Source organism: Populus trichocarpa, chromosome 18, assembly GCF_000002775.5.
Source record: "Populus trichocarpa isolate Nisqually-1 chromosome 18, P.trichocarpa_v4.1, whole genome shotgun sequence".
In the NCBI taxonomy this organism is placed as follows: Eukaryota; Viridiplantae; Streptophyta; class Magnoliopsida; order Malpighiales; family Salicaceae; genus Populus; species Populus trichocarpa.
In genome coordinates, this window is record NC_037302.2 from 3420618 (window position 1) to 3476583 (window position 55966).

Consider the following 55966-nt stretch of genomic DNA (forward strand, 5'->3'; position numbering starts at 1 on the left):
AAATTATAAAAGAAAAACAACAACACACCCACGTGTAGTTGCTTAAAGAATAGACTACTTTATATAGTCAAGTTATTTTCGCATGCTATAATTAAAATGTCATGTCTCATGTATAAACAATTAAAACTTGAATTTTTTTGTCGAAGGTCAGTGTCGTTCATTAAACCTGAAAAGGATGGGGTAGTAGACTCGGAGACTCATGCTATAAAATGCCTCGTCTCATGTGAAGGTCAGTGTCGCATGCTATAAAAAACATTTTACCACCAGAATCACAAACAGAATGAAAATTTCCACGCGTGGATGATTAATGCTTTTTTTTTTTTTTTTCTGTGTTACATATTCCCTAAAGAAATCACTGACGAAATAAGACTTTCAAGGAGCTGATAATTAATATGTTTTTTTACTATTGACTATTTACTTTTTTACTAATAAAATCATCATATAATAAAAATGTTTAGATAATAATAGCCTTTAATAATACTACTAATTGTGATATTAATGGTAACAATAATATTTTATAATAAAAATAATGATAATATTAATAATAATGGTGGTGGTGGTAGTTATAATGATGATAGTGATGGTAGTGGTGGTGGTAATTATAATAATAATAATAATATGCTAAAAATGGTTATAATAATGATAATGGTTATATGTTATTTCATCTAAAATCCGTTAAGTATACTCTAAACATTGTTCTAATTTTTTGATACTTACTTTATTACATGTTGTTTTGTAAGATTATGCTCAAAATAATTCTACAATTTTGTTTTTATCTAATATATTGCGTCCAAGATCCGGTCAATTCGGCTAATTTCTCCACAAGATTACTGTGGGCTTCCATGAAATATTGTCCAATTACTCGTGCGATGGAGTTGGCATAAATGCTCCATGAAATCCATATGGGACTCGACATGGCAATGTAATTTTGGCAACTGGCTCACTTGTGAAATTCTTTGTGTCAATAATATAAACCTGAAAAAAAAATTAAGAACAGGATTTAATGATTGGGAAACAAGTTATTAGAATTGCGATTGGTTTACATCTATAAAATCAACTTACTTTGGACGTATCGGTGTCTTCATCATGAACAAAAGTGATGATCCAGCCATCATCTTCTTCAAGCCAGCCTTCTTTCGGGACAAAGGCAGCTCCAGTGCAGAAGGTGTTTCCCACGAATTCATGGTACTCCACCTTTATATGCCCTTCAGATTCCTCCCATTCCTAGATCAGAGAACGATAATTTAGATCAGCACGAATTCATTTGTGAGAATAAAGAAATAATAATGCGATAATCTGACTATTCAGCAGTTTAATTACCTTATTGGCAGTCTCTTCAAAGTACAGCTTGGCTAGACCTCCAAATTTTGGCATGCCTAGAACAACCAAATTGAAAGCTTAATATGAAATGGTAAGCAAGGTTATAGTTAAATCTTATATGCTGAGATCGATGAATAATTCAGAATGTAGAACTGACCTGAAGTAGCACTTGCCAAGCCATGAACAGTTTGGGCGTAGCCAAATTTGTTCTTTACACCATTAAAATTTGGATTGATCATTGGAAACTCGATAGATAATAGAGTTCCAGTTAGGTTTCTCTCTTTAACCTCTCCGGTTTCCATGTTTAGTCTCCATTCATAAGATCGGCAGAACAACAGTTCATCGTTTTTGAAATGTTTAGCATCTTGCTGATCAACAGGATCTTTGCTCCTAAGTCTTCCGGAGACCCACTCAAACTTGTCCAAATCCATATCGCAAGATTCCGATATGATTGATTCAAGGGACCTGCATCCCCTCACTACAACCTGCCCCAGCAAAAAAAAAAAAAAAAACACAAGAGGAAGAAGAAGAACATTAGATACATTGCAGGCAATGAATTGAACAAAAAAAAAAAGGTGATGTTTTCATTACTAACCTCATCTCCTTCCTCGAAACAATTAAGAATGTGAAATGTGCAATTTGGTTCCACCTCGAACCAACGGATTGAGTCGGCATTGCCACAGCGGGGCATAATCCCGATTCTTGCATATTCTTCTTTTTCAAACTTTATCAACCTGTTAAGCGGCACCATAAACCAAATTACTTCTCGTTGCCGTAATAACACTTTGATCAGAACAAAATGATTGACACTTGAGAGTTATGGTTAGTGTAATGGCACTCACGGGCCTCCCTTGATGAGTCTCTGTATATCTATTGTTAGTGGAAAATCCATGATCACATTATACCTACAAAATAAATAAAGAACGAAGATTAGATTTTGTTGTCATAGTTTTATATTTTTTTTCCAAGTTAATTTCCAGTGATGGCAAAGATCACTAACCTCTCTGTTACCCCCATGTCATGACTAAGGGTGCATCTGTCGAACTTGAGATCAACCTTATGTACGAGTCTCTTTCCATCAGCTGAAAGTAGGGTTCGCAAGTTAATTGTCACGCAAGTAAAAATGGTTCTTGATTTTAGTAAACACTTTTTTGTTTTTTGATTCGTTAACTGGATGGAAAATGAAAATATACCAGAAACAACTCCCAGTTCCATGAAAGGTTTCATCGCATCCACCCCAAAGACAACCAACTCTCCAGTACCTGGTGCTCTCTGAAACAGACAAGAAATTAACAGAGAGAAATACTAATTAGTTGTGTGTTGTTTTCCTTGATGAACTCATACATATATGGGCCTTTTCTGCAGGTATTTAAAAAAAAAAAAAAAAACCTTTGGGTGGCTGTTGAAAGGTCGATGCCAAGTTCCATTTATATCCCAATCGCCTAAAGTCTGAAGGGAAAAGATGTCAATCTCTTGAGGGATGTGATTTTCAGCAATTGAGTAGAACTTCCCTGAATGCTCGAAAACATTGGTGTTGCTAAGATCTTTGTTGACTTTTCCAAATCGCAGCTGGAATTTATTATCATGCATTAGTCAATCTTAAATACTAAAAAGAATTAAAAATTCATGCTAGCTTTCATCACCAAATTAACTAGGGGAAAAAGAATATAAAAATTAAACAGTAAGGCACTTCTCATTCCATGCGCATGAACTTCCATTTAAACAGTAAGGCACTTTTATACATGTACCCTTTTCAGGAACAAGGACTCTGTTTATGACTTCGCAATTCAAACAAGAAAAAAGTTGAGAATTATATTACTTTTTTTAATGATGAATAATTATATCATTTTTAATTGACAGAAATTCGAGCCATTAATTGGCTACTTATTATAATAATTATTAAATTTTCCTATAAAATATTCTCACAAGAACAAGATTTTCATGCAATTAACTGAAGCTCCATTGATTATTATATTTTTTCTGCCGTAAGCGTTTCAAATTTGTTTTATTGTAAAAACAAAAGGTAGAGTAAGTAATAATTGCTTTTTAAATTATTTTTATTTAAAAATATATTAAAATAATATTTTTTAAAATTTATTTATATATTAGCACATCAAAATAATATAAAAAACAAAAAACTTTTAAAGTAAAAAAAATAAAATTTCTAATACTGGTTTTAATTTATTAGTTAAAAATAAATAAATAAAAAGATTGAGTCCGTGGGCCCACCATATTTAATAAGTATGATAACAAAATGGCGGGCGGGCTGCCTTCAATGGCTGGAAGAAAAGATGGCTTGTCTCTTTGTATTTCAATCTTGTATGTTTCGGTTTCGACATGTCTATTATTGTACAGAACCGTCCATGTTTCACCATCATCACTTTCTTTGTCAAAGCACACAGCGTGAAGCATTCCCTCTCCTTCAATCCACATATGACCGGTCTTTCCAAATACTGAACTCGTAGATTTTAGACCACCAAAGAGTGGATTTGGTCCTGGAATTGTAGTTTTTGAACAAGTCAGCGGCCTTCACGTCGGATTCATTAAAATAACTAAAAAGAACAGTCTATTTCTGAATATCCACTAATTAACTAGCATGAGATGAGAAAAATTAAACTGAATTGTTGAGTTCAAGAAGAGACCGTTTCTTATGTAGACACCTTCAGGAAAATCATATGGGACTTTGCCCTCAATGCTGGTGATAGCAAGAGGTTCGTTCAGTTCATCAACCGGCGCAAAGTTACTCTGCAAAAAAACACGTAAACAGCAGATTAGAAAATGACTCATCAATGCTTAATACTACTTGAGAGGTGAGTAGTCAGTCAAGGGTCTCGCGGGTTAATTACCTGAGAAGGGAGGACGGGCTGGTCAGCAAACTGAAATAATGAATCCACAAATGCATCCAAGAGTTTGACAGAAGCATTTCTTATGCTTTTCGAAACATCAAGTTGCATGGGAAGTTGCTGCAACTCTTTCAATAATGGCTGCTCGCTCAAAACATCCACAGTATTTGTATTTAGGTTAAATACAGTTTTAACAAGCAAAACATGAATGGCATATATAGTGCATGGGAAAGAACCAGGTCGTATATATATTTCACTAATCTTGCTTAAGCAAGCATAGAACAGGTGAAATTAAACAAGGATTAAGTATATTAACGTCTGATGTAGATGCCTTTAAGTGACAGAGAGACTAGAGGATCAAGTACCTTGTAAGAAGAAGACAACCTATTCTTAAAACGATCGATGTTTTCGAAGGGAGAAGGCCGACTTTGTACAGAGCAATTCACATGAAAAGCCATTGATGATGTATATGTCATCCTTCTCTCTCCCTCTCCAATAGTTTCCCTTCAAGGATAGCTTAGCTCCCTATGCACAACGGATCTTAAATATAGGTTTTAATTATAAGTTTTAGGGTCGTATTTTAGATTATTCAAGTAGTTTTTGTTGACTAGCTTCATCTGTTCAAAATCAACGCTCACCGTATTTGTCTTTTATCATTATTCATTTAGTCACGTTTTACGACATGCATATATGTTGAAATTAGTTTTTATCAGTATATTTTTATTAAAAAATACTGGATAAACAAAGATTTTTTTTATATAAAATTTTTGAAATACAAGTAAATCTCAGTAAAGATGTGTTGGGTCTAACGCTAGCCAGACCCAATTAACCATACTGGGATTATAGTATGTCAAGCCTCGGGAATGACCACACCATCCTTTATGGGTACACCCAAAGGAATGACCAAACTATCTTTTCTGGGCACACTCAAGGGAATGACCCTCCTTTCTTGAACTCACCTAAAGAACAGACTCAGCCCTCTTAGGCTCACCAAGGGAAGGACTTACCTCCCTTGAGTCTAGCCTAGGAAAAGAGCTCAGCTTCCATGAACTCAGCTACATTTAACGTCTTAGATTCTAATATCCCTACACTTTTTAAGTGTATAAAAGTCCTCCAGTAACCTACTATATTTCCATCAAATATTAATATAGATATAAAAGATATTTATCTATTATTAAATGTTATCAAGGTAATATTACACTTCAGACTATTCTCTTCACAAAAAGATAAAGACTCATGAGCTATAAATATAACATAAGACCTTCAGAATAAAGATTCACAATCTTCATTCTATATATATATATATATATTCGAAGCATCGCTCTCTATAATAGTATTGTATTTTGATTAGGGAAAATGATGACCCAAATACCAAAAATGCTAGTACTTCATGCATGTAACTCAAATTCATTGAAAAAGGTCAAAAAGGATTCCACATCACAGCTTGGATTCATTCTAGCAAAACCAAATCGTCGTCCATGCACATTTCATTTCAAATCGTCGTAAGAACATGTTCCAAAGACCAAGCCGATAATGTATTTGGGAAGCTATAGAAATAAAGGTTTAGGGTTTCAGATGAGGAGGTGGTGTTCAGGCTAATGGTGTTGAGGGTTTAAGGTTCCAGACAGAGATATTGGTGCTTAGCTGATAATGTATTTTTGGTGGTTGGTGTTTAGGTAATTCTATTTTACAAAATAAGATTCGAAAAAGCCTTACTTTGGAATAAGAAATGTGGGCTTTTGCTCATAAAAAATGATATGCATTTTTTCCAAATTGGAATTAAACTGGATCTTTAGACTGATAATGTTATTTTTTTATCTTACAAAAGTTTTCCATGGCAGGATATAAATATACGATAAAAGAGCATTTGTGTCCATTAAAAAATAAAAGTTTTTCATGCTCGCAGTGCCGGAGTCCCCGGTCCTCACTCCGTACGAAGTTAGATAGGCGCACGACGCAGTTTCTAGGACAGGCCATTCCTGGGCTCGCATTTCCAACTCAAGTGGCTTGGTGAGACGACGAAAGAGTTTGCTGGCTAGGAGGTAGACTAATGACTAGTTTGATTGACCCCACAACACTTTTTTTATACATGATCTGTCCATATTTAATTGGATCCAATCCTCCACTAGTTTTATTTTGTGCCCGTTCTGTTTTTTCTAAACCCAAAACAACATGCCAAAATGTATTGTTCTAATTAAAATAAAATAAAAAACTTCAACCATAATGGAATTGACAGCATTAATTTCAACCACTTTACAAGTTTACTCGTATATATTTCAAGACCATCAATCACTATATTCATATATTTTAAAACCTGAGACTACAGATATAAAAATTGAAACCCAATTTTCTTGCATTTAATTCGAGTTTAAAAATGGTTTTTGATTTTGTATGACGTACGCCTCCGAGGTTCGAAGGATTATACTAATTTTGGAGAACGTTTCAAGGATCCAGTCGTAATTATTTCTTACTCCCAGTACCTTGTTTTTAATTAGGAAAATGACGTTTAAGCATTTAAAAAACAAAAGGAAAAAGAACGAAAGAAAAAAACGCAGGTCAACAAAATCAAAAAACACAAGTCACGTAATTAGTCCAATCAAAGTTAACGAGCTGTTTATTCTTGTATTTGAAAAGATTTAAAAAAAATTAATTTTTTTTAATATTTTAAATTAATATTGATGCACTAGTATTAAAATAATTTTTCAAAAATAAAAAATTATTATTTTAAAATATTTTTATATTAAAAACATTTTAAATAACAACTTAAACATATTCTCAACAACCAATAACTGATAATGATACTAGGCACACAAAGCACGTTGTTGATGCCAAGCAAATTGCTGACGCAGAAGGATTCAACAAACAGTTAATAAGAAGGGGTATACCCCGGCTAAAAGGATGCAGAAAACTCACAGGTCAAGGAGTGGAGACTTGTATTAAAATTAAACTGGATATTTTATATGTTAATCAAGATTATTTTTTAAATAAATTCAAAAATATGTCTTTAATATTCATCTAATATATTTGAAAATATAATTTATCAGAAAGTTATTCTGGCTATGATCTTAACTAAGAAAATCATATAAAGAAGAAGTCCCATAATATTGATTGTTGAGCACTCAATATTTAAGGAGAGGTCCCATATGATATTGATTGTTAATTAATTATATACCTTTCCTTGTACAGTAATTTTTAAGTAATTTGGAATTAATTGTACTACTGTTAGTTTTTATATTTAAAAAATAAAACAATGTTTACCTATAAAAACAGAATAATTGTAAATTTTATCAGTTGTTTTTCTTGCAGCGGTATTGTAATAGCGGCAAAATTATAATTTTTAGGTTATTTTTTTAAATAAAAAGTTTTTTCTATTATTTTTTTTTCTCTTTATACTTGATATTTTTTTCATTTTACACTTGGTCTATTTATCATCATTTTTTATCTTTATTTTTTTGTAATATTCTTTTTAGTTTTTTCTTTTTTTTTCTTTACATTTTTTTTTTGAAAAAATATTATTTTTTTATTTTTTATACTATGAATATTTATCGTTTTACAATTGAACTATTTATATCATTTTTTTTGTTCTTATCTTTATTCTTTTTTAATTTGTTTTGTAATTTTGTTTATCTTTTTTTGAAACATTATTATACAAAGACTAAGGAAATTGTGTTTCACTGTAGCAATTGCAATATTGTTCCATCTTCTACTATATTAAAAATTAGTTTGAGTTCTTACATGTTTTTATTAATGTATATGATCTTTACTATATGTAAGCATAGATTTTTTTATTCATGGTTATATTTTTTCATTTATAATTAGAATTAAAAAAAAAACATTGAAAAGCTTGAGATGTAAACCATTTTTATTTTTTAAAATCTAATATAAAATATACATATTTCAATATTAGCATAACACACACACACACATATAATTCCATCACTTAATATGTATATACATATTTATATCATATACATATACATATTCTGCGTTTATGGATTTCTTGGCAAAATGTCTTTTTGATTGGTCAAATTTGGGTTTCCACACCAATTATAATTTTTGTCTATATTTTATTTATTATTTTTTTAGTTGTATATATAAAACAAATTGCAAAATATACAAAAACATATATATAGTAATCCACATGAACCTATTTTTTTATTTCAAAGAAAAGAAGCACGGTCGTAAAATCCAGTCCTCCCTAACCTCTTCAACAGTTCAACAACTGGAACCTTCGAAGTAATGCATTGGTCGTTCCCACCTGGTCTGCTATTTTTCGCCCATATGGAGAATTATTCCTCGTTTATGAATTTAATTTATTGCCAAAAGTGTCTTTGCCTCGTTTAAGGTTTCCACACCAATTATTTTTTGGTCTCTCGATCGTTATTATTTTTTTAGTTATATATTGCACTTGTCTAGATAATTGATTTGGTCAATTTGGGCTGCTCTGGGGAATTTTGAAACGAAATTTCAGATACATATATTCCACTGTGGTGATCTAAGAGTTGATGATGTGATAGAAAATCAGTCATCTAAGTTGACAAGTTATTTTATTACGAAAATATCTTCCGAAAATGATCATTTCCTGGTAAAGGTTCCTTCGAAAATGATCAGAAAAAACACTGTTAAGACCCCCTTCTCTATTATTATACTTTTTTATTTTGTTTGAGTTGCCATTTCCAATTAACAACGTATGAAGACTTCTGTTTCAAAAAAGACAACCTACGAAGACTTCTGATTTCTGAACCCTTATGTGACCGCCCAGGCACATAGCAAATTTTTTATGCTTTTCTTATCATTAAAAATTTTTATGATCGTTAATTTAAAAATAATAAAATTAATTGAAATACATACAAGTTAATCTAGATATTCATGTTAATAAAAAAAATAATTAAATTTTTAAGATGAACAACAATTTTTTTTTATTTCAATGCTTTATTTTTACAGCAAAAGAGGTATTATGAATTCATAGTGACATAATCCTATTTCACTGACGAGAGTCCATTTCCATATTCCTTGGCAACGATACCTCTTTTCTTTCCTTTTGTTTCTTTTCATCGATCTGGGTCATCATGCTTGATGGAGAAATTTGTACTTTTTTTATGATAACATTATTTTATGATATAATTCATAGTGAATGCGATGTGGGATAGGCATTGACAATTCTCAATTCAAGAAAAAAATGTGAATGAGTCAAATAAGCTTTTTAGAAAATTCATGTATAATTTTTGGAAAAATGTGAATGTGATGTAATTTTCACTGCTTGCTTGGGCTTAAAGTTCGCCGGAATCTTCTGAAAGTCTTGTTCCTTGTAAAGGCTGGCTGCGCACAGTCGAGAATAAGAAAATGTCTCAATTAAGCTAAAAGATATTTTTAAGAATTTTTTTTGTTTTGCTATTTAGTGTCAAATTCATTTTCTAGTTAGGTTTTTTTTTATTAATTGTCGCGGGGACGCGTGCGCTGCGACGTCGTTTGGCGACGGCGGAGGCTCTTTGTCGTGTCTCTTATGTGAGGTGTTGTGTGTTGGAAAGGGTTTTGGATTTAATCATAAAATTATGATTAATGTTTAGGAGTCGCCACCTAATATTATGGTCACTAGAAACCATAAAAAATTCGAATTGGCATAAAAATTATGGCCAAGGCATAAGGGTGTGTTTGGCAAAACACACCCTTAGCAAACACACTTTTGGGCCTACTAGGCCTAAAGCCCAGACCCGGCCTACTCCTCTTTTTTTTTTAGGAGGGGGCTGAGTCCAGCCCAGCCCGCATGGGCTGGGTTAGACTCAGCCGGCCCAGCCTGGTCACTGGCCCAGCCAGTGACCCGGCTAGGTAGCAGGCACTCGTGGTTCAAACCACGCGTGCGCTGCACAGGGCGAAGGTAATTAAATTACCTTCGCCCTGTTTCCTTTCTTCTGTAATGAAAAAAAATGCAGAAACAAAAGGAGAGAAGGAAGGCCTTACCTGGCGATGACGAAGGTGATTGGTGGAGATGGAGATGAAAGTGATGGTTTTCCGGAGAATGTTATTCTTTCCCTTGCTCTTGTGTTTTTTTGTTATGGGTTCTCTTTTCCTTTGGTTTTTTTGTTCCCCTGTTTTCTGCTCCCCTTTTCTTTCGGTCTCTCCCCTGCCTTTTTCTCTGTCTCTCCTCCTCCCTTTGCTCTGTCGACTGCTGGGTATTTATAGGGACTAATCCTCCTCTCCCTCAGCCTAACGTCTCTCTTCCTGATAAGCATGACTGAGTGAGACGGTTCCTATTAGGACTCGGACGCGAAGCCTAATCCTTATCTTGCCGGGTTGTGATTATCATGAAGATAAAGATTACTTTTCTCTGTTTTGATAGGACTAGGATGCTGGTGCTTCACACTTTCGTTTCCTTCTTTGCAGGCGGGCGTTCGGCGCTTTGAAGATGAAGATGACGAACAGCGCCTGATTGAAACGACGCTGTTTTGGGGCTGGAAATGGTTATTTCTAATCTGGTCCTTGAAGTTTCTGGATCCTTGCATTCAAACCCCTGGTCTTTTAATTTCATATTTTAACCCCTATATCATTCAATTAAATTAAAAACAAAAAACAAAAAGGGTCCAAATTTGGGTTACAACAATGTACATCCATCTGTCTTTGTAAAAAACAAATACACTTCCTATACATAAGAGTATATTAATACTTGTAGATTTCTATGATGCAATTATCAGTGTATATGATAGAAAAAAATGAAAATTATTTTTGGAATATGAAATATATTTTTTATCACAAAAGAAAACTATTCATTGCTCAAAAAGTGTTTGTGATAGATGAGAAAAATTTAAAGCTATTGACAGAGATTCAAGTTTGAAGGTTAGAAAAAAAAACATAAACTTTAATAGTTAGAAACTTTAAGAACTCAATTGTTAAAAATATCCAATTGTTAGAAACTAAAAAAAATTAAAAATCCATTATAAAAGAATTTATGATAATTGGAAAAAAAAATAATGGAAATGCTGATGAAAAAATCTCTTCATTGTTTACATATTCTATAAATTACTATTTTCTTTATCATTTTCTCCAAAATAATAAAATAAACCCTAAACCAAGCACCAATTGCACAACATGTAACTTCTCCAACAAAATATATCTTAGCATGCTAGCATCCCTTTGGAGCAGTACAACGTTTCATGTTAAGTTCACACGATTCCAATTACCAAGCTGCGCCCCTTTCATATTCTAGTATTCTATGCCTCCATTGCTAAGTTCCAAGGATTTTGTCCAGAATGAAACAACTATTCGGATTCACAAAGACTAAATGCATCATTAAAACCCCTAACCACTACATATAACGAGGTTTACACCACAAACATTACAATTTATCCATTGTGTCAGGTCCATAAGTTTGTTGAGAAGTATTTAATAACTGTTAGTAATAGTATTAAATAAATCTGTTAAAGCTGTTAATTAGTTATCCTGCTGGCAGTTAGTTAAGTCAGGTAAGTTTGTTAGTGTTCAATTGTTAGTTAACAAACTGATTCCTTGAATCACAGTGCAACAATTATTAGCCACCATACATCATTGTAAAGGCTATATAAAGCCAGACGATTGTTTCTTCAAGGCAGGGGATACAATTCAGTATTCATCAGTATTCTTGAATATTTGTTTCTAACAAATTGTTATCAGAGCCTCCATTGGGCCTGAGAAAGAGAAAGCTGCAGGGAGAGAAAGAGAAAGCTGCAGTTGTTTTTTTTTTCCTGAACTTTACAAAACAAAGGAGAGCCAAACTGAGAGATGGCGAATGACAGTAATAGCAATTTCATCCAACCATCCATACCGTGTTTTGATGGTCATTTCGATCACTGGAGCATGCTAATGGAGAATTTCTTAAGATCCAAGGAATTTTGGATCTTGGTTGAAACAGGCTACACAGAGCCAGAGGAAGGAGCAGTTGTGACTGAAGCATAACGAAAGAAATTAGAGGAGTTAAAACTCAAGGATCTGAAAGTGAAGAACTATCTATTTCAGGCCATTGACAGAACCATTCTTGAAACTATTCTGGAGAAGAACTACCTCTAAACAAATTTAGGACTCAATGAAGAGGAAATATGAAGGAAATGCAAGAGTGAAGCGTTCAATCCTTCAAACACTAAGGAAGCAGTTTGAAACACTGGAGATGAAAACAGGTGAGAATATCACTGACTATTTTACAAAGGTTATGACTGTAGCCAGCAAAATGAGAATCTATGGGGAGCAAATACGAGGTGTAATGATTGTGGAGAAGATTCTTCGATCCTTGACTGACAGATTCAATTACATAGTATGTTCAATTGAAGAATCTAAGGACATTGATGTTCTCTCAATTGATGAGTTACAAAGCTCATTGATTGTACATGAACAAAAATTTCAGAAACACAGCTTGGAAGAACAAGCTTTGAAGGTGACATCTAAAGATAGGTTCTATGGCAGAGGTCAAGGCAGACGAGCTCCTAGAGGAGGAGGAAGAGGTAGAGGACGATATACGTTTAACAAAACCATTGTGGAGTGTTATAAATGTCACAAACCTGGCCATTTTCAGTATGAATGTCCCACAGTGAACAAGGAGGCAAATTATGCAGAACTTAACAATGAAGAAGAAATACTATTGATGTCTTATGTGGAATTGTATGACAACAATCAAGAGGATGCATGGTTCTTGGACTCTGGCTGCTCAAACCATATGTGTGGAGACAAGGCTATGTTCTGTGAATTGAATGAAGAATTTAGACAACTGGTAAAGCTTGGGAATAATACACGAATGACAGTTTTTGGGAAAGAAAAAGTTAAGCTGTTTTTGGATGGCATGCAGCACATGGTTACTGATGTATTCTATGTACCTGAACTGAAGAGTAACCTCCTAAGCATAGGCCAGCTACAAGAAAAGGGTTTTGCAATCCTTATCAAATCAGGAACATGTAAAATTTATCATCTTGTGAGAGGCCTGATCATTTAAACTAGGATGACAATCAACAGGATGTTTGTGCTAATAACAAAGGCTCAAGTCAAAGATGTTTCTTGTTTTCATACACATGTATAAGATCTGTCACATTTATGGCATTGCAGATATGGCCATCTCAGCCACAAAGGACTAAGAACCTTGCAACATAAGAAGATGGTTCGCGGACTGCCACAGCTCCCTACATCAACTACAGAATGCACTGCTTGTATTATTGGCAAGCAGCATAAAGAATCTTTTCCAAAGAAGAGTCAATGACATGCATCACAAAGGTTACAGCTCATCCATGCAGACATATGTGGTCCAATCACACCAACCTCAAACAGCAAGAAAATGTATTTCTTATGCCTTATTGATGACTATAGCAGGAAGGCCTGGGTTTATTTTCTAGTAGAAAAATCAAAAGCTCTTCAGCATTTCCAGTACTTTAAGAAGCTTGTTGAAAAAGAAACTGGATAATACATCAAGTGTATAAGAACAGATAGAGGTGGTGAATTCAACTCGCTGGAATTCAATGAGTTCTGTAAGCAGAATGGCATCAAAAGACAGCTAACTACAGCCTACACCCCTCGGCAGAATGGAGTGGCTGAGAGGAAGAATAGGACAGTGATGAACTTGGTAAGATCCATGCTTTCAGAAAAGAAGATTCCCAAAACCTTCTGGGCTGAGGCAGTAAACTGGATCATATATGTCTTGAACAAATGTCCTACTAATATTGTAAAAGACATGACTCCAGAAGAAGTGTAGACTGGAGTGAAGCCCTCAATTGAACACTTTAAAGTGTTTGTATGTGTAGCTCATGTGCATATACCAAATGCAAGATGAACCAAACTGGAAAACAAGAGTGTGTGTTGTGTACTGTTGGGAGTAAGCAAAGAATCAAAGGGTTACAGATTGTATGACCCTGCAACAAAGAAAATTGTAACTAGCAGGAACATAATCTTTGAAGAAGAGAAACACTGGGACTGGGATATCAGTTATAAAAAGGAGTTACAAATGAACTTAGAATAGGGAGAAGAAGGTGAAACTGATGGAGATTAAGCAAACAGTAGTGGAGATGCAGAGACAATTGGGCATAATATTGCAGACTCAGGTGTAGAGTCAAATTGGGATGGCATTAAAGAATCTAGCAATGCTCCTGCCAGCACAATACATAAAGAAGGAGTCAATCTGCATACAAGGAGGGAGACAATTATTCCTAGTTGGATGAGAGACTACATCTCTAGTGAAGGACTGTTAGAAGAAGAAACTGAACTGAATATGGCAATTGTGACTTCTGATGACCCCGTGAGCTATGAAGAGGCATTAAAAAGTTACAAGTGGAGGGAAGCCATGAATGTTGAAATAGAGTCAATACAGAAGAATGAGACATGGAGTTTAACTGAATTACCAGCTGGAACTAAGAAGATTGGGGTGAAATGGATATACAAGACCAAGCTAAATGAGTCTGGTAAAGTGGATAAGCTCAAAGCCAGGTTGGTTGCAAAGGGCTATGATCAACAACATGGTGTGGATTACACAGAAGTATTTGCTCATGTGGTAAGAATAGACACTATTCGAATGATCATTGCACTAGCGGCTCAAAGAAGTTGGCTCATCTATCAACTAGACGTTAAGTCGGCTTTTCTGCATGGGGATTTAAGTGAGGATTTATTTATAGAACAACTAAAAGGATATAAGTAGAAAGGAAATGAGCACAAGGTCTACAAATTACACAAAGCTTTGTATGGACTAAAACAAGCCCCTTGAGCTTGGTTTAGTCGCATTAAAGCCTACTTGACCCATGCAGGATTTCAGAAGTGCTTCAGTGAACAAACTTTGTTTGTTAAACAAACCAGTGGAGGCAGAATTCTAATTGTGAGTGTTTATGTGGATGACCTGATCTCATCATTCAAGCAATCAATGATGAGAGTATTTGACATGACTGATCTAGGAAGAATGAGGTTCTTCTTAGGCATCGAAGTACTGCAACAGACCAATAGAATCTATATCTGTCAATGAAAATATACACTAGAGGTTCTGAAACGATTTGGAATGGAAGAAAGTAATGCAGTAATGAATCCCATAGTCCCTGGCTTCAAGAATGATAAAATTGGAGAAGGAAACAAAATCGATGAGACTTATTATAAACAAATAGTAGGATGTCTTATGTATATCACTGCTACAAGGCCAGATATCATGTTTAGGGTGAGCTTTATTAGCAGGTTTATGGCCAGTCCAACAGAAGTGCATCTACAGGCTGCTAAAAGAATATTAAGATACTTGAAGGGCACCATCAATTATGGAATATTCTACTAAAAGAATGAGAACAAACAGCTAATTGCATACACTGATAGTGACTATGCAGCAGACAGAAAGAGTACATCCGGTTATGTCTTCATGCTGAGTGGAGGAGCAGTTTCATGGTCATAAAAAAAGCAGCCTATAGTCACTCTGTCAACAACTGAAGCAGAATTCATGGCAGCAGCAGCCTATGCTTGCCAAGCAGTATGGATGAGAAGGATTCTGGAGAAGTTAAATCATGAACAAGAAGGGTGCACCATCTTAATATGTGATAACAGTTCAACCATCAAGCTCTCAAGACATCCTTTTATGCATGGACGTAGCAAGCACATTGATGTGAGATTCCATTTCTTACGTGATTTAACTCGAGACAGGGTCATTGAACTTGTGCATTGTGGCTCACAAGATCAAGTGGCTGACCTGCTGACGAAACCAGTTAAGCTACAGACATTTGAAAACCTTCGAGAACAAATAGGAGGCTGTGTGATGCCTAAAGTAAACTAATCGTTGAACAAAAATTAGTTTAAATGAGAGAATATTGAGAAGTATTCAATAACTGTTAGTAATAGTATTAAATAAATCTGTTAAAGCTGTTAGTTAGTTATCCAGCTGGCAGTTAGTTAAGTCAGGTAAGTTTGTTAGTGTTCAATTGTTAGTTAACAAACTGATTCCTTGAATCTTGGTGCAGCAGTTATTAGCCACCATACAGCATTGTAAAGGCTATATAAAACCAGACGATTGTTTCTTCAAGGCAGGCGATACAATTCAGTATTCATTAGTGTTCTTGAATATCTGTTTCTAACAAAGTTTTGAGTACAGTAGAAACAAGCATGGTGTTGAGAGTTAAGCTGGTTACTTGTTTTTAAAGCCTCAGAAGTAAATCCTACAGGCTATAACGAGAAGAATGAAGAAATGGAAGAAGTTTTTGTTTGAAGCAATTAAAACAGTTATAGTCGTTTTTTCTATTAAAATTCTGTTACAACCGATTCTTGCATATGTGTAAGAATCGTAGCCCTCAATCATTGAATGGTTGAGATGAATTGATTCCTAAATTCTAGGATTTTGTTATTAACTGCATGTAATTTGTATAAAAGCAGAATTCCTGCACTGATGAATACAGTAGAACAAAATACAAGAATACTTCTCATCTTCTCTGCAAAACTCTTTTACAAACTCTTCTTAAGAAACCTGAAAATCAAACATGGTATCAGAACTCTAAAATTGATTCCTGAGAGGGGTGTAAACTGTGAAAACAGATTCATTGATTGCTTCACAAAGTCTTACTCATAAAAATGGTGGGATCAAGCTCTGCTGGAGGAGATCTAGGAACTCCACAGTTAAATTGTACAAACTAATTTTTGGAATATAAAAATGGAGACTATCCTCATATCATTTTATCTATGGGACGTAATAGAGGTTGGAATATAACCTCAGCAATCACCTGAGGTTGCAGAAGGATCTGGCGATGAAGAGAGCGAAGCTGAGCAAACCTCATTGAGAGCATCCACTACCTCTAAAGAAAATAAAATAAAGAATGCAAAGGCATTGAGCCTCATACAAGGAGCACTAACTGATGAACTTTTCCCACGCATTAGAAACAAGAAGACTGCAAAAGGAGCTTGGGACATTTTAAGCAGAGAATTCAGAGGAGATAAAAAGGTAAGAGCTGTGAAACTCCAAGCAGTTACAGCAAACTTTGAGTATATGAGAATGTCAGATGGTGAACGCTTAGATGGCTACCGAGTTAAATTCTTTGCAATTGTGAATAATCTGAAATCACTTGGAGAAGATGTATCTGAAACTAGAATTGTGCAAAAACTGCTAATGAGCCTAAGTAGAAGATATAAGTCAATTGTGTCTATCATTAAAGAAACACGAGACCTTGATGTTCTAAGAGTAGAAGAGGTCATTGCATCTGTCAAAGTCTATGATAAGAGACAGGATCTGCATGATGAAAGAGACAAGTTAACAGGAACAGAGAAAGCCTTTAGCAATGTTGCTACCCAATTTTTGACCTATGTTTTGATAAAGTTTCAAAACAAATCCAAAAATAACAAAAAAACATTGAAAATCCAAAAAATACATTTTTAATATATTTGCATCATTTTTAGAATTTTTAGCATCGTCTCAAAAGAATTTAAATTTTCAAAGGTTTTTAGAACGCGTTCGACTTTTAACGCGTTATTTTTAAAATCACCGATTTTCCTCATTCGAGGCGATGTTGATAAGAAAAATCCAAAAAAATAAGAAAAAATCAAAATTTACAAACAAAGAAGTTGAGGGACCAATTTTGAAAACCTAGCAACACTTTTGGCTATAAATAAGAGTTTCAAACCCATTCATAAGGGGGGGCAATTTTGCATATTTGAGAAAAATACAAAAAACCTAAACCTAAACCTATCTCTTTCAAAAAACCAAAGCCGCAGCCCTTCCCCGGCCGGAATTTTTGAACCCCACACAGCTGAACCCTTTTCTTCCTCTCCCAAAACAGCCGCTCACTCCCCAGCCAAACGCCACCCGAGACGCCCCCTCTAACATTTGTTCCCTTTTCCTTCTTCCCCGATAGCCATTTCCAGCACCGACACACAACTCTTTCCTTTCCCCCCAGCTTTTATTCCAGATCTTCATCTCCTTTTTTTCAACAGCCGTCCCCACCAAAACCACAGCAGCCGAACACTCTCATCTCCATCTCCCCAATTGCAGCTCCCCTTCACCGAAGCCTTCCCCTCAACAGCGTCTTCTTCTCCTTCGGTCTCCATCAACGCCGGCCTCCACCAAGCCATACAGCAGCAGCCGATCCCTCCACCACCAGCTTGGGAGACGCCGTCCTTACCTTCCCAGCAGGAGTCCCCTTCACAGTCTCCTCCCACCGAAGAACCCAGCAGCGGCCGACAGCAGCACACCACAGAGCCATCCCCCTCGTCTCCATCAACCAGCTCTCCTTTGCACAGACCGACCACCAGCAGCTGCACAGCCATCGACACCCACAACTTCGCCGCCACCTGAAACAGAGAAGGAGAAACCAAAAGAAACGGCGGATCTGTAAACAAAAAAACCGATCCATAAACAAGAAATAAAGAAAGAACTAAAATCGACTGTTGTGTGCATTTCTTTTCTTGTTTTGCAGGTCACCGCCGAAGAGGAAAGGAAGAGGGGAGGAAGCTGTCCCAGATCCCCTTGCTTTCGTGGAGTTTCTTGCGGCGGTGTGTACACCCACGCACCGCCAGTGGCGGTGGCACGTGAGGCAGACACGCCGCCATTGTTCCTACTGTTCATGAGTCTTTGCAACACTGTTTCTGCAGTTGTAGGAGGCTCTCCCTGTAATTACAGATTTTTTTTTAGGCTATTTTTGAACATTTTTTAATGTATTTTTTGTTTAGTTTTGAATTTGTATTTTGAAGTGTGGTATGTTAAAAAAAAAGAAAAAAAGAAAAGGAAAAAAAGAAAAAATATATAGTAAAAGTGTGCGTGTGTGTTTGTATGCCTTTTATGGATGTTTTTTTTTATGATAAAATTGCAAAGAATAAAAAAGAATTTAATATTTTGATTTGCTCACGGTCCAGAATTATTAACTTATACGTAAGTTGTATTTCTAATATCCGATGAGAAGACAAAATTTTTAAAACTTCTTTAACACGTCAAAGTCACGAAGCAGCTTACCTCAGGTAGGGTGCGTTAGGGGTGCTAATACCTTCCCTAACCACAACCAGTCCCTTACCCGCAAATCTCTGACAAGACCAGTACATCCGGGTTTCCTAGTAGCCCTCAACTAAATACTAGGTGGCGACTCCTAACCAATCAAGCAAACGCAAAACGAAAAATCGCCAAGCAGACACCGCGCGGGTGACGTGCGACAAGCAGCTTAAAGGTTAGAAACAACCAAGCCTACAGTACATATAAGGGCTTCCAAGGCAGATCCACTAAAAAATGGCAATCACAAGACAGGAGGGGATCAAATTGGACTCCAAACATAAACCTGAATAACTACAACAATTCAAGCTAGAATAACACTGCTGGGGGGAGCAGTCGAGCAGGTGTAAAACCACAGTGTCAAGTCTGCCAGAAGCATCACTTTGGATTGTGCAGGCACAAAGGAAAACCAAGATGTGGAAGATGCAATTGTTTTGGCCATATTGCGAAGGACTATGATAGTCACAGTCACAAACAATTAGCCAACTATGCAAAGAAAGAAGGAGTAACCACATGAACTATGTTATATGCTTGTCATTCTGCAAGTTTGCAAGATAGAAAGGTATGATTCGTGGACAGTGCTTGTAGCAACCATATGAAATCTCAAGAATCTGAACTAATCAACATTGATAGAACTGTGACTTGCAAAGTAAAGATGGGCTCTGGAGATCTTGTGCAAGCAACTGGAAAAGGCACACTGGTGGTGGAGACTCAGCATGGGAAGAGATAGATAAAAGAAGTGTTGTTTGTTCCAGGATTGGATGAAAACCTATTGAGTGCAGGCCAAATGATAGAGCATGGATATTATATCCTTTTTTAGGGTAACAAAGCAATGATATTTGATGATGAAAGCCTCAACAATGTTGTAGCAATAGTGATCATGGGAGGAAATCGATGCTTTCCTCTTTCACTTGAATCCATGACACCTGCAGCAAGGAAAGCGTCTGTGATTGAAGATTCCTGGATATGGCATAGAAGATTGGGACTTTGAACTTTGCTAGCATGAAGAAGATGCAGCAGATGGAGATGGTATGTGGACTTCCTGTATTGACAGAAGTGGAGGGTGTGTGTGTAGGCTGTGTTTCAGGAAAACATCACAGGAAGAAATTTGATAAAGAACAAGTGTGGAGAGCAAGCTATCCACTGGAGCTGATACACACAGACCTGTGTGGACCAATGCAGAACGAATCAATTAGGGGAAACAGATACTTCATCATATTCATTGACGACTTCTCAAGAATGTGCTGGGTATACTTCCTCAGAAATAAATCTGATACACTTAATATGTTCAAGAAATTTAAAGTCCTGGTTGAACTGCAAAGTGGATACAAATTGAAGAAGCTAAGGAGTGATAGAGGTGGTGAATATACCTCAAATGAGTTTCAAGAATTCTGTGCAAATTTGGGAATGGAGAGACAGCTGACAGTTGCATACTCTTCTCAACAGAATGGAGTTGCAGAAAGGAGAAACAAAACAATTTGTGAGATGGCGAGGTCCATGTTAACTGAGAAAGAAATGCCAGCGATTTTCTGGGCAGAAGCTGCGAGTACAGCCATGTATCTTCAGAACAGATGTTTTACAACATCTGTTATAAGAAAAACTCCATTTAAAGCCTTCACAGAAAGGAAGCCAGGAGTCAAGCATCTGAAGGTGTTCGGTTGCTTATGCTACACTCATGTTCCATCATCCCTGAGGCAGAAATGGGATAACAAAGCTGGAAAGGGAGTTTTTGTGGGATATAGAAGCTGTGAAAAGGGGTATAGAGTGTATGATCTGAAATCTAAGAAGATTGTTCTCATAAGAAGTGTGATCTTCAGTGAGGATAAGTCATGGAGTTGGGGAAGAAATCAGATGAAACCAATGTCAATGCCTCTCAACCTTGAAGGAGAGGAAGTTGAAGGTGAAAACTCTGAAGAACAATCTGTTGCAACCCAACCCGATAATGCTGATGTTCCCATCTAAACTCTACAGTTGGCGAGTTAGCTGAGAACATTGGCAGTGATAGCAGTTAACAATCCACACCTAGCTCTACTCTAGTAAAATTAAAAACCTTGGAAGATATATATGCAAGGTGTCACATGTGCATCATAGAACCTGAGAATTATCAAGAAGCAGCTGGAGATAAAGCCTAGCAAGAGGCTATGAAGGAAGAACTGGAAATGATAGAGAAGAACAATACTTGGGAATTGGTAGAGAGACCGATTGACAAACCTGTTATAGGAGTGAAATGGGTGTACAAAACTAAACTTTACCTTGATGGGACAGTATAAAAACACAAGGCTCGACTTGTAGCAAAAAGATATGCACAGAAATCTGGAATTGATTACAATGAAACCTTTGCACTAGTAGCAAGGTTAGATACAATTCGAACTCTTATTGCTCTTGCAGCATAAAAGGGGTGGAAGTTGTTCCAGTTGGATGTTAAGTTAGCATTTCTAAATGGTGTGCTTGAAGAAGATGTGTATGTTGAGCAGCCTGAGGGGTTTGAAGTAAAGGATGCAGGGCACAAAATCTATAAATTAAGGAAAGCTTTATATGGATTAAAGCAGGTGCCAAGGGCCTGGTACAGTGAGATTGATGCATATCTCTCTATATGTAAATTCAAAAGGAGCACAAGTGAAGCTACTTTGTATACAAGGTCTGATCATGAAGGTAACTTGATCATTGTTTCAATCTATGTTGATGACATTGTATATACTGGCAGTAGTGAGAGGATGCTTAGTGAGTTTAAAAGAGAAATGATGTAGAGATATGAGATGTCTGATCTTAGACTTCTTCATCATTTTCTGGGCATGGGAATACTACAAACTGATTAAGGAGTATTCATTCATCAAAGTAAGTATGCCAAATCCTTGCTTAGGAAGTTTGGGCTTGAGGACTCCAAACCAGTCTCGATTCATTTGGCCACTGGTGAGAAACTGAAGAAGGTGGATGGGAGTAAGTTAGCTGATGAAGGACTCTACAGGAAAATAGGAGGAAGCTTACTATATTTAACAGCAACAATACTTGATCTAATGTATGCTGCCAGCTTGCTATCACAGTTCATGAATGGTCCTACCAAAATTCATATGGGATCTGCAAAAAGGGTTCTAAGATATGTGCAAGGAACTCAGCTATGGCATTGAATATGTGAGAGATCAGTCAGCAACTCTTATTGGATTTTGTGATGCAGATTGGGCAGGAAGTGAAGATGATAGCAGGAGCACCTCTGGCTATGCATTCAATTTTGGAAGTGGAGCATTCTCTTGGGCCTCTGTGAAACAGAACACAGTGACATTATCAACTACAGAAGCTGAGTATGTCTCAGCATCTGAAGCAACAGCTCAGGCCATTTAGTTAATATTTGTTCTTGATGATTTTGGTGAAATGCAAGATGAAGCAACACCTTTGTTCTGTGATAACATGTCAGCAATTTCAATGGCCAAGAATCCTATTTTTCATCAAAGAACCAAACATATAAAAAGGAAGTATCATTTCATAAGAGAAGCTCTGCAAGAGGGAGTGATAAATATGCAATTCTGCAGAAGTGAAGAACAACTCGCAGACATCTTCACGAAAGCATTGCCTAAAGATAGATTCAAGCAACTAAGACTGAAACTTGGAGTTAAACCAGTAAGCAGCTTAGGAGAGGTTGTTGAGAGTTAAGCTGGTTACTTGTTTTTAAAGCCTTAGAAGTAAATCCTGCAGGCTATAACAAGAAGAATGAAGAAATGGAAGAAGTTTATGTTTGAAGTAGTTAAAACAGTTATAGTCGTTTTTTCTGTTAAAATTCTGTTACAACCGATTCTTGCATAGGTGTAAAAATCGTAGCCCTCAATCATTGAATGGTTGAGATGAATTGATTCCTAAATTCTAGGATTCTGTTATTAACTGCATGTAATTTGTATAAAAGCAGAATTCATGCACTGATGAATATAGTAGAACAAAATACAAGAATACTTCTCATCTTCTCTGCAAAACGCTTTTACAAACTCTTCTTAAGAAACCTGAAAATCAAACACATGGGACAGTTGTGGAGTTTTTTCCAGCAATATTTGAAATTACGCAGCTTTAGATGAGCCGCTTGGAAGTTGTGATTGCAAGCTCCTCCTAAGAAAATCAGACAATTTTGTATTGGATGCACGCCCTCGTTCTAGACATTTGAGATATTCTTCCACTAAGGTACAAATTGAAATGGAACAACATTATATAGATCAGATGCCACAAGCAGAAAAATAGCAGAAAAAAAATATTATTTTGACGAGTGAATGACCAGGTTGTGTGATAAAAGACACTTCAAGAATGAAGTCCAAAATTCTTTAGAAGCCGATAATAATTATCTTCACCTGACTCTGAGAGTTTTAACATAAGAAGAGAATGAAACAGGATTGATCCTAATCACGAGAGAATTTGGCAGATAAACAATCAGAAATCATTATTCAATTTTTTGAAGACTGATATTAGGTTTTATGAAGTCCTAAATGAGCTCCAATCATAGGCCAATAAGAAGGAGGGATAAGTGCATTGAAACTTTGTGAGAAAATGCGCACTGTATGCTTCAAGCTGTTTGATTTAGGAGACAAAGACAACTGTTTAGGAAGAAGAATATACGTATCTTCCTTAAGCAGTATAACAATAGACAGGTCACAACTGCAAAGTATTTGATATCTCCTAGAATATTTAGAAGCATGCAAGCAGGAAGAGGAACTTGATTTATTCCACTTGTCACTTACACAAATCACTTTATGGCTTACGGCAAGCTCCCCGATCTTGGTTCTCAAAACTTTCAACTATGTTATATACATTCTTATATATGTTGATGATATATTGATAACGGGTTCTAGTGCATCTGCCATCACCAACATTATTAATTCCTTATAAGCCACCTTTGTTGTCAAAGACCTAGGAAATCTGAATTACTTCCTTGGAGTGGAAGCACTTTGGTGCTCAAACGGAATTTATTTGACTCAGCGCAAATACATTGTTGATTTTCTTAAAAGAAGCAAGATGGATAATGACAAGCCCTGCACCAGTCTAATGGCCTCAAACTGTCATCTTACTTCTACGGATGGCACTCTTTTTGCAGATATCAGTCTCTACCACAGTATAGTTGGTAGCATGCAGTATCTGGCCTTAACGAGACCTAATTTGGCATTTGTTGTAAAGTTAGTAAATTTATGCACAATCCCCTTGACACTCATTGGCTAGTTGTCAAGCGTATATTGAGCTACCTCAAGCACTCGGTTTCGACAGGTTTGTTCATAGCAAAAAATGTTGATTTTAAACTGCAGGCATACTCGGATTTCGATTGGGCCACTGATAGAGATGACCGCAGATCAGTTGGTGCTTACTGCAGATCAATTGGTGCTTGCTGCATTTACATGGGCTCCAACTTGATTTCTTAGAGTTGCAAGCAATAACCTACAATGGCTAAAAGCAATACAGAAGCTGAATATAAAGCCATTGCAAATGCCGCCGCAGAACTCACTTGGTTCAAATCAATACTCCATGAACTTGGTCTGCCACCGCAGCATAGCCCAATTTTATGGTGTGATAATATTGGCGCTACCTATATCACATCCAATCCTATCTTTCATGCAAGAACCAAACACATCAAAATTGATTCCATTTTGTTCTCGATCAAGTTTGCAACAAAGAACTCGTGGTTCAATTTATCTCAAGCAAAGAAAAGTTAGTCGATGCATTTAGAAAACCATTGCCGCTAGTCAAATTCAAACAAGTTCAACTCAATCTGAATGTATTTGATCTACCCTCCAGATTGAGGGAGCGTGTAGAGAATCAAGTTATGGTTACTGAAATTAAGAATGAAGATCAGGAACTTGATCAACCCGTGAATGCAGCAACTGAAGTCCCAAAGGATCTCAACAAGCAATCGTGATAATGTGGTCCTCCAAGAATGCAGCAACAGAAGAATTTTAGCAGATCACAGTAAAATATCTAGAGACTAAATTGATGAAGATACGATCTCGTGATGCTATCATATTAAATTGTGCAGGTGTTACCACCTTGAAGTTATATTTCCATTAGAATTCCTTAATTCGTAATTGTAATACTATATAAACAGAACATTTTGAAGGAGAAATAAGCATTATTCTTATATCTCTTGTTTTTGTTATTTTCCTATAGAGACAAAGACAACTGTTTCAAAAGAAGAATATGTGTATCTTCCTTAAGTAGTATAACAGCAGACAGGTCACAATCATCTAACTAACATAATGAACTACAAAGTATTTGATATCTCCTATAATATTTAGAAGAATGCAAGATAGAAGAGGAACCTAAGCACTGAGTTTTTTAGGAGTTAACTTTAAAATAGACAAGCACAAGGGTTTCACATCCCCTGGCTGGGGTGTAAAACCAGTAGGTGAGGCATGATGATAATAATGTGATTTTCAGCTAGTTAACCTCTCCATTTATCATATATTAAAAATATCTTATATGTCTGTATCATATGAGTGGGTGTGGTTGCAACGCCGGACCTATTAGACTTGAGTCGGGACGTTGGACCCATTTTTCTTGGGTCTGGACGCTTGACCCAAGTGTCTTGGCCTAGGCAGTGTCTTGGGACTTGAGTCTGTGCTCTTGTCACTCTCAAGTAACTTGGATCAGGTGCACCTTCCGAACCCCAAGTTTTTTGGGTCTGGAAGGGGATGTCAGACCCAAGTTAATAAGTGAGTATGACTGCAACACCAGGTCCAAGAGCTTTGGGCTCATCTTAAAAGTCTTAGCAAGAGCCCTTGGTCTGGCTGTAACGCTGGACCCATTAGACGTGGGTAAGCACGTCGGACCTATTTGCCTTGGGTCCGTATGCCTGACCTAAATTTCTTGTTGTTTTTTGGATTTTCGTCCCAACGACATCGCTTCGCCGTCGTTTGTGCTTCCCATTTGATTTCTTACTTCTCTGATAGTGTCAGCCGTAGTGGAAGTAGAAGTTTACCAGGTCCAGAGCGACAGAAAGAGAGCAAGGAGGAGGAAAGGTCGCGCCTTGTTTTTTTTACTGTGTCTTGTTTTTATTATCTTTTTAGGGGGGAAAACTACATTAGAGTCCTTCAATTATTATATATATTTCAACTTCGTATTAATAAAAGTTTCGATTTCACCATTCATGGATTGTATAATTGATATTCGAAAAATGTATATTTTTAGGGTTTTGGCTGGTGGGATTGAGTATAATACTATATTTCTTACCTTAACTTCCATAGTTTATTTTTTTCTCATGTTAATTAAATAGTCAAGATGTTTTTACTTGGTTTAAATATTTAATATAAATTCCTTTTAACTTTTTTAATTTTTCTCCCTTTTTATTTTGTAAACTATCATGTGAAAATATCTCATGATAAATATATTTATATAAAAGAGGAAAAAACCAAAAATCAAGTCGAACAAGACTTGGTTAATCATTTTAACTATAAGAGGGTTACATTGAAAGTTTTGTAGAAACTACGGGATCAAATGTTGAAACATTTTGAACAGATATGAATTGAGATTTAAATTTAAATTTCTAAATCCTAGGAATTAAAAATATTTTTAACCTTTTAATTTTCTCCTTTTCAGAATGACAAGAAATTGATTGCGGTGACCGTTGCGAATTTTCTCCCAAAAGCACCATATTAAGAATGAAGTCAGAAAGGATATGCATGATATAGACTGCTGAGAAAAAGGAAAGAAGGATGAGAAGGAAAGACTAAATCGAAGAATATGAGAAAATCAACACCACCTTTTCTAAAGCATGCACCGATTCTTCCTAGCATCAGAGAACTTCCATGGTATTCCCTGTTATAGTTTTTTTTCCTAGGTTTATGTGGCTGTGTAGGACCAACAAACAAAGATTTATTTGCATTTGTTTTGTCTTGATTGTTTTTAAATTCCTTTTTTTTTTTCCTAGGACATGAGAACATAAAGCCGCGCGTATTTATTAGACCCCCTATTCCTCCTAATCACCACGTCTGTATTATTTTTTAAATATATTTTTTGATCAATGCTATTTTATTGAAAATCTTGACAGAGCATGTTAGAAAGGAAAAATACCCTGTCGTTGCAGCATTTCAATTGCTAGAGCATTACTTGTTAAACAGGAGACGACAAGACGCGAGGGATGTTAAGCCGTCCGTACAAACCTGGAAGCTACGGTCGAGATCTCAGTTAGCTAGGGTCAGGACTCAGGGTTCTTCAGGGTGAGATCTGGGCAGAGAAAATAGGAGAAGAGGGTCCTGTCAACGTCCCGTATCTAACGTAGAATCTTTGGCCCCAAGCCTTGACTTTTGTTTCATTTCGCACTCGTGATCCATCTCCCTCCCTCCCTCTCTTGTTTTTCGTTACTTTCAATGTACTGATTCCACGTGGTATCCGTAGCCGTCACAGTTACTGTTTCCGTCGTAGCCGCTGGTGGTTGGCAGTGGCTGTCTTTTCATTTTAACCGTGTATGTAGTAGAGAGAGAAGCGTAGACTCGGTCCCTGGAGGCTAGAGAAGCCACGAATCTACAAGCGATGCTGTTAAAAAGTAGTGCTGTTATTTTCAAGGTTGTAAATTCTGTTTCGATAGGTGTTTTGTTTTTTTAATTGGAATAAAATATTTTAGTTTCAGAGTATTTCGGCATGCCGTTTCGGGATTTTACTATATATATATATATATTCAATAAACATAATTCAAATTCAAGATAAATTAATTATAAATTATGCAATACAAACACAATGCCAAACAAATATAATTTTAAAATTTAAAATATTTCTAAATAGTCAAGATTAAATAGATCTTTAACTTAAAGTAATTCAACTTAAACAAAATATCAAAATCTTATGAAAGTAAAATGTTTTAACACAAATATTTTAAATATAAAGTTAGGTCAATGTTATCAAGGCTAATAGAATCTAAAGCATCTCTTATTTTGCTCAAATTCCTACAAAGTATAAACATGAAAAAAACAACATGAATATAAACCATATATATATAGATTAAGCATAATTTTGGACGAGAAATCTTTTCATTTTAGTCCTTGAATGTTTTTTTTTCAATTCCCTCCTCTTTATTTTCATAGGATTTTAACATGGACGATTTTTTTCAATTCACTTGCAACATTTTACTTGCGATGTAACAAAGATATAACGACATTATGTTGCTTCTCAATTTTGTAAATATAATTTGATTTTATTAATTTTAGAAAATTGAAACCAAAGGAACCAATATTAACACAGCCAAACATGTGCAATACTTTTTCCACTCGGGGTACAAAAATTATACTCTAGCAATTTACAATTTATTTTTAATGATTTATATAAAACTAAAATTCATATTCTTATCTATAGTTATTCTTCATCGTTGCAATTCTAAAAAAATGCTTTAAAAACATTCGATTATATTAAATAAAGTAATAAATTACTTCATTCTGCACCACCGGTCATCTTACTTTTACTTTTCCAATTACATCACATACGCTGAATATTCCTGTATCAAAAATACTTTCAAAATCAAAATTATATTTTTTTTTCAACCTCAATTTCAACCATAGTTTTAACCAAACATCTATTTTTTCAAACCAACCTCAACTAAAAGTACTTTTTATAAAACAACTTTTTTCAAACCACAACTACAACAGCTACCGCAATACCAAACACACTCTTAGTCCTTATTCTAGTTGGGTAGTCCGCGCTACACCGCGGATCAACGTTTTTTTCATAAAAAATATCAAAAAAATCTAAAACAAAAAAACATTGGGTTTATTTTCAAAGGGATACTCAAGAGCTTGGGGCTTGGCGTTGTAGCTAGACCCAAGGCTGTTGAGCACGAAGTTGCAGCCAGACCCAACGCTCTTGGGTCTAGCACTGCAGGCAAACCTAAGCTTGGGTTTAGACGCCTGCTCCTAGTGTATTGGGCCAAGTGGGGCTGCAAGACCCAAGAGAACTGGGTCTGCGCTCCTGCCACTCCTAAGCAACTTGGGTCAAGTGTCCCTTTCCAGCTCTGAGTTTCTTGGATCTGGAAGAGGATGTCAGACCCAAGTTAATAATAATAATAATAATTGATTTTACCCTTCAAATCAATTTTTTTTTTTCAATGGTAATCAAATTTATTTGAAATTTAATAATATTAATTAAATTAATAATATCTATAATATTAATAAAAATATTAAATTTGTATGGCCCAAGTTTTTAATCCTTTCAAATAAAATTTATTGTTTTTCCTTAATAGTAACAATTTTTTTTTCAAATTTAATAATAATAATTTCGCTTTACCGTGTGAAAAGAGAAGGAAAAAAATTATAGTATTGGGTCTTGCTGGGGGCAGGACCCAACGCTGTTTGATGGGTCCTGCTGACTGGAGGACCCAACACTGATGAGTCCTGCTGACCCAACGTCATGGGGTCTGCAACCTCACCATGCTCTACCAAACAATGCAATCCACAGTGAAATCGTTCATAGTCTCCAGTAACTCGCGTTACAGTACCAAATAGTACAATGCACAGTAATTCACTCGGGCAATAAAATATTAATCCTTTTAGTTATAGTTAATTAGATTTTCATTTTTAATAAAATCTTATCATCTCGCCAATTAAGAACGCTTTTGGAAAGAATAATTTTGGGAATTTCAGATATTAATGCAAATGCTTTTTGGATTTTTATCAACCAATTAAAAACATATGGGACCATGCCACTTGCATTGATTAACATAATTCTTTTTTAGATTTTTATCAATGGCATCAACCAAACAAGAGCAGATGGGATTCCTCCCAAGACTTTGAGTTAATGCTGACCATTTGCTTACTTCCTCTCAATAATTGGCCTTTACAAGTATGCCGAAGGGCGGCAGCTGGTTCATAACTAGCTTTGCAGTTTAAGTGCTTAAAACAAAAAAGTTATTTTTTAGTCGCATGCTATAATTAAAATGTCATGTCTCATGTATAAACAATTAAAACTTGAATTTTTTAGTCGAAGGTCAGTGTCGTTCATTAAATTAACCTGAAAAGGATGGGGTAGTAGACTCGGAGACTCATGCTATAAAATGCCTCGTCTCATGTGAAGGTCAGTGTCGCATGCTATAAGGATGATTAATGCTTTTTTTTTTTTTTTCTGTGTTACATATTCCCTAAAGAAATCACTGACGAAATAAAACTTTCAAGGCGCTGATAATTAATGTGTTTTTTTACTATTGACTATTTGCTTTTTTACTAATAAAATCATCATATAATAAAATTTTTTGAATAATAATAGCCTTTAATAATACTACTAATTGTGATATTAATGATAATGGTTATATGTTATTTCATCTAAAATCCATTAAGTATACTCTAAACATTGTTCTAAATTTTTTTGATACTTACTTTATTACATGTTGTTTTGTAAGATTATGCTAAAAATAATTCTACAATTTTGTTTTTATCTAATATATTGCGTCCAAGATCCGGTCAATTCGGCTAATTTCTCCACAAGATTACTGTGGGCTTCCATGAAATATTGTCCAATTACTTGTGCGATGGAGTTGGCATAAATGCTCCATGAAATCCATATGGGACTCGACATGGCAATGTAATTTTGGCAACTGGCTCACTTGTGAAATTCTTTGTGTCAATAATATAAACCTGAAAAAAAAATTAAGAACAGGATTTAATGATTGGGAAACAAATTATTAGAATTGCGATTGGTTTACATCTATAAAATCAACTTACTTTGGACGTATCGGTGTCTTCATCATGAACAAAAGTGATGATCCAGCCATCATCTTCTTCAAGCCCGCCTTCTTTCGGGACAAAGGCAGCTCCAGTGCAGAAGGTGTTTCCCACGAATTCATGGTACTCCACCTTTATATGCCCTTCAGATTCCTCCCATTCCTAGATCAGAGAACAATAATTTAGATCAGCACGAATTCATTTGTGAGAATAAAGAAATAATAATGCGATAATCTGACTATTCAGCAGTTTAATTACCTTATTGGCAGTCTCTTCAAAGTACAGCTTGGCTAGACCTCCAAATTTTGGCATGCCTAGAACAACCAAATTGAAAGCTTAATATGAAATGGTAAGCAAGGTTATAGTTAAATCTTATATGCTGAGATCGATGGATTCGGAATGTAGAACTGACCTGAAGTAGCACTTGCCAAGCCATGAACAGTTTGGGCGTAGCCAAATTTGTTCTTTACACCATTAAAATTTGGATTGATCATTGGAAACTCGATAGATAATAGAGTTCCAGTTAGGTTTCTCTCTTTAACCTCTCCGGTTTCCATGTTTAGTCTCCATTCATAAGATCGGCAGAACAACAGTTCATCGTTTTTGAAATGTTTAGCATCTTGCTGATCAACAGGATCTTTGCTCCTAAGTCTTCCGGAGACCCACTCAAACTTGTCCAAATCCACATCGCAAGATTCTGATATGATTGATTCAAGGGACCTGCATCCCCTCACTACAACCTGCCCCAGCAAAAAAAAAAAAACACAAGAGGAAGAAGAAGAACATTAGATACATTGCAGGCAATGAATTGAACACAAAAAAAAAAGGTGATGTTTTCATTAGTAACCTCATCTCCTTCCTCGAAACAATTAAGAATGTGAAATGTGCAATTTGGTTCCACCTCGAACCAACGGATTGAGTCGGCATTGCCATAGCGGGGCATAATCCCGATTCTTGCATATTCTTCCTTTTCAAACTTTATCAACCTGTCAAGTGGCAGAAACCAAATTACTTCTCGTTGCCGTAATAACACTTTGATCAGAACAAAATGATTGACACTTTAGAGTTATGGTTAGTGTAATGGCACTCACGGGCCTCCTTTGATGAGTCTCTGTATATCTATTGTTAGTGGAAAATCCATGATCACATTATACCTACAAAATAAATAAAGAACGAAGATTAGATTTTGTTGTCATAGTTTTATATTTTTTTCCAAGTTAATTTCCAGTGATGGCAAAGATCACTAACCTCTCTGTTACCCCCATGTCATGACTAAGGGTGCATCTGTCGAACTTGAGATCAACCTTATGTACGAGTCTCTTTCCATCAGCTGAAAGTAGGGTTCGCAAGTTAATTGTCACGCAAGTAAAAATGGTTCTTGATTTTAGTAAACACTTTATTTTATTTTTTTTTATTTGTTAACTGGATGGAAAATGAAAATATACCAGAAACAACTCCCAGTTCCATGAAAGGTTTCATCGCATCCACCCCAAAGACAACCAACTCTCCAGTACCTGGTGCTCTCTGAAACAGACAAGAAATTAACAGAGAGAAATACTAATTAGTTGTGTGTTGTTTTCCTTGATGAACTCATACATATATGGGCCTTTTCTGCAGGTATTTAAAAAAAAAAAACCTTTGGGTGGCTGTTGAAAGGTCGATGCCAAGTTCCATTTATATCCCAATCGCCTAAAGTCTGAAGGGAAAAGATGTCAATCTCTTGAGGGATGTGATTTTCAGCAATTGAGTAGAACTTCCCTGAATGCTCGAAAACATTGGTGTTGCTAAGATCTTTGTTGACTTTTCCAAATCGCAGCTGGAATTTATTATCATGCATTAGTCAATCTTAAATACTAAAAAAAAATAAAAATTCATGCTAGCTTTCATCACCAAATTAACTAGGGGAAAAAGAATATAAAAAATTAAATAGTAAGGCACTTGTCATTCCACGCGCATGAACTTCCATTTAATTTTGTGAATTAGTCAATACCCAGCACTTTTATACATGTACCTTTTTCAGGAACAAGGACTCCGTTTATGACTTCGCCATTCAAACAAGAAAAAAGTTGAGAATTATTTTACTTTTTTTAATGATGAATAATTATATCAATTTTAATTGACAGAAATTCGAGTCATTAATTGGCTACTTATTATAATAATTATTAAATTTTCCAATAAAATATTCTCACATGAACAAGATTTTCATGCAATTAAATGAAGCTCCATTGATTATTATATTTTTTCTGCCGTAAGAGTTTCAAATTTGTTTTATTGTAAAAACAAAAGGTAGAGTAAGTAATAATTGCTTTTAAAATTATTTTTATTTAGAAATATATTAAAATAATATTTTTTAAAATTTTTTAAAATTTATTTATATATTAACACATCAAAATAATATAAAAAAACAAAAAACAAGTTATTTTAAAGTAAAAAAAATCAAATTCTTAAAAAAAAAATATTTGTTTCTAATACTGGTTTTAATATATTAGTTAAAAATAAATAAATAAAAAGATTGAGGCCGTGGGCCCACCATATTTAATAAGTATGCTAACAAAATGGCGGGCGGGCTGCCTTCAATGGCTGGAAGAAAAGATGGCTTGTCTCTTTGTTTTTCAATCTTGTATGTTTCGGTTTCAACATGTCTATTATTGTACAGAACCGTCCATGTTTCACCACCATCGCTTTCTTTGTCAAAGCACACAGCGTGAAGCATTCCCTCTCCTTCAATCCACATATGACCGGTCTTTCCAAATACTGAACTCGTAGATTTTAGACCACCAAAGAGGGGATTTGGTCCTGGAATTGTAGTTTTTGAACAAGTCAGCGGCCTTCACGTCGGATTCATTAAAATAACTAAAAAGAACAGTCTATTTCTGAATATCCACTAATTAACTAGCATGAGATGAGAAAAATTAAACTGAATTGTTGAGTTCAAGAAGAGACCGTTTCTTATGTAGACACCTTCAGGAAAATCATATGGGACTTTGCCCTCAATGCTGGTGATAGCAAGAGGTTCGTTCAGTTCATCAACCGGCGCAAAGTTACTCTGCAAAAAAACACGTAAACAGCAGATTAGAAAATGACTCATCAATGCTTAATACTACTACTTGAGAGGTGAGTAGTCAGTCAAGGGACGTCTCGCGGGTTAATTACCTGAGAAGGGAGGACGGGCTGGTCAGCAAACTGAAATAATGAATCCACAAATGCATCCAAGAGTTTGACAGAAGCATTTCTTATGCTTTTCGAAACATCAAGTTGCATGGGAAGTTGCTGCAACTCTTTCAATAATGGCTGCTCGCTCAAAACATCCACAGTATTTGTATTTAGGTTAAATACAGTTTTAACAAGCAAAACATGAATGGCATATATAGTGCATGGGAAAGAACCAGGTCGTATATATATTTCACTAATCTTGCTTAATCAAGCATAGAACAGGTGAAATTAAACAAGGATTAAGTATATTAACGTCTGATGTAGATGCCTTTAAGTGACAGAGAGACTAGAGGATCAAGTACCTTGTAAGAAGAAGACAACCTATTCTTAAAACGATCGATGTTTTCGAAGGGAGAAGGCCGACTATGTACAGAGCAATTCACATGAAAAGCCATTGTTGATGTATATGTCATCCTTCTCTCTCCCTCTCCACTAGTTTCCCTTCAAGGATAGCTTAGCTCTTAACGGCTCTTAAATATAGGTTTTATAAGTATTCAGGGTCGTAATTTTTAGATTATTCAAGTAGTTTTTGTTGACGAGCTTCAACTGTTCCAAATCAACGCTCACCTAATATGTTATTCATGCTTTGGAGTCGAAGTATTTACCCACCGTATTTGTCTTTTATCATTATTCATGTAGTCACGTTTTACGGCATGCATGCATATATGTTGAAATTAGTTTTTATTGGTATATTTTTATTAAAAAAATACTGCATCAACAAAGATTTTTTGGTATAAATTTTTTGGAATGCAAGCACACGGGTCTAGAGCTAGCCAAACCCAGCCATACTAAGCTTGCAGTATACCTAGCCTCGGGTACACCCAAGAAAATGATCAGACCATCCTTCCTCGGCACACCCAAGATAATAACCCTCTTCCCTTGGACTCACCCAAAGAACAGACTCAGCCCTCTTAGACTCACCAAGGGAAGGACCTACTTCCCTTGAATCTAGTCCATGGAAAGAGCTCAGCTTCTATGGACTCAGCTACATTTAACGTTTTAGATTTTAATATCCCTATACTTTTTAAGTGTATAAAAGTCCTCCAGTAACCTACTATATTTCCATCAAATATTAATATAGATATAAGAGATATTTATCTATTATTAAATCTTATCAAGATAAAATTACACTTCAGATTATTCTCTTCACAAAAAGATATATAATGGCGGAAGGTCAAGAAGAAGAGAAAAAAATAGAAAAATCAACCAAAATTAAAAAAATGGAGAAAAATCCTTGTTCCATAGGGAAATAATATAAAACACTAATAATATAATAGTTTAGATTTTTTTTTTTTTCTATTTAGAGAGGAGCCCATATAATATAAATAGAAACACAAGCACACAAATAAGAAAACAAATTCCAAACGGACAAAAAAAAGTACATAACTACCAAAAAACTTATAACCCTAGCTAACAGCTATTGACACCACCGCAACTGACCAAGCCATGCCAACCCACGATCTTCCCTTTTCTCTCCACAGCATTGCCATCAACAATCTCCTCTCATATCCAGCACCACCAACACCACCAGATCATCTAAGGTTTTTTTTGTTCTTGTTTTTTGAAAAAAATTAAAATATTTTATTTTTTACTTTAAATTAATATTTTTTGCACCACCAGATTATTTTTTTAATGTTTTTTAATGCTTTAAACTAATATCAAAAATAATTTTTAAAAAATAAAAAAATATTATTTTAATATATTTTTAAGTGAAAAGCATTTTAAAAAACAATAAAAACCACAATCTCAATCACCCTCTTAACCCACATACTTCTCTCACCACCAATTAGACCCCACGATAACCCAACCATAGTGTCAACATCCCTTTTTCTTTTCACTTGAAACTGTAGCAACCATCGTCGTAAAAAAAAGGAGAAGAAATCAACCAAAACATCCAAGCCACCGATCTCCCTTCTTAAACTATGATGAGCTACACCGCCTGTGTAAGGAGTAAGAATAAAAAAAAAATAACTATCAAGTAGGTGGCTTAGTGATAAGAGTTTGGGATTAATAGGTTTGCTTCCCCTGTGATCTTATTTTTTAGCCCTGTGGTTTGCTAATATTGATGGTCACTGAAGACTTACTTGTGGTTAATTTCAGGATCCGTGAGAATTAATTGAGGTGTGTACAAGCTAGCCCGAACATCTCAGATGAATCAAAAAATAATAATAATAAAAAGGGAACGAATAATTTACTAAGTCATGAATTTTTCCAAACATACATATAATAGTTTAGATAAGTGGTAGTTCTTAGCACATTGATATAATAAATATATTTTATCATAAAAATTAAAATAAAAAAAATATTTTAGATAAGATATTTTATGATGATTTTTTTTTCCTTTGATATAATCAAGGTGTATCCTATATCAATGTTATTTTTTTTTATCTTACAAAAGTTTTCCATGGCAGGCTGGTGAACTAGTTGATGATTTTCACATCACTCCGGGCATTTTCATCATTACAGGAAATTATATATCATTTTCAAGTAAGTGGGTTCGGAAGACAATTGGAGTAATAAAATATAATTTTCCCCTGAATTCAACTTAGATGAATGATTTCCTATCACATCAACGCTTAGATTCATGATATAAAAAAATATTATTTAAAGAATTAGAATTAGAATAAATTAATTTGGGGTGTATATATATAACTAGAAAATAATAATGAGGGGGGGAAGAACAATCGGAGTGGAAACCCAAATTTGACCAATCAAGAAGACACTTTTTTCCATGAAATTCATCAACGTGGAATTCACTATATGGAAGAAAAAATAGAAGACCAGATAGGAGATGACCGTCAACTACGAATGCATTGCTCGAAGGTTCCTGTTGTTGAACATTTGAAATAACAACAGCGGTCCCTTCATCAGTACAACCATCTTTTATTATTATTATTTTATTATTATTCGATGATAATATGTATTTGTATATATTTTATATGTTAATCAAGATTATTTTTTAAATAAATTAAAAAATATGTCTTTAATATTCATCTAATATATTTGAAAATATAATTTATCAGAAAGTTATAATTCTGGCTATGATCTTAACTAAGAAAATCATATAAAGAAGAAGCCCCTTGATATTGACTGTTGAGCACTCAATACTTAAGGAGAAGTCCCGTGATATTGATTGTTAATTAATTATTTACCTTTCCTTGTATAGTAATTTCTAATTAATTTGGAATTATTCAGAATAAATATGACTTGTTATTTATGAAGTCCAGTTAACAAAAACTAAAAGTACTAAGCCTTTTTTTAATTTTTCTAATTTAATTACTAATTAAAATCGTCAAGCATCATTTGAGATTAGAGAAATTGATCACAGGGGGCCTAGAATATACTAAATAAGTTAGTTTTAATATCATAAACAGAATGAAGAAAAATTAACAATTCAGGTCTAGATTAAATAAGTTAGTTTTTTAGTTAAACAATAAAAATTAGACAACGATAATAAATGAGATTTAAAAAGAAAAATTGATCGCAATACTCTAAAAAAAAATATTTATTTCAAAATAAAACAAACAATATAGTTCAATTCTCAACTCATTAAATATAAAAGGATAAAATTGAGTAAAAAAATTAGTCTTGGTCAATTTGAGTTAGTATGATAAACATGTAACCCCGACAATTAAAGTCGAGTTAACTTGGGGTATCCCACCAAACCTGAGACCAGAATTATCAAATCAGATACCCTGTTAGAGAAAAAAACACAAAATATTTTTAAAATCTTTTTAAAAACAATATATAATTTTGAATGATTAAAAAAAGTATAAAAAATGTAAACTCACTTAATTCAAGATTCGGGTTGTTAGACTAAAAGCATTTTATTTAGAAAAATTATAAAAAATAATTTTCAATCATTTAAATTTTAAAAAATAAAATAAAATAAAATAATTTCATTCATTCAAAAAGATTGAAAACAAACTTGTCGATGAGTATTTATTTCCTGCAATTATGGCAGATTTCTACGCCTTAGCAGGTTCTCAGAAACTGGCTGATAGATCTCTTTCTTCTAATGGTAACTTCAGGGATTGAGATGTTGTCTACGCCGGCTAATTTGGAATTTCTTGCCCATCAGTCAAGATTCTTTGGAAGATCATGAATCATTAGCTTTAGCTTTTAGGCCTCCATTTAAAAAATAATATTTAAATATCATAAACAAAATAAAAAATAAATAACAATTCAGGTTATACATCTTACTAGATAAAATAAGTTGGTTTTTTAATTAAATAATAAAAAATAAGCAACAACAATAAATAAGATTTTAAAAAAAATTAATCACAATAACCTGGAGAAAAATATTTTTTCAAAATGAAACGAACAATGTAGTTCAATTCTCAACTCATTAATTATAGAAGGACATAATTGAGTAAAATTAGTCTTGGTTAAGTTGAGTTAGCATGATAAGCATGTAACCTCGACAATCAAGATCGAGCTAACTTAAGTTATCTCATCAAACGTGTGACCCGAGTCATGAAATCAGATAACTTGTTAGAGAAAAAAACATAAAAAATCTCAAAAGTCATTTAAAAAAAACAAACAATGTTGAATGATTAAAGAAGAAAAGAAAATAAATACAAAAAATATAAACTCGTGTTAATTCAAAACCCGAGTTGTTAGACTATGTCATTTTATTTGGAAAAACCATGAAAACTAATTCACAATCATTCAAATATTAAAGATATTAAAAGATAAAATTAAATAAAATAATTTCAATCATTCTGAAGGATTCAAAATAGAAATTAACAATTAAAAGAAATTAAATGATGAAAAAAAAAGGCAAACATTAAATGAACAATAGACCGTGGATAAACTTCCTGAAAATATTTTGAAATTATGAGAAAATAGAAATGGATTTGATTGATTGATTGTGGTGTGCAATTTCACGGTTTTTTAATTATTCATGGTTTAATATCATTCTAATTAATACATATGATTCGATGATGAAGGCATTTGAATCGGACATTCAAGCCTGGCCTAATTATCCAAAATTTGAAACCATTGACTAATGGTCATTGATTAGTGGGCCACCGCTCATTATGAGTGGTGATGAGTAGAAATAGCTATTTAATTAGATGGATAATATATATATAGACACACACACTAATAGGGAAAATATATAATTATAAATTTTACGTATTGTTTTACGGTACTGGTGTTAAAATTGTTGTTTTTATTTTTAAAAAATAAAACAGTATTTTCCTATAAAAATAGAATAATTGTAAATTTTATCAATTATTTTTCCTGTAGCGGTACTGTAATAATGGTAAAATTATAATTTTCAAGTTAATTTTTAAAAAACAAGTTTTTCTTATATTTTTTTTATACTTAATATTTTTATCATTTTACACTTGGTCTATTTATCATCATTTTTTATCTTTATTTTTTTATAATATTTTTTTAAGTTTTTTCTTTTTTTCTTAACAATTTTTTTGAAAAAATATTATTTTTTTATTTTTTATACTGTTAATTTTATCGCTCTACACTTAACCTATTTATATCATTCCTTTTGTTTTTATCTTTATCTTTTTTTAATTTGTTTTGTAATTTTGTTTATATTTTTAAAACAAATTATTATACAAAGACTAAGAAAATTATGTTTCACTGTAACAATTGCAATATTGTTCCATCTTCTACTATGTTAAAAATTAGCTTGAGATATTACATGTTTTTTTTAATATATATGATCTTTACTATATGTAAGCATAGATTTTTGTATTCATGGTTATATTTTTTTATTTATAATTAGAATTAAAAAAAACATTTGAAAAACTTGAGATGTAAACCATTTTTATTTTTTAAAATCTAATAGAAAATATACATATTTCAATATTACACACACATAATTCCATCACTTAATATGTATATACATATAACACATATATACATATTTCTATCATATACATACATATATACATATATGTATAATATTTATAATTTTATTATTTATAACTCAAAAGTATTTATAATATTACATGTTTTGTCTACATCTTCTTTTTCCTTTTTGTTTAGAAACAGTAAAAATTATCTTTGAGATAGAGACAAGAAAAACCCAATTGTGTCGTTGTCTCCACAACTAAACTCGTTTTTATCCTAGTTTTCTTCTTCTTCTTCTTTTTCGTCATAGGAGAATAACAAAACACTACCTTAAGTTAGCTAATTAGTACTTATGTTCTTTGAAAAACAAATTACTATGTCAGATATTTTCTTGATTGGTTCGATGATAATGGATATTCCCAGATAAACTTGCATGTCAATGAAGATTAAATCCCCTTTTCAGCTGATCTTTAGAGCACACCTCCTATACTGAACTATTATTGTACTCTGAAAAACTTAATAAGTTCTTTCTTACAGTGAATTCCAGTCCTCCCTAACCTCTTCAACAGTTCAGCAACTGGAGCCATGCATTGGTCGTTGACGGCCATCTCCATCTGGTCTGCTATCTTTCGCCCATATGGAGAATTCCTCGTTTATGAATTTCTTGCCAAAAGTGCCTTTGCCTAGTTTAAGGTTTCCACACCATTTATTTTTTTAGTATATATATATATATATACACCAAATTTATTCCACTTGTCTAGATAATTGATTTGGTCAATTTGGGCTGCTCTGAGAAATTTTGAAACGAAATTATTTTATTACTCCAAATGTCTTCCAAACCCACTTACGAAAATGATCAGAAACACTATTAAAACCTCCTTTTCCAGTTAACACCGTATGAAGACTTTTGTTTCAAAAAAGACAATCCTACGAAGACTTCTGATTTCTGAACCCTTATGTGACAACCACCCAAGCACACAGCAAATTTTTGAATAGGTTGTGGTTACTATCTTATCTCATGATAAAAAAAAAAAAAAAAAAAGATATCACAAAATGAGATAAGGAATGAGATATTAAAAAAAAAAAATTATAGACAGCCTATTTTACCCCTAAATTGTTGGGATTGTAACAAGATAAGATTTAAATTATTAATTTTATCTATCATATTATCAAACTATTATTTAAGACAGGTTATTTAATATTGCAATGGAAAAAAAACATTTGATCAATCTAGATTAGTATTATTGTACTCAGAAAAAACTGAATGAGTTCTTTCTTATAGTGAATTCCAGGAAGTATAAAGGAAGGAGCATAGCTCCTTATAATGAATTCTGCGTTTTTGGATTTCTTGGCAAAATGTCTTTTCGATTGGTCAAATTTGGGTTTCCACACCAATTATAATTTTTGTCTATCATTATTATTATTTTAGTTGTATATATAAAACAAATTGCAAAATATACTAAAACATATATATAGTAATCCACATGAACCTATTTTTTTTTATTTCAAAGAAAAGAAGGACGGTAAACTCCAGTCCTCCCTAACCTCTTCAACAGTTCAACAACTGGAACCTTCGAAGTAATGCATTGGTCGTTCCCACCTGGTCTGCTATTTTTCGCCCACATGGAGAATTATTCCTCGTTTATGAATTTAATTTATTACCAAAAGTGTCTTTGCCTCGTTTAAGGTTTCCACACCAATTATTTTTTGGTCTCTCGATCGTTATTATTTTTTTAGTTATATATTGCACTTGTCTAGATAATTGATTTGGTCAATTTGGGCTGCTCTGGGAAATTTTGAAACGAAATTTCAGATACATATATTCCACTATGGTGATCTATGAGTTGATGATGTGATAGAAAATCAGTCATCTAAGTTGACAAACTATTTTATTACGAAAATGATCAGAAAAAACACTGCTAAAACACCCTTCTCCTTTATTATACTTGTTATTTTGTTTGAGTTGTCATTTCCAATTAACAACGTATGAAGACTTTTGTTTCAAAAAAGACAACCTACGAAGACTTCTGATTTCTGATGAACCCTTATGTGACCACCCAAGCACACATAAAATCATTCAGCAAGGTGAAACTAACATAATGTTAACACCCCCTCTCAAATTGGTGCATAGATATCATTCATGTCCAATTTGTCAAGACTGGTATGAAAAACTTGGCTGGATACTGCCTTCGTCAGCACATCTACAAGCTGATCTTGCGATCGAATATGAGGAACTTCGATAATTTTTGCTTCCAATTTTTCCTTGATAAAATGTCTATCAATTTCAACATGCTTAGTTCTATCATGTTGGACAGGGTTATGAGCAATGTCGCATGCCGCCTTGCTATCACAATACAATCTCATAGGACTTGTCTGCTCAACCTGTAATTCCTGCATCAAATTTTTTATCCATAATAATTCATATATCGCTTTGGCCATTCCCCTGTATTCAACTTCGGCTGAGGATCTAGCTACTACTTCTTGTTTCTTACTTCGCCAGGTGACCAAGTTTCCACCCACAAATGTGAAATATCCCGATGTAGATCTTCGATCCTGTATTGACCTTGCCCAATCAGCATCGGTATATCCATCAATCTTCAAGTTGTCCCCCTTTTTAAATAGAATTCCTTTACCTGGCGATGATTTCAAGTAGCACAAGATACGGGTGACGGCTTTCATATGTTCTTCACTAGGGGAGTGCATAACCTGACTGATTACACTTAAAGCATAAGCTAAATCAGGTTTGGTATGTGCAAGATACATTAATCTTCCCACTAGTCTCTGATAACGTTCTTTATTAGTGTGGATTTGTTGTGGATGTATACTCAGTTTTAGGTTTTCTTCTATAGGAGTGCTGACAGGACTACAAGCTATCATACATGTTTCTTTTAACAAATCTAGGGCATACTTTCGTTGAGACAAAAAAATTCCTTCTTTCGATCTTGATACTTCAATATACCAAGAAAGTATTTTAAGTGACCTAGAGATTTCATTTCAAATTCCTGGGCAAGACAATTCTGCAATGCTTTCTGCTCTTCAGGATTATTTTTGGTTACTATCATATCATCCACGTATACGATCAGAGCTGTGACTTCTCCCTTTTTTGTTTTCAGGAATAACGTATGGTCTGAGTTGCTTTGCTTGTATCCAATGGATTTCATGAAATTAGTGAACCTCCCAAAACATGCTCTTGGAGATTGCTTTAACCTGTATAGGGATTTCTTTAACCTGCATACCTTTGTGCTTCCTTTGATTGCATAATACATCCAGGAGGTAATTCCATATATACTTCTTCTTGGAGATCCCCATGTAAAAATGTGTTTTTTACGTCAAGTTGATATAGGGGCCAGTCAAGGTTCACGGCCAGAGATAGTAGGATACGAACAGTATTTATCTTGGCCACTGGTGCAAATGTTTCCATATAATCAATCCCATAAGTTTGAGTGTACCCTTTGGCGACAAGCCTTGCTTTAAACCTTTCAATGGTGCCATTCGCTTTGTGTTTAATGGTAAACACCCACCGGCATCCAACCGGTACCTTTCCTGCAGGAAGTTCAACCACTTCCCATGTGCAATTTTTTTGAAGGGATCTCATTTCTTCATTCATGGCCTCTTTCCATCTTGAATCTGTTATGGCTTCCTGCACACTGTTAGGAATAGATATAGCAGATATTTGATTCATAAAAGTTTCATTTTCCTTTGATAATCTATGGTAGGACACAAAATTACTCATAGGATAATGAGGTTTAGAGGTGAGAAGTGGTTCATACGCAGTTTTGGGTTTTTCTCTTGTGGTTCTGTGGGGTAGAATCTTGAGTTGAGTTTCAGAACTTACTTGAGGTTCAGTTACAGATTCAAACTCAGGACACAATTGAAGTGGGGAAGCTGGCAACTGAGGTACTTGAGTTTCTTGTTGCAGTACCTCTATTTGGTTTTCTTCACTGCCAGTGGTTTGTTGTGGTTCTGCTTCTATATATTCTTCACTATTTCCATCTTGCATGGTATGTGAAGATCTATTACTAGAATGCTTATCTCTTGTAACATATAGGTCATCATAACATGTCTGCCAGTTACCCTTGTTGTGCTCCTGACTTGAGGATTCAGGGGCAAAGTAATACATTATATTTTCATGGAATACAACATCAAGTGTGACGTAGAGTTTCTGAGTTGGTGGATGATAGCAGCGATAACCTTTCTGATGCTGGGCATAACCAACAAATATGCACTTGAGTGCTCGCGGTTCCAGCTTATTCCTTAATGGTTTGTGAAGATGAACAAAAGCTGTACATCCAAAAACTCTTAGTTGCAAATGTGACACAGCAGGAGAACATATTGTTTTATGAAGAACACTCAATGGGGTCTGAAATCCTAATGTGCTTGAGGTTATCTGGTTGATAAGATATGTTGCTGCTGTGATAGCTTCACCCCAATATTTAGTTGACACATGAGCTTCAAATAAAGAGGCTCGAACAACTTCAAGAAGCTGGCGGTTCTTACGTTCCGCAACCCCATTTTGTTGAGGGGTGTAAGGGCAAGTGGTTTGGTGAACAATCCCATAATTAATCAGATATTGTTTCAACTCCTGATTAACGAATTCTCCACCATTGTCGCTACGGAGAACCTGTATTGCAGAACTATATTGTGTGGCTACCATGTTATGAAATTGTTTGAATAATGAACTTACTTCACTTTTGCATTTCATTAGGAAAATCCATGTCATACGTGTGTGATCATCAATAAAGGAAATAAACCATCGTTTACCATTAAGAGAGCAGGTATTTGCTGGACCCCATACATCTGAATGTACAACCATAAACGGTGTTGGGCTTTTATTCATGCTGTTTTGAAATGGAACCCGATGGCTTTTAGCCAATTCACACACATCACATTTAAACTCTGTGTCAGGTAGCTGCACAAAGAGTTTCGGCATTAATTTCTTCAAATATCCAAAGGATGAGTGACCTAAACGTTTATGCCATAACCAAATTTCAGAGTTTGCAGCAGATTCAGAGTTTGCAGTAGATTTATTCATGGAGAATGCTTGAGCTAACTGGTGACAACTTGCTGGTGTTAAATCCAGATAATAGAGCTTTCCCCTTCTAGTACCATAACCAATTGTCTTCTGAGTTTGAATATCCTTGAAAACACAAAGGTTAGGCCAAAAAATAACAATGCATTGCAGAGCAAGAGTTATTTGAGCAACTGAAAGTAAATTATAATTAAGAGTTGGAACAACTAATACGGAGTCAAGACTTATATTTTCAGTAAGGATGACAGAACCTTCCCCATTAACAGATGATGAGGTACCATTTGCTGATGATATAATATATTGTTCTGATGGTTTAAAAGATTGAAGCCACAATTTGTCAAAGGTCATATGGTCAGTAGCTCCGGAATCAATTATCCATTCATTTCTACTGCTAATAGTGGAGGTATGAAAGACTTTACCAGATTCTTCCTTAGTGTGTGTTGAAGGAACTTGATGTTCTGCCACAGATTATTCCTTAGTCGTGAGATTGGTCATTATTTTGATTGAAGGATGTTCTGTCACTGCAACTAAAGCATGAGTATTTGGTTTTGAGTTTCGTTTACGAGGTGCTTTAGCAGGATCCCACCATTATGGATACCCAATTAGTTCATAGCATTTCATCTTTGTATGTCCAGTCTCACCACAGTGTGTGCAAACATATTCTGATTTTGCCTTTCCAATTTCATAGCTACTGTTCTGAGTTTCTGATGTCCGAATTTTTTCAATAGTAGGGCCATTTGATCGGTATATTCTTGGTTTACCTCGTCGTGCCATCATTGCAGATGATTTAGCATGACCAGCTCCAGCTTCATTGTTTAAAGTAGCTATGCGAACAGCATCACGGCGTACATAAGCATGAGCTTCTTCAAGATCCAGTACCGGATCTTTTCTAAGAATTTCCCCTTGGATTTGTTCAAATTCTGCATCCAATCCATTCAAGAAAATATGTACCCGTAATCTTTCAACAGATCTTCTGTAAGTAATAACATCATCTAGGTCTTTCATTTCAGTTCTGTCGCGATGATCCAGTTCTTGAAAGATTTCGATAAGATCACCATAATATGTTGACAGTGGTCGACCCATCTGTTTTGTGGAGAAGGCTTTCTGGTTAAGTGAAAAGAGTTGTGATTCGTCTGATCCATCGTAGAAGGTTTTGGACAAGGCATTCCAAATTTCTCGTGCAGTGCGTAGTCGGATGTATCTTTTCATGATGTCTGGTGACATAGACGTTAGCAGCCATCCTTTAACTTTTTGATTTTCTGCATACCATCTTGAATAACCAGCATCAGTATCTTGTGGTGGTTGTGTTTTGCCCATAATATATTCAAGCTTTTCTCTTCCTGCAATCTGCATTTCCATGATCTGAGACCATACATCGTAATTAGTTTCAGTGAGAATAACACTGGTTGTGAATCCAGAGTTTTCAGTTTGTACATGGATAATGGGTGTTGATTCTGTTGTTTTATCATTCATCATGAAAAATCAAGAATGATAGAAAAGAAAGTGATCTCAGGATGCAAGAAAAGGAAATATTCAAGAATAGATTTCAAGATCAGAATGCAGAAAATATTCAAGAACAGATTGCAAGATTTAGAGTGCAGAAGAACAGGTGAATGATCGTATAGGCAAACGTTTATTTTGTTTTCCCTTTTTTTTTTTTCCTTTAAAAGAGAGAAAGGCGATAAGGATGCAAGATTGACAGAGATAATGCAGGATTTACGAATAGAGGTACTGATTAGATGGTGAAGGAAACTGAGAAAAATACACAAACAGAGAAAGAGATGATACAGGTACAGGAAAGCTTTATCAAGAAGGAGATTTCAGGGGAAAGATATATCAGTGCATTTCCATGCTCTGATACCATAATAAAATGAGTTTCACTATACGAATTTTATTCATAATATTTGTATACAGATTTCAAGTTAATTAATTCATCAATACATCTGCCTTTATATAGCAGTAGGCAGTAGAAACTATTCCTTGACTTCTACGGAAAGACCCCTGCAATTGCAGTTTGTTACAAACAAATTCCTAACTAATATAACCATATTCTGCATGAGTAACAGCAAGGTGAAACTAACATAATGTTAACAGTGGTTACTATCTTATCTCATGATAAAATAAAATAAAATATAAAGATATCACAAAATGAGATATAAAAAAAAACTAAACTATAGACAGCCTATTTTACCCCTAAATTGTTGGGATTGTAACAAGATGGGTTATTTAATATTGAGATGGAAAAAAACATTTGATCTGTCTAGATTAATATGGGTTGACCTGCAAAATTCACATGAATAATTTTGAAAGAAAAAAATAATAAAAGTTTAGTCCCGAATTAACATAATGTTAAAATACAAAATTGATAAAAAATAATATTTAATTAAAAAAAACATAAATAAACTCGAATCAACTAGAAAATCGAAAATCAAGGGGATTGATATGCAAGATTATATTCTGTGTAGTTGATAAGGAATGAGATATAAAAAAAAAAAAAAACAATTATAGACAGCCTATTTTACTGTTATTATGTGTTAAAGTTAAACTAGAGCAATAAATTGAGACATTATTTTTACTTTGTATTATGGCAGACATTAATTTTTTCAGAAAATAAATTATTTTGAAAAAAGGGAACCCCAAATAAGTATGTATCTTATTTTATTCAAAAGGAAATCATTTTTTTTTCTTTTTAAGATCACACCTACTTATATAAATAAAAAATAATTAAATTTTTAAGATGAACAACAATTTTTTATTATTTCAATGCTTTATTTTTACAGCAAAAGAGGTATCATTTCATAATGACATAATCCTAGTTCACTCCTTTTGTTTCTTTCCATCGATCTGGGCCATCATGCTTGATGGAGAAATTTGCACTTCTTTTTATGATAACATTATTTTATGATGTAATTCATAGTGAATGCCATGTGGGATGTGGGATAGGCATTATTGACAAGTCTCTATTCAAGAAAAACATGTGAATGAGTCAAATAAGCTTTTTGGAAAGATCATGCGATGTAATTTTCACTGCTAGCTTGGGTTGAAAGTTCGGCAGAATAATCTGAAAGTCTTGTTTCTTGTAAAGGGTGGTTTACTAGGACAGTCGGGAATAAAAAAAGACCAATTCATTTGACGCCTTTTTCCTTGATTTAAATTACTAATATATGTGCTCAATTTTTTAAATTTTTTAATCACATCGTGATCTTTTAATTTCAAATAATAATTTGGAATTACTTTTAAAGTTGTACTTAACAAACACTTCATGTACATACATCTGTCTTTGTAAAAAACAAATACACTTCCTATACATAAAAGTATATTAATACTTGTAGATTTCTATGATGCAATTATTTATAGAAAAAAAATGAAAAGTATTTTTGGAATATGAAATATATTTTTTATCACAAAATAAAACCATTCATTGCACAAAAAGTGTTTGTGATAGATGAGAAAAATTTAAAGCTATTCACAGATATTCAAGTTTGAAGGTGAGAAAAAAAAACATAAACTTCAATAGTTAGAAACTTATTGGAAAAAATTGGAAAAATTAATGGAAATATTGATGAAAAAATCTCTTCTTTGTTTACCCATTCTTTTAATTACTATTTTTATTATTATTTTCTTCAAAATAATAAAATTAACCCTAAACCAAGCACCAATTGCACAACATGTAACTCCTCCAACAAAATATATCTTAGTATGCTAGCATCCCTTTGGAGCAGAACAACGTTTCATGTTAAGTTCACACGATTCCAATTACCAAGCTGCGCCCCTTTCATATTCTAGTATTCTATGCCTCCATTGCTAAGTTCCAAGGATTTTGTCCGAAATGAAACAACTATTCGGATTCACAAAGACTAAATGCAGCATTAAAACCCCTAACCACTACATATAATGAGGTTTACACCACAAACATTACAATTTATCCCTTGTGTCAGGTCCACAAGGTTTGAGTACAGTAGAAACAAGCATGGGACAGTTGTGGAGTTTTTCCAGCAATATTTGAAATTACGCAGCTTTAGATGAGTCGCTTGGAAGTTGTGATTGCAAGCTCCTCCTAAGAAAATCAGACAATTTTGTACTGGCTGCACGCCCTCGTTCTAGACATTTGAGATATTCTTCCACTAAGGTACAAATTGAAATGGAACAGCATTATAACAGATCAGATGCCACAAGCAGAAAAATAGCAGGAAAAAAAATGTTATTTTGACGAGAGTGAACGACGACCGGATTGTGTAATAAAGACACTTCAAGAATGAAGTCCAAAATTCTTTGGGAGCCGATAATAATTATCTTCACCTGACTCTAAGAGGTTTTAACATAAGAGGAGAAAGGAACAGGATTGATCCTAATCATGTGAGAATTTGGCAGATAAACAATCAGAAATCATTATTCAATTTTTTGGAGGCTGATATTAGGTTTTATGAAGTCCTAAATGAGCTCCAATCATAGGCCAATAAGAGAGAGGGATAAGTGCATTGAAACTTTGTGAGAAAATGCGCATTGTATGCTTCAAGCTGTTTGATTTAGGAGACAAAGACAACTGTTTCAGAAGAGGAATATACGTATCTTCCTTAAGCAGTATAACAGCAGACAGGTCACAATCATCTGACTAACATAATGAACTGCAAAGTATTTGATATCTCCTAGAATATTTAGAAGCATGCAAGCAGGAAGAGGAACCTGAGCACTGAGTTTTTTAGGAGTTAACTTTAAAATAGATAAGCACAAGGATTTCACATCCACTAGCTGGGGGGTAAAACCAGTAGGTGAGGCATAGTGATAATAATGTGATTTTCAGCTAGCTAACCTCTCCATTTGTCACATATTCAACAATATCTTATATGTCTGTATCATATGATTAAGTTGGTGTACCTGACATTACACCATGGGTAACAGAGGTGATGATTCCATGTTCCATGGGTTCACCTTCTACATGGGATGATCCTTCTGGTAGAACAGAGACAACAGAGTTTGGGAAGACTAAATATGTGAATCCCCTCATTTTCTACAAAAATACAAAACAAGCATAAGCAAGGGGAATTTGGGAATAAAAATGAAGCACAAAGTGCATAAGCAAGGGGAATTTGAGAATAAAAATAAAGCACAGAGTAATTGTATCTCCATGAGTAGAGTTCTGCAGTCCACATAGGTAGTCTGCACCAAGTATTTTGCTTAACAGTTTGAAACCTAAACTGAAATATAAATCAAGGGCTTGTATAGACACTTATGAAGAAATACGGTTTTCTCTTTGCTTTTTCCTCCCTTTATTCCAAGACTTTTCCATCCTGGATGGATGAGCCTCGAATTACTCAATTTAGCATTAAAACATCCCGGTATAACTGCATTTACGATGGAAAATTAAAATAAAAATAAATTTATTATACTAACCTGCTCTTCCAGCTTGGTAGGATCCAATATAACATATCCACCTTCTGCCAAACAACAACATATTGCAACTGCAGAAGGCAGTATGGCATCAGTCACCCAAACATCAAATTAACATAAACCATAAGAAGATGACAAACACTTTTCAATTACCAGCAAGATGTTTCATAGGAATTCCAGCATCTACGAGGGCAGCACATGCTGCATTTATAGCACAGACTAGAAGCTACACAGATTGCAGTCAAGAAAATAGCATCATATCAATTTTTCAAACCAAATATAAGGATACAGAGAGCATCCTGCTTAAATCCAGCAAATGCATATTGCACATTTGTTAAAGAATCTGCAAGTTATTTTTCTACACCCAAAAAGGAATGATATCATCATCTGAGTGTGTCTTCATGGAGAGAAAAAACTCGTAGTAGTTAATAAATTGGATTTAGAAGCCATATGAACTAACCACAGAAAGGACACTGTAAAATAAACTAATTTCACATGCCAACAGAAGTTATAATAGTAGAAGCATTATAGCTAGCAAAAGCATTATAGCTAGCAAAGAACCTTTTTCTTTTTCACATGATCATTTAATAAAGAAACGTAAAAAGAAAACATAAAAAGTCATGTTGTCTCTTGGCAGAGAGCTCAGCAAGAGAAAGAAAAATAGAACAAGGATCATGAATTCACATGAATAAAGTGGGAGATTGCTCATCCCATAAAAAGAATTCAAGATAAAATGAGGATGAAATGGAAAATTAGCTGGGATGCAGTTCTAGTCCTACAAATAGAAAGCACAAATAAATAGGATACAGCACCATCATCATTAACAACCTGCAAAAGAGAGATGAATCCATTATTGTGATGTATGAAACTGATCTGTATAATATCAGGAGACACATGCAATGCATTGCAAGCAAGCACACATCATACAAAATTATTAGCTAGGTATAAAATGTAGAAGTGTGCTGCATGAAATAGATGTATGCATCTTATCTTTATTTATCAAATGATTTATTTTTTAATATCGCATAAAGATGCAGCATCAACAACATAAAGATCACTCGAAACAAATATAAGAAATAAAGAGTAATACTTGAAAGGTGACAATGAGGGGTAGGCAACAATTTTTGGAACATAATCATTAAACTCCTGCCAAACATAAAATTTTCAACCCATGCACCAGCCCACTGACCTGAACGATAATTGATGTTGTGGTGTTTGGATTGAGAGTCAAAATGCAGATACTTTGCAAAGTCCTCTTCAATATCATCTCAAATTCCTTTTCCAGTTTTCCTATACAATTGGTAGGTAATAGGCAGAAGTATTTTAAAAAATAAATAAATAAGCAAACAAATGAGCCACAGTTTAACTAAATCCAATTGAAACAGCAACAATTAAACTTGAATGACACAGCAAAGCAAGTAGCAACTGAAATGCTTCGTCATGCAAAAAAGTTAAAGCAACAATGCTTCAAAGTTGTAATGAATTCACTGTGCATCAAATAGTATAAGATGCTACAATCACCAGTTTCCTTCCAAGCTAAATATGAAAAGTATTCCTTGTCAAACTAACTCGTGTTTGTGCTCAGAATATATCAAAAGGTCGGGATTTTTAGTTTTCAAAGAGAATACTACTAGGTCTTAAATTTGATATCTCGCAAGCTATGCGCATGAATTAATTTGTAATTTTTGTTGTTCAAAACAAAACCCATGAACATGCCAATATACAACATTCAATGTCCAATGACAAAACTGAAAAAAAGAAAAAAATACAAGAAAAAACTAACCAATTTGTCCTGTCTTCGGCTTCCAAATAACTTCAATACAAGCCTTCTCAGGGTTCTCATTCTTCTTTGTGCCAGCTTTAGGTCCATAAACAGCAGCTAAGACCTTTGTATCCCCTAAATAAAATCAACAAGTATATTCAACACCCACTGAGCAATTCTCCACGCCAAAAGCAAAATAAATAAATAAAAAATGCCAACAACCCATTTTTCCAGATTGGATAAAATATAAAGATAACCTAATAAAAAAGGTTGAACAAGAACAGGAAAAATATAAGAAAACAATACCCAAAAGATATTTTAGAAAAAGGAGGTACCTTGAGACCAACTGGCAGAGCCATGAGCACGGTGAAGTACATTGCGAGCGCAAGAGAGAGGTCTTAATTGGCTTGGAGAACGACCATCGTCTCTGTCACTCTCCATGATTTAATTCACCCCCACAAGCACCCCTACAAAGTTCCTTTTTTTATGACAGAACCTTATAATTTAGAAAAGACTGAAACTTTGTTACAGCGAAGATTTGATTAGAACTTGGAAGATGGTAGAGGATGATGCAGAGTTTTGGGGTTTTGGGTTTAAGAATTATTTGTTTTGCTTTTAGGTTAGATGAGGAGGTGTGGTGGTGGATCTTAATTGGGGTTTGAAGACAAGTCCAGTGGACGGGTAAAGAAAACAATACGGCCTCATTTTCGTTTTTGAAGGTTTTGATTTTGAATGGCAAGTTTCCTTTTCTTTTTTTGGATAAATAGAGGGAACAAAGGCCCAACAAATCGACACCAGGACAAGGAGGGATAGGGAAATTTTATGGTGCCCTTATTTTATAGATTCATTTCGGAAAAAAAAAATATAAATAGAAGAGATAATAAAATTTATGATTCATAAAAAATAATAAAGAATTTCATCTAAGATTTATTAATCCTACTTGTATATATTTATTTCTTTGAAGTGAGGTCTAGAAAATAACTAATAAAATGACACTATTATTTATCATGTATCATAAAATTTATCAGAAGAAATATATTAAAATAATTAGATTAGATACTTTAATAAAATACATTGGTAAAATACTATAGAAGTGCTTTTTGTTCAAAAATATTTTTTTTCAATCATATCCTTTTATGCCCAAATTAATAACAAGTTATTTTCCATCCTCGTACATTTCTTTCTCTTTCTCTTTGTAGTCCTTTTAATTTGAATAATTTTATTTTTATCCAAAAGTTTATTTTTTTTTGTATTTTAATCCTTGTGTTAGAGAGAAGAAGAGAGAGTGCCCTGAAAATAGCAAGGAGAGGGAAAAAAAATCATAATTTCTCCACTTTTAAGTGACAAATTGGATTCTAAACATTCTAATGATATATTATTTGCCATAATAGGTATAATATACGATATGTCATCTATTTTCATTTTATTTTTTAAAAATGGTTTTGTTTAAAAATAAATTGTGTATAAGAGAACAAGTGTATGGAAGTTTTAGTGGTTAAGAAGAAAGACTTGAAATTTTCTAAGCTTTTTACCCACCCAAGTTCAAATCTTACTTTCTTCATGGTTCATTCTTTTGTTTTTTTCCGTAAACTTTATTTTTATTTAGTTTTGTTTCATATTTCTTTTATGGTAAAAATTTGTCCTACTTTTTTTTCTTTAATTTTTTTTATTTCATCGTTTATTTTTTTTGTTATAATATAATTAAGTAAAAAATATTTAAAACACCAAAGTTATTAGACTAAGTTGAATCCATGATTTAAGTCACGAGTTTAATAAGTTAAGTTAGAAAGCTCTAGTTGATTTAATATATTGTACTCTCAATATGTTTTTATAAAAAAAATGCAATCTTGAAATTTGTTTTTAAAACATTTTATTTATTTTCAACCAGTTTGGTTTTTATATGATTTTTATTCAAATTTATTTTTATAAGGTTATCACGATTTTATTATTTGGATTACAAGTTTGATGGTTGAAACCCAAATTAATTTCATATGTTGTTATTTTAATATTTTTAAAAACACTTCATCTTGAATTATATTTTCATCCAAATCACGTTAAATATAGGATGTCTAGGTTTCCTTTGAATTTGCGTGCTTGAGTTTCTTCTTTTTTGTCTTTTGATTTTTATGTTTTTATATTAAAAAAATTTGAATTGACCTATTGCATCAGGATGAGAATTAGTAATTACATGCAATTAAAAGAAAATAAAAATAAACCAAGGAAACATTATATTTCCTTATAAAATCTCTTACTAAATTTTGAATATTTATAAAAGTATTCTAACACCTCATGTAGAGGAGATTTGCACTCCACACCATTCAGGCACCAAGTATGTTGTTTATGCTGGAAAAGTAAATATTATACCTATCAGTTTTATATAGCCGTTAGAGCTAATTTATATGCATTATTATAATTATCTATAACTAAAATTGATCATTGTTTTACTGTAGCGCAGGTTACTGTGTATTGTAAGTGCTTTTATTATGAATTACATTGTATTGCAACGGTCTTGTGAGTGTTTTCACTATAAACTGCACTGATTGGTAGGGACATGTGTGAGGCTGCAACCAGCAGACGCCACGCGTCAGGCCTAGGCGCTGGGCAGGCCACGCCCTAGACTGCAGCCCCCTGGCGCGCGGTCTGCCCGGTCCTGTGTGCTGGGGCTGCCTCCTGTGTGCTGGGTAGACCAAGCGCACACGTGGCGCTTGGGCTTATGCCTGTGTAAGAAATATTATTATTATTATTATTATTATTATTATTATTATTATTATTATTATTATAATTAATAAATAATTAATAAATTTGAAAGAAAATATTATTATTAATTTTGAAAACATATTATAATTTATATTATAATTCTTTTTCTGATATTTTTTATAAAAATAAAAAGTAAGCCCGCGACGTAGTATTATTAAAAATATTCAACAATTCTAAGTATTAATATAAAAACTATTATAATTTGTGTTGTAAATATTATTATTTTTATTCTAATACAAAGTATTCATATAAAAAATATTATTATTTGTGTTCTAAATATTATTATTTTTCTTATAATTCAACGTATTCATATCAAATATATTATTATTTGTGTTAGAAATATTCTTGGAATTAAAAATAGTATTATTTGTGTTATGAATATTATTATTTTTACTTTGTATTATAAATATTATTATTTTTATAATAATTAATATTATTAATAAAATAATTACTAAATTAGAAAAAAAAATATTATTAATATTGAAAAACAACCATAGATTTGATTGATTTGAAATGTAAAATTAAAAATTACTATTACTATCATCATCATCATCATCATTAATAAATTTTAAAAAGTTGTTATCATTATCGAAGAAAACACAATATGAGAACACGTAGTGCTTGGGCTGCCTGTTTATGTGTCGGTAGACCAATCGCACAGGTGACGCTTGGGCTTCTTGTTGTGTGCTGGGCAGACCCTAGTGCACACGTGGCACTTGGGCTGCGCCAAGACCCAACTATCCTTGGGTCTTACAACTGCAGAACCCAAAATAGCCTTGGGTCATTGGTTGTGCAGGACTCAAAATAAACTTTAGTCGTGCTAGTGGTGGACCCAAATAGCCTTAGGTCCTACCAGCGTTAGAACCCAAATTTTTTATGAAAATAAAAAATGAACCTGCGGCATAGCGCGGGCTACCTAACTAAATAGATGTAAATTGTATTTCTTTTCTATTTAAAGTTGTAGCATGCCGTGGCTATCTAACTAGTTGGATCTAAATTGTATCTCTTTTCTATTTAAAGTTGTAGCCTTGTTACCCCAAATATTTTCTTATTAGCTTATAAATTTGAAACCATACATATATTTAGGCTTGTGAATTTTATTTGCTTTCTTCTCCTTTTATACCAAAAGTCTTCCGCCCTAGATATAGGCGAAAACAACATTAAAAAAAATAACAATCACAAAAAAACATAATTCTATCTAAAAATGTATTATTTACACAACTTATATACTAGTAAAATATCCTAAAAAGT

General features: G+C 34.0%; 3 protein-coding genes across 5 annotated transcripts; all 3 read right to left on the minus strand.

Annotated features, from left to right (window-relative positions):
- Positions 1–637: 637 nt before the first annotated feature.
- LOC18110066 (carotenoid 9,10(9',10')-cleavage dioxygenase) lies at positions 638–4683 on the minus strand. Its single transcript, XM_024590115.2, has 13 exons — positions 4529–4683; positions 4167–4304; positions 3963–4065; positions 3550–3815; positions 2710–2889; positions 2514–2592; positions 2321–2402; positions 2163–2225; positions 1916–2054; positions 1478–1805; positions 1321–1376; positions 1063–1224; positions 638–975 (listed from the first exon to the last, which is right to left on the minus strand). Exons 1-13 carry the CDS (start codon positions 4637–4639, stop codon positions 859–861), a joined length of 1824 nt encoding a protein of 607 aa, XP_024445883.1. The 5' UTR covers positions 4640–4683; the 3' UTR covers positions 638–858.
- Positions 4684–23114: 18431 nt separating this feature from the next.
- Positions 23115–52680, minus strand: LOC7462927 (exosome complex exonuclease RRP46 homolog). 3 transcript variants are annotated; one of them, XM_052449166.1, is made up of 8 exons: positions 52294–52680; positions 51980–52093; positions 51386–51486; positions 51004–51024; positions 50350–50422; positions 50200–50267; positions 49684–49816; positions 23115–23245 (listed from the first exon to the last, which is right to left on the minus strand). In XM_052449166.1, the coding sequence occupies exons 1-8, from the start codon at positions 52397–52399 to the stop codon at positions 23130–23132; spliced, it is 732 nt and encodes a 243-aa protein (XP_052305126.1). In that variant the 5' UTR covers positions 52400–52680; the 3' UTR covers positions 23115–23129. The 3 variants fall into 3 exon arrangements, with proteins under 3 accessions (XP_052305126.1, XP_002324223.3, XP_024445612.2); XM_002324187.4 differs by lacking the exon at positions 23115–23245 and adding an exon at positions 48480–48932 and having other exon boundaries at positions 52294–52672; XM_024589844.2 differs by lacking the exons at positions 23115–23245; positions 51004–51024 and adding an exon at positions 48480–48932 and having other exon boundaries at positions 52294–52675.
- On the minus strand, positions 30319–34409 carry LOC7462928 (carotenoid 9,10(9',10')-cleavage dioxygenase). The gene is made up of 13 exons (XM_024590097.2): positions 34262–34409; positions 33900–34037; positions 33690–33792; positions 33277–33542; positions 32383–32562; positions 32192–32270; positions 31995–32076; positions 31838–31900; positions 31594–31732; positions 31159–31486; positions 31005–31060; positions 30747–30908; positions 30319–30659 (listed from the first exon to the last, which is right to left on the minus strand). Exons 1-13 carry the CDS (start codon positions 34370–34372, stop codon positions 30543–30545), a joined length of 1824 nt encoding a protein of 607 aa, XP_024445865.2. The 5' UTR covers positions 34373–34409; the 3' UTR covers positions 30319–30542.
- Positions 52681–55966: the final 3286 nt, after the last annotated feature.

Coding starts and splice junctions, on each gene's coding strand:
- LOC18110066 (XM_024590115.2), bottom strand. CDS start 4,639: ATGACATATACATCATCAATGGCTTTTCATGTGAATTGCTCTGTACAA. Junction 2,593..2,709: donor CTTTCAACAGCCACCCAAAG/GTTTTTTTTTTT, acceptor TGTCTGTTTCAG/AGAGCACCAGGTACTGGAGA. Junction 1,377..1,477: donor CTTGGCAAGTGCTACTTCAG/GTCAGTTCTACA, acceptor TGGTTGTTCTAG/GCATGCCAAAATTTGGAGGT.
- LOC7462928 (XM_024590097.2), bottom strand. CDS start 34,372: ATGACATATACATCAACAATGGCTTTTCATGTGAATTGCTCTGTACAT. Junction 32,563..33,276: donor TAGCATACTTATTAAATATG/GTGGGCCCACGG, acceptor AATAAATTCCAG/CTGCGATTTGGAAAAGTCAA. Junction 31,487..31,593: donor GTTTCGAGGAAGGAGATGAG/GTTACTAATGAA, acceptor TTGCTGGGGCAG/GTTGTAGTGAGGGGATGCAG.
- LOC7462927 (XM_052449166.1), bottom strand. CDS start 52,399: ATGGAGAGTGACAGAGACGATGGTCGTTCTCCAAGCCAATTAAGACCT. Junction 49,817..50,199: donor CTACCAAGCTGGAAGAGCAG/GTTAGTATAATA, acceptor GTATTTTTGTAG/AAAATGAGGGGATTCACATA. Junction 23,246..49,683: donor TACCCATGGTGTAATGTCAG/GTACACCAACTT, acceptor TTTGTACCTTAG/TGGAAGAATATCTCAAATGT.